This window comes from Colius striatus, chromosome 10, assembly GCF_028858725.1.
Source record: "Colius striatus isolate bColStr4 chromosome 10, bColStr4.1.hap1, whole genome shotgun sequence".
Classification (NCBI taxonomy): Eukaryota; Metazoa; Chordata; class Aves; order Coliiformes; family Coliidae; genus Colius; species Colius striatus.
The window spans coordinates 4,543,139-4,604,086 of record NC_084768.1 but is presented as its reverse complement, the minus strand read 5'-3'; the positions used below and the strand labels follow the sequence as shown (position 1 = coordinate 4,604,086).

General features: G+C 50.6%; 2 protein-coding genes across 2 annotated transcripts; both read left to right on the top strand.

Moving 5' to 3' along the window:
- The first annotated feature begins 226 nt into the window (after nucleotides 1–226).
- ZRANB2 (zinc finger RANBP2-type containing 2) lies at nucleotides 227–12,045 on the top strand. The gene is made up of 10 exons (XM_062003706.1): nucleotides 227–353; nucleotides 622–674; nucleotides 1,287–1,395; nucleotides 2,473–2,555; nucleotides 3,745–3,821; nucleotides 4,361–4,498; nucleotides 5,328–5,500; nucleotides 7,717–7,803; nucleotides 9,516–9,680; nucleotides 10,219–12,045. The coding sequence occupies exons 1-10, from the start codon at nucleotides 298–300 to the stop codon at nucleotides 10,280–10,282; spliced, it is 1,005 nt and encodes a 334-aa protein (XP_061859690.1). The 5' UTR covers nucleotides 227–297; the 3' UTR covers nucleotides 10,283–12,045.
- A 1,761-nt stretch (nucleotides 12,046–13,806) lies between these two features.
- PTGER3 (prostaglandin E receptor 3) lies at nucleotides 13,807–24,994 on the top strand. Its single transcript, XM_062003917.1, has 2 exons — nucleotides 13,807–14,640; nucleotides 23,580–24,994. Exons 1-2 carry the CDS (start codon nucleotides 13,807–13,809, stop codon nucleotides 23,865–23,867), a joined length of 1,122 nt encoding a protein of 373 aa, XP_061859901.1. The 3' UTR covers nucleotides 23,868–24,994.
- Nucleotides 24,995–60,948: the final 35,954 nt, after the last annotated feature.

Here is a 60,948-nt window from a genome sequence, read left to right as displayed (position 1 = left end):
CGGAGAAGCTGCGGCCCGGAGGCCGCCCGCCCGCGCCGCCGCCCCCTCCCGCGCCCGGGAGCGCACTGCGCATGCGCGCAACCGCCGGGACCTCCCGCCCGCGGGGGGGCGCGCTTCGCTCGCCTGATCTTCCCGTGGACGGGCTGAGGCGTCCGAGCCGCTGCCTGACCAAAATCCGGCGGGGCGGCGGCGGCGCTCGCTGCGGCGGCAAGGCACAGGCGCTGTGGGGGCAGCCCGGCGGGCGCAGGGCCCCGGTCCTCATGCGCGGCGGCGGCGCTCGGCTCGGCGGGGCCCAAGATGTCGACCAAGAATTTCCGCGTGAGCGACGGGGACTGGATCTGCCCCGACAAGAAGTGAGCGCGGGACGGGGCCCGCGGGGCGGGGCGGGGCCGCGCCGGGGCCGCGCCGGGGCCGCGGGAGCTGCGGCCGCCGGGGGCCACCCTCCCTCCGTCCGTCCGTCCCCGCCGGCGGGCCGGGGCCAGCCCCTGCGCGGGGTGCGCAGCTCCCGGGCCCCAGCCCCGCAGCGTGGCGCGGACCCGGAAAGGCGCGGGTTGAATGCGGGACGGGGTCAGTGTGAGCCGCAGCTCCCCGCGGCGCCCGGTAACCGCCGTCTGCTTTCAGGTGCGGGAACGTCAACTTCGCCAGGAGAACCAGCTGCAACAGATGCGGGAGAGGTGAGTGGCTGAGGGCATGTGACGGCTTCTCCCCGTCTAGCTCTGCGTTATTCATAGAGTCCCCGAATGGTGGGGGCTGGAAGGGCCCCGCAGAGATGCTCCAGCCCCTGCTAAAGCAGGTTCCCCTCACTCGGGGTACAGGAACGTGTCCAGGTGGGGCTGGAAACCTCCCGAGCAGGAGCCTCCACACCCTCCCTGTTCAGCCTGGGCCGGGGCTCCCTCACCCTCACAGTGTGATAGTTTTTCCTTGTGCTTAAATGGAACTTTTTGTGTTCCAGGTTCTTTCCATTGCCCTTTGTCCTGTCACAGGCTACAACAGAAAAAAGTGCTGTCTCAACCTCCTGACATCCACTATTTGGATATTTGTAGATATTAATGAGATCCTCCCTCAGTCTCCTCCAAACAACCCCAGGTCCCGCAGCCTTTCCTCGTATGAAAGATGTTCCAGTCCCCTGATCATCGTGGTGGCCCTGCCCTGGCCTCTCTCCAGCAGTTCCCTGCCCCTCTTGGACTGGGTTTTTTAAGAGAAAACGCCATCAGTTCCATTGAATTAATCCTAAAGCAAGACCTTTGGGAACTGTTTGAGGTTTTTTGTTTCTTTTTCTCTTCCAGAAAAAACAACAGAAGCCAAGATGATGAAGGCTGGAGGGACCGAGATAGGCAAGACACTGGCTGAGAAGAGCCGCGGCCTCTTCAGTGCCAACGACTGGCAGTGTAAAACGTAGGGCCCTTTACACACCACAGCACACCTGCTGCACAACAGCCCCTGTGCTGCAGTTCACTGGTGCTGAGGAAAGGAGACCAGGCAGAGTTGCAGCTGATCCACTAGTGCTGCTTTGCTGTGAGGGTAGCACCTGGTTTTATTTGCTGGGCAGCAGCTACTTAATTAAACATGACTTGAAAAAGATAAACAAAGTCAAGTCTGCCCAGTTAAAAGTCGGTGTTTGTCTGTGGTGAGCTGAGACACGTCTCAAGCTGGGAAGAAGTGTGTGTGTGGGTATCACACCGGTGTGGTAGTTAATTGTGACCATTCACTAAATATTGAGGGAGTGAAGTTTAGCACAGAGTTAAACTCTGAATTGGAAAAGGACTCCTTCAGTAAAATGCTTTGATTTTAGGAGGGTGCTTTCAGGTTTCCTGGAGCACTCATAATGATCTCAGTTCTTGCTGACTGAGCAGTCTGACCACTGAAACCCGAGGGGCTTGGTTTTCCAGTCAGCACCAGGCTGTGCTCAGCCCCATGGTTCCCCCTGTGCTGCTCTGCAGCAGGACGAGGGTGAGAGATCCCACCCCATGGCACCTTTCAGGGTTGTCCTGTTCTCTCAAGGTCATAGCTGTGCTGTCTGCTACAGACCTCCTCCTCCTCAGCATGCTGCTGCCACCGGGGGTGAGTGTCCTTTGAGGACACTGAGGTAGAAATGCAGCAGCAGAACACATAGCTGTGCAGCAGTGGATGACAAAGGCTGCTCAAAGCAGCATTCCCCTGGTAGCTTCGTCAGCTCCTCTGCACTGTCAGTGCCACTGGTGGAGAGGAATGAGGAAGTTTAGTGCTTTGTGTGTCCTCTTACTTCTGCTGCCTTGCCTGCCTGCCTGCCTGTTGGTCTGGCATCTTTCTCCGTGGTTTCTCCTGGTGCTGGTGACCATTGGCCTCGACGTTAGTTGTGTTGTGCCACTGACCAGAGCTCACTGCTAAAACTTGGGAAGTACATTTGTATGATTTTTGGAAGTGTTGCCTCAACACTTAAGCTTTTGGATTTGAGATTTCTCATTTTGTGTTTTGGTCTTTTTGCCTCTGAAGATGTGGCAACGTGAACTGGGCCAGAAGATCAGAGTGTAACATGTGTAATACTCCAAAGTACGCCAAGTTGGAGGAGAGGACAGGTAAGGGCTGCATGGGTCTAAAATACTCAGAGAACTGTAAGGAAATGCCTCTTTGTCAGTCACAGTTTAATTAAAGGGATTGTTTTCACAGCAGAACTGGCAGGTTGGGTGATCCTCACATGTAGATAAATCTGTAGGCTCTTGGTGACTTTAGCAGCATGTAAAGTGTGTGATGTCTTCATTTGGACAGTCAACAAACGCTCACCTGAAACTGCCTCCGTGGTTGACTTTGATACTGAGGCATTTGGAAGGAGCAGTGCAGGACTTTATTAAGCCCCAAAAGGTCCAGTGTGTGTATGGTGTCCCTCTGGAGAGGCCGTACAAACAGTGTTTGAAGAGAAGAACATCAGTCACAAGACCAATGTTTGAGGGCTGCGTGGATTAGACTGTTACCTCTTAATGAGGTTTGAGGCTTGGTCACCCTGTGATGCATTTGAGGGTCGTCCTGCATTACCAGGGAGCTCCCCAGTGGTAACTGGAACACAGGATACCCTTACAGCAGGACCAGTCACACTGCAAAGGCGGGCAGGCAGAGGGGTTAGTGCATTAAGTGTAACACTAGTGCATGTGAAAAAGGAACCCTGGAGAAGAGCACAGAGCTTATTGTTAAAAAATGAAGTCTTTTTGGATTCTTAGCTAATATTGTAATAATAACAGGAGCAATGTTTACGTTTATTTCTTACAATGTTTGCTGTAACTGAGTAGGGTTTGAGATTTAATTGTTTTTGCAAGTTCTGGTGTCCTTCAGAGTAAATTTGCAGCCCTGTGCAGGACACCAAGCGTGTTGCACGTGCCTGTAGTAAATTACAGAGTCGGCTGGAGTTAAGAGGAGCTGTTGAGATTTCCCACTCGCGTTATAAAATGGAACAGAAAGATTCTTAAGGCAAATCTTGGCAACTGTACAATTTGTTCCAGCTACAGGATGATTTTGGTTTATTATTTTTAGACCCTATTGCTTCTGTGTGGTTTCTGTGTCTTAATCCATCTTCTCAACTAGGTTTCTGAGGAACTATATTTAATCAATGTGTGTGGGAACAATTCGTGTTCCTCTTGAGATTCTGTCACAGCCTCGTGGCACACATTTATAAATCCACTGAAAGCTTCCAGAACCTCTGTGGAAACTCTGTACCTAATTGGAGCCGAATTTGGTGCAGCTCAAGAGATTGTCTTGTTTTACCCCTTTTTAAAGGATACGGAGGAGGATTTAATGAGCGGGAGAACGTTGAATATATAGAACGTGAGGAGTCAGACGGGGAGTACGACGAGGTGAGGCTGGGGACACGGGGTGCTCTGGGAGAGGGGCCTGCCGTGGGATTTGTGTTCAGGGTCACAGAAATACACTGTGGTGCGGCTCTTTGTCAGACGCTCAAGCGGGGAAGTTGTTTTGAACTGCAAGTGAAGGCATCTGTGGTGTCTTTTTGGGGAGTTAAAAGCCAAGAAGGAGTTCAAACATATCTGGTACAAACGGAGTTTGTTAAACTTGTTAGGGAGCTGGCTTCAGGGTGGTGCATGTTGATTCCATCAGGTGTTCCACACTGTTTATAGATACCTCCTAGGCACAAACAGACTTTTGTTACTTTCAGATTTCCACTAGCCTGGGGTGTGGGCACCAACTGTGTGTACAGCAGGCACCTCTTTAGGAAGTTTCCTGACACTAATTGATGTTTCAGGATACTTGTCCTTCCCTTCAGCCAATAGCTGATTTGGAATTGATGTCTGTTTATTTTCTTGTGGAAGTTTTATCACAAAACACAGCTGGAATTACTTTTGATGAAATCTTACTCTAATGGAATCAAATCTCTTAGTTTGGACGCAAGAAGAAAAAGTACAGAGGGAAGCCAGTTGGTCCTGCATCTATCCTGAAGGAAGTAGAAGATAAGGAATCTGAAGGGGAAGATGAAGAGGATGAGGATGAAGATCTCTCCAAATATAAGTTGGATGAGGTAGGTATTTTGGGGTTTTTTTCCCCTAACAATTGCTTTTTAGTTACTCCTACAGAGTTGTTCAGTGTAAGTAGGTGAGGTTTGGTCTGGATCTTTAGCTGCCTTCACAGCAATGTGGAGTAGTGACCAGAATAACAGTGCCTACAGCTTCTGCAAAGTGTGTACACAAGCTCTGTTTTAGTTAGAATACTTCCAGTCAAAGATCTGTGGCTTTCTTAACCCATAAGAAAAGCTTATCTGAGACCATAATAAAACCTGTTGAGATCTTTATTTGGACCCCTTATGTACAGCTGCTATATAAAGGGAATGTGCTTGAATTTCGTTCTTAGCCTTTTAAAACCACCTCAGATCTAGTTTTATGAAGTGGAATAAAATACTCAGAGGTGGGGGTTTTTTTCCATCTTTCCTGAAATATGCAATCGCCACATTTTGGATCGTCCACATCTTCGGACAAGGGTCCTGCAGAGACCTGCATATATGCTGCTTTGTGACACAGCAGTCACCAAATGCCACGTGTGAAACATGTCCCTGCAGAGTTGGGCTGTGGTGTTAGCTTCTGAGTCTGAAAATTCTTCCAAGCACACCTTTCAAAGTGCTGGTGAGAAGGAGCGTCTGTATTTCCAGTAACAGCATGAAATAACAGGCAGTAGGACTTCACATGGGGCTTTTAACAGTTTGCTTTGAGACAGACTTTCAGTGGCTGTGCACCTTTTTGGATCTGAGTGGACTGACAAAATAAACCCCAGCACAAGTGAAAACAACCAACTGGAGGAAACAATCAGAGCTTCTTTTTTTAAAGGACTTTTTGTCTTGCCTGCATTTTTTTCAGGATGAGGATGAAGATGATGCTGACCTCTCAAAATACAATCTTGATGCCAGTGAGGAAGAGGACACTAATAAGAAAAAGAAATCCAATAGACGCAGTCGTTCTAAGTCTCGATCTTCCCACTCACGCTCTTCATCGCGCTCATCCTCTCACTCAAGCTCAAGGTCTAGGTCCAGGTAAACGGGTACAGGTCAAGGGTAACGCCAGGCAAAATGTCAGTATCTAACTTCTTTATTTACTTTTTTTTTCCTTGATTGCCTTACAGTTTGAGTTTAATAATGTTAACGATGTTATGTGCAGGCTTTACAGAGGTAGACAATGTTCTGTGCTGATCTACTCCCTGGATCCTCAGTAGAGAGACTTCAGATGTCTCCTTGTTTTGTTTCAGTACATTTAAGTGATGTTTCGATTGAATCCTGCAAATGCATTTAAAAGTGTAACTTATTTTCAGTTTTCTTTGTCATTCAACTTATCTTAGCAGTGTTGAGTGGAGCTGCTGAACAGAGAGGTGGAGGGGTGGCAGCGGTCAAGTAGGGAGAGGTGGCAGAAAGGGGCAGGGATGGTACAGTCCAGACAGACTCAGTGGAAGGGCAGAATGGAAAGTATCCTGGAAATAAAGAAGGAAACTTGAACTTGATTCGATGGCAAGAGATGTGGCAGGCATTGTCAGAATGACACTGAAGCTTTATGTCAGTCATGGGGCCACAAAAACATCTGTCAGTACTAGGGTAACAGTTGCACTCCATCTTAAAGGCCTTTTCCAGCCTAAACCATTCTGTGATTTTTAAGATCTCAAGTTATTATTTAAATTCAGTAACATATGAACAATTCAATAAACGTTTTGCAGTGATGAGATGTAATTCATGCTGTAGCTTTTGCCTCACAGCTAGTACAAGGGTGGTGCTGGTAGGTTTAACATCTGAAGTCCGGACAAGCTGGTAGGGTTGGACTTAAAGTTCATGTACACAAAGTTCAAGTTTCTTCTAATCTTCTAGCTCTGTACCTGCACCTCTCTGCTCACACTCCTACGATCACTGCCGAAATCCTTCAGCCCCTCGTACTAACCAGATGTCAGCTTCTCTCTGTGTTTCTCCCCATTACTGTCATGCTTTTTTTCATGCTGCCTCTTCTATGACAAATTTGTTGTTCACCACACCTTGTGTCAGCCTCCCTACTCCTCAGCTGCCGTCCTGAGACGTGCATTTGCCACGTAATTCCAAGGAGAAGCACTAAGTGAATAATAGTGACTAAGCTGGTGGGTTGTCAGCAAATACTATACATAAAGTGAGATGTGGAGCAAGATCTTTGGGGAACTGGCTGTGTTGTCTGGTGTGAGGATAGCATGCGGCCAGTATGGGCTGCCTTTGAGTGCAGCCCTTAGGTTTAGAGGTGGCAAGGTAAAGAAGACAGAACAACCTCATCTGGCCGTAGCTTAGTTCGTTAATTCACAGATGTTAGCAGTGAAGTAAGAAGTGGCTTGCCATAACTGAAAGCTTGCTAGGGATCTTTTGACTTGACATTGAACTGTTTGCTTCCAGCTACAGATAATAAAATGAGAACATCAGTTGCCCTTTGTGAATGCTTTTTAGTGGGTTTTAAAGGGTTTGAACACATTTCCTAGTGCTTGGGCTGTGCACAGTAAAAGGAAAATGACATGGTAACAATACGAACTGGGAGGCTGACAGTGTGTGTAATACATTTTTCCTGCAAAGATGATTAGAATTGGATTGTAATGGCTTCTTTATACAGTGGTGACTGCAAACCTGCTACCGTTTTTACATCTCTGTGATTTGTGCTTTAAAGAAAATCCATCAACGTGAAACAACCTGAAAATAATGTTGACTATTTAGATACATACAGTAGTGTTAGATACATCTCTCTTTTAAACAAGAATTAACTAACAACTTTTAATGCAAGGGAAAACCTTTATGAAAACTTCAAACTGCTTACAAAAAGCTCGTGAGAACTGACTTGGGGGAAGGTTGGAGCTAGCAGGACTAATACTCTTACCTACTCCGCTTTTCAAGGAAGCTGATGGTTTTCAAGTTAAAGCACAAATTAAGAGTTAAGGCATTGGTGTCGTTGAACAGTTACTAGGCAGACAGTCATTTCATTTTGCCAAATAACTGCAATCCTGTTTCATTTTTGTGCTTTGTTCTAGGAAAGCGTAATAAAAAGCTGACTTTATAAAATGTTTAATGCACTGTGTTGAAGTTGCTGTTGTAAAATATGCCCTGTTGATGTTGAGGGAGTAAAACTGTCACTCCTTTAGTGACTCTGGGCCAAATTGTATTCATTGTATTGATGCATCGTTATCTCTGCTGCTAACAGTGGCAGTTATTCTGCTAGATACAAGTCAGACACTGGAAAAATGTCTTCTGTGTTGTTTCAGGTCCCATTCAAGAAGTTCTTCCAGTTCCAGATCAAGATCTCGTTCCAGTTCCAGAGAACACTCTAGATCTCGTGGGTCGAAATCAAGGTGAATGAGGTAGCACTCTCTGCTTGCAGAGAGCAAAACGGGCAGAAGAACCAACGGCTTGTTGATTTCATCGTAAAGTTATGCTGGTCTAAACACATTAACTCATTTTTATCTTGGAAGTCAGAATCCCTGGGGTCTCTGCAAGAGCTTGTTCCCACCACAGATGTATGGCTTGAGAAGGCAAGGTTTTGGTTGAAGAGTTTTAAGTCTGATCTAAGCTAGACGAGTGGACACTACTGATCTTCACTTGGAAGGAAGAAGAATTTGAAGGCGTGCTTACTTGTTTCAGTCATTTGTGCTTGTTTTACTGTTTCCACTTGTGACTACTTGATGTGGAGGAATGCTAGCAAATATGCTGTGCTGCTGGGTTTGTGTTCAGTGAGAACTCACCTAACACATCAAACTCCTACTAGATAGTGCTGCCATTATCGTTATAAACGGGGGAGGGGAGGTGTATAAAGATGTTGGCAGTGAGTGATATGAGAAGCTGAGAGGAGTTTGAGCTGGCTGGATGTTTTGGGTGCAGCAGTCAGCCACCCGTGTGGGGAAGCGTAACCAAGGCCTGTGGCTTCCTCGAGGTCTCCTCGCACAGGATTTTCACTTTGCAGTGGAAGGAAGGACTGTCCCATCTCCATGCATGCAGAGAACCTTTAAATAAGGAGTTTGGAATGGGGCAGACCAATCACAAATCGTGCCATCACCCTTTGGTGGCAGCAGGATGCTGTGGGTTGACACGTGTGAGGGTCAGCATGAGATGAAGCCTGTGCTTTAGGAAGAGAAAAAGGGTGCTGGTGCCCCACCAGATGCTCAGGTGGCTCCTCAGCTGAGCTGGGCTGTTTGTGCCACGCGGCATCCTGAGAGTCCTGAGTGTGTTAGCTCATGTGAAATGAGAACCCTGAAGATATTTTGCCGGCAACACACACTGTGCTGTTGGTGTTTTTTGTAAAGGTTTTGCCCAGCTCACTGGAAGGTCGTGTTGGGTGTGTTTCTGTAACTTTGGAATTAGACTTGAGGGCTTTCTAGCTCTGCTACTTTTTCCACAGGTGGCTGGTTTTTTTGTTGGTTTGGTTTTGGTTTTTCTTTAGATAACCAAAGTGATTTTTTTGAGTGCTTGTAAGTGAAGCTATTTCTTTGGATTTTTTTAAATGCCAAAATGACTGTATTCTGAGAAGGATTTTTTTAAGACTACTTCTGTTGTTGAAGGTCTTGGCCTCTACACAAATCTCCTTTGTGATTTATAGATACTAGAAGAGTGAAACCTCTCAGAGAGTGTAAGATGAACATTACTTTCCGAATCTCCAGTGTGAAATGCCCTGTAGTATGAAGTGAAACATGAAGTCAACATTAAGTCTGTGGTTGGCTTTGTGAATTCAACTGGTGAGGAAGGTCCTTATGTAGGCTGCTTCCTCTGCCAGTCTCCCATCGCTTCCTTGTCAAAAGGCGCCATTCTGGTGGATGCTGGAAAGAGATTTCTTTTCTGTATCTCAAGAAACACCAATTAGCAAAATTTATTAAGAAAACTACCACGACAGTAGAAGTCTTGATTGGCAGATAACTAAGGAGTAAGTATTAAAGCACCCAGACGTTTATTTGACAGCGCACTGATGTAACTAGAGTAGCGAGCGTTCATCAAAAGTGTCTCTTTTTGTTCTTTCTGTGTTCTTTCCGTATTATACCAGAATTAAATCTCATTTATTTCTTAATCAATAAAGATCCAGCTCCAGGTCCTACAGGGGGTCTTCCACCCCAAGGAAAAGATCTTACTCCAGCTCTCGTTCGTCATCCTCCCCCGAGAGAAGCAAGAAGCGGAGTCGCTCTAGATCGTCTTCATCTGGTGATCGCAAAAAAAGACGATCGAGATCACGGTCACCCGAAAGGTTTGGGTTTATGTAGAATAAGAATGGCTGTATTGAAATGTGTGATTTTGGTTTGGTTTGGTTTGGTTTTTATTTTTTCTTAAGGACAGAGATTCACTGGGAAAGAATCTGATCAGTTATTCCAATAGTAAAAGTAGTTTTCTTGCTCCCCCCTACTCTTACTTCCTATTTAAACCTCTGTAATTGCCTTCCCCCTTCCTTCCAATGAAAGTTTCATTCTGCTGGGAGCGTGCTCCATAGAGAGACCTGGGTCACCGTTCTTTCGGTGTGTCAAAGTGCCAGTGTGTACATGGCTGGTTCGCTTTCATAACTAATTATTGCATTTAGAAATCATACTCTCAGTATTAAACTTACATTTTTAGTCTTAAAGCCACGTTCACGAGCTTTGAGTGGTTTAAAGTTACTTCTGTATTCTTGTGAGGCCCCTTATCAGATATACTTGGCTTCCAGCTATTATAGGATACAGACTACTCGAGGTGGATGCTAAAATTAATTTCAACTTATTTCTTTGCATGCTTTCTCCATTTGTATCTTGCAGACGCCGCAGATCATCATCTGGATCTTCCCATTCTGGGTCCCGAACAAGTTCTAAAAAGAAATAATGTGTTAAAGCTCACATAAAAAAACCCAATTCCAGTCAGTGCATGAGACATTTCTAAGAAGTTGGTGTCTTACTTGGTCAGAAGTGCTAAATCTGCTAGTAGAGGTGCATGTCTGTCCTTGCTTTCTGGAAAACTGCAGCTTTGTTCATTCATGAAACAAAAAGTGAGGTAGCATTTTAAGCCATAAACTCCCCAGAGGAGGTGTGACATTTCATTACTCGAGTAAGGTGGGTTTGCAGTCTTTAAAAGGACTCAGTTACTCGATTCCTGGCTCTCTTCATGTGTGTGAGCAGGCACGGGTCGGATATGTTCTAATGCAACTGTGCCCTTCGTAGGACAACATCTAAGCAGTATCCGAGCACAGGAAGAACCCATGAGCTTTCTGCATCCGGCTCCTGAGCTTGATTGATGTAGCTCGTATGGGACCACAGGGGAGTAGCGTAGCTGTAGGGCTGGGGTTCCCCCTTGGGTGACTGTAGGGAGTGCTTAGGTCTAGTTGTTTATTTTCCTGTGTTGAAGTCTAGATGGGTGCTCCTCTTGTTCTCTTTATATTCAGTGTGAAGTAGCGGTGAAATACCCCATCTGTCACAGGATTCTGCAGAGAAGGAGTTAGAGCTCCTTCCTTCGAGTGAGAGGGTGTGAGGCACTGGGCACTGTCCTCTCATTGCTGGGGTCTCACAGCTGCTGGTGCCTGGCACCAGACGTTGCTGCCCTGTCTGCAGTGGGTACTCACAATGGTATTTTCACACATAGAGACTCTGGACTCCGTGATCTTTTCTTATAAGAGGATCATTTAGGAACTACTCTTGAGATGGAGGAGTATGGAACTAGCTCCTTGGAATCAAGTGAAGCTTCTGCAGGCCATCTGTAAAATTCATTTTTGGGCTGACTAAAATTTCCCAGGTATCTGAATTTTATTTATACATAACAATGAGAATTAATAAACTGTAGAAAGTTCTGGCATCTTCAATGTGTTCTTCATCGACCATTCTTTTTCCCTCAAACATAATTTATGGCTTAAAATGCTTTATTGACTATTTCACTAGCAATATCGCATTAAAACTTGGTCTCTCTTGAGCTCCGTTTGGTTTAAGAAAGGTTTAAGTATCTTCAGTACCATCACAAGGTAAGTATGGTAAGGAAAATCCCTCTTTTTTGTGGTTGGTTGTTTTTGTTGAAGCAAGCAAACAGCAATATATCTGCATTGATTTCAGTAGTGAAACTTCCCAGCTCGTATTTGACCTCAGCTTTTTTTTAAATGAACTGCACAAAAACAAACGGAGCGAAACCTAAAAACTCCATTCTGCTTTCCTTTGGGTTTTATGTTCCTTTTGTTTTGTTGGAGACACTTCTTTTGGACTGGTACACGAGCAAAAGGAGTTTGGTGGAGAAATATTTTGATAACCTTTTTGCAGGAAAAGAAAATTGCTCTGCAGTTTCTTCTTTAATGCTTTCTTTTATATCTAACTTTGATGCTAAATGTGTGTAGGTTGCACAAGAGCAGTTGTAACTGTGCCTCTGAAGACTTCCAACTACTAAACTGTAAAAACCAGATCAGATAGATGCTATGTTGTTAGCCTTTCAGTTTCTTCCTCGTGCTTTGTATTAAAATCGTTGCTGTACTTAACAGGTGAAAGTTTTTAAAAATCTAGCAAGTGATAGGCTACAGGCAAAGGCAAATTATGGTTTCATTTGGCTTAGACAAAATGTAAGGCAAAATAATGCTGTAGACAAGTGTAAATAAAACCTGTGAGTCAACTGTGCAGTGAGTGCTGTCTCTTGAGAACATCAGTGTCTTCCTTTGTAGCCTCTGCCGACGGGTGACTTCGTGACCTTCTGTGTCACCACAGCACAGGCGGGGCAGCACGTGCCCTCAACCTGGCCAGATGTGTCACATCTGTGCTCATTGTTTCAGTGGAGAAAATCATTCTGGATTTGAACTGCAGCACGTGTAACATGAGCTTTGGCAAAAACTTGAAGGTATTTTTGTTGTGTGTGTACCATACTTTAGAGAGTTTTTAGAGGAAGCAGGATGTTTACATTGCTTTGATTTGTGTGTTTGGAAGCACAGTGGCACAGCGACTGGGGCTCTGCATGCCTGGTACAAACAGCCCAAAATACCTCTCTTTAGTTACTGTATCAGTAAATACACCCCTTGCCTCAGTTCAGCCATTGGGGTCAGAGAATCTGCTGCCTGTAGAAGTAAATGGGTATTTCTGTGCAGCTTTATCTGTGACATTTGCCATGGCAAAGGAGGAAGTGGTGATGAGGGTAAGATTAGGGGTAACATGCTTTTGTAAGAAAAAGTGAATACATCCATGAGTATTAGTTTGCATAAGCATTCTGCTGCAGTGACTGAAAACTGGAGTGTGATAATAACAGCAGCCTTGCCCTTCAGTTTATATAAATTTCCCAGCAGAGTAAAATCCACTACTGAAAAATGTTTGGGTTTTTTGCAGAGTGCCAGTCCATGCTTTATATTATTAATTAAAATGTAGATGTTGCTGCATCTTAACGCAAAGTTACTTCATTTCCACACCGTGTCACTAACTCCTGTACGCTGCTGCCTGATACAGGCAACTCTGGTGAGGAGCTGGAGATAAAGTACTTGCTATACTAGGTATCCCCCTCAATGTAGGGGCACAGGACCATGTCCAGGTGGGTTTGGAAAGCTCCCAAGGAGGAGCCTCCTCACCCAGGGCTCCCTCACCTCAGCAACAAAGGAGTTTCTCCTCATGTTCTGAGCGTCCTGTGTTACAGCTTGTGCCGGTGTCCTGTCAATGAGTGTTAAAGAAAAAAGACTGGCTCCATCCTCTGGACACCCACCTGTTAGGGATTGAGCAGTATTGATGAGATTTCCCTCCTCCCTCAGCCTTCTCCAGGCTGAACAGCCCCAGGGCCCACAGCCTTTCCTCACACACGTGTTCCACCCCCTCAGCTCTTGGTGGCCCTGCACTGGCCTCTCTCCAGCAGTTCCCTGTCTCTCTTGAGCTGGGCAGCGCAGCACTGGACACAGGACTCCAGGTGAGACCTCTCTAGGGCAAAGCAGAGGGAAGACAACCTCAGCCGACATGCTGCCCACACTCTGCTTGATACCCCCGAGGATGCCATTGGCCTCCGCCATGAGGGTACGTTGCTGCTCGTGGTTCGTTTGCTGCCCACAGGAACTCCCAGGTTCCTCTCCTGGCGCCGCTCTCCAGCAGGTGCCCCCGGCCCGCTTCATCGGGCCCGTTACTGACTGGAAAGCTCCAGGGCCGCGGGAGCCGCTCTGGCGCCGGCAGCCCGGCGGCGGCCTGGCGGAGCCCGTCCCGCGCCCGGAGCGGCTCGGCGGCGGGCGGGAGGGCCGGGCCGCCTCTGCCGGCCCCTCAGGGCGGGAACGACCGGCCCCTGCCCGCCCCCGCCTTATAACGGCCGCGCTCCGGCCGGCACCGCCGCTTGGCTTCGGCTCGGCTCGGCTCGGCGGGGAGGTGCGGGCAGCCATGGGCCGGCCCCTGTGCGCCCCGCCGCCGCAGTAGCCCGCCGCGATGAGCCGCTGGCCGCAGTGCCAGGGCGACCCCAACGGCACCGAGCCCGGCGCCATGCGGCAGCGGGGCAACGCGACGGGGCGGGCGGCAGAGGGCTGCGGCGCCGTCTCGGTGGCGTTCCCGCTGACCATGATGGTCACGGGCATCGTGGGCAATGCCCTGGCCATGCTGCTGGTGTCGCGCAGCTACCGGGCCAAGGAGAGCCGTCGGAAGCGATCCTTCCTGCTGTGCATCGGCTCCCTGGCGCTCACCGACCTGCTGGGACAGCTGCTCACCAGCCCCATCGTCATCTCCGTCTACCTGGCCGACCGCGCCTGGGACGCCGTCGACCCTTCTGGCCACCTCTGCGCCTTCTTCGGCTTCAGCATGACCGTCTTTGGCCTCTGCCCTCTCTTCATCGCCAGCGCCATGGCCGTGGAGCGGACGCTGGCCATCCGGGCGCCGCACTGGTACGCCAGCCACATGAAGACGCGGGTGACCAAGACTGTGCTGCTCGGCATCTGGCTGGCTGTGTTCGCCTTCGCCCTCCTGCCCATCACCGGCCTGGGCCAGTACACGCTGCAGTGGCCTGGCACATGGTGCTTCATCAGCACCAGCGACAGCCAGCTCACAGGAAGCCTCATCTTCGCCTCCACCTTCGCCGTCCTGGGGCTCCTGTCCCTCGTGGTGACGGTGGCCTGCAACCTGGCCACCATCGAGGCCTTGGTGTCTCGTTGTCGGACCAAAGCGACTGCCTCGCGCTCCAGCAAGCAGTGGGGACGAATCGCCATGGAGACTCTGATCCAGCTCCTGGGGATCATGTGTGTCCTCTCAGCCTGCTGGTCACCACTGCTGGTAGGTCACCTTGCTGCGGGCCAGCCCCTGAGGGCAGGAGGCACCGTGGTCCTGGGAGCCAGGGTGGGGGGCACTGGCCGTGCAGGTTCCTTGTTGCCAGTATGGCTGTGAATGGTGTCTAAGAAGAGAAAGAGGGCACAGGGACAGCCTGAGCGAAGTCAGGCATGGAAAGCTGGTGTGAGAGAAGCTGGGAGAGGTCCAAGATGACAGCCAAAGTACAGCATATTTTGAAAAATAGGACGAAGGAAACTGAGTCAAAAGAAGGGACTTTGAGCAAAAAAAGGGTCTTGAGAGGCAGAACATGAGGAGATCGTGGGTCTGGGCACAGGACACTGGGCACTGGTGGCACAGAGCCACAGGCAGACAAGGGCAGATTGAGAGGGGAGGGGGAGCGGCAGGGCAGGCAGTGCTCCTGCCCAGCTCCCCTTGCCTGCTCCGTGGCATCTCGGGGCTCTGAAGGGCATGGGACCAGGGGAACCACAACCTGCTTGTTCCTCATTTGGAGGAACCTGTAAGGAAGTTTATCGAGACCATACTGTGATGGAGCGCTGTGCTCATGACCATGAGCTATTTGGCATTCTTTATTTGCTGCCACCTTTTAGCAAAACTCACTTGAGTGCTTTATGACAAAAGGTATGGCTCAGAACTTCGTCTGTGCCTTCTGGTTTCCGGCAGCTTGCTCACTGTGTCTTATTTAGACTCTGGGCTTTTTGTTTCTGGGGTTTTTGTTGCTGTTGTTTTGCTCTTGTGGTTTTTTTTCTACAGGACCCTTGTGTGCATTTCCACTATTTTGTGACATTTCACTTAGGCTTTTTCGTGTCAAACTGGGCACTCCTCATGATTTAGGAGTGGAGAAGGCCAAATCCATATCTCTTTCTGCCATGTGGGACAAGGGAGGCTGGTTCTCCATCCTTTTCAGGACAGCTTGTTCTGCTGTCAGAGGACAGTACGACTTTCAGATAATTTGTGTGTGGGTCCGTGAGCAGGAAAGGGCTGAAGCTAGCTGTGGTAATTTTGAAGTTATGTTAAAGGTGCTGTATGGCTGGAGAAAGTTTTTTCTTCTCATGCACAATGAACTTGAGCTCTGGTGAGCGGGGCTGTGACAAGAGGAGTGGCTGACACAGCTAACGGCTGATGGGCATGAGGTAAAATGGCAACCAGATTCATTTAACTTAGTGAAGTTATCCATGTAGAGTAATCAGAATGCCATCAAATCTCCAAAATCACCCTGCCCCAACGTAAGTCAGGGGCTGCAGGATAACTTTCTAATGCTCAGTAACAGCCTGTGACGAAAGCAAAATATGAATCCACGCTGAAGATCTGGTGAGAACTTGAGAGCAAAGAATTCTGTCCTGCTCCTCAAACCCCAAGGAAGGTTATTAGACTGGATAGGCTGAACCAAGAGCCTGCCCTGGCATCATTTCTGCCTCTGCAGTCCCAGGCACCGTGGCTAACATCGTTGTGGCACACCCTGCCTGTGTGGAGGGGGGGGTAGGAGCTCTTTTTTTACACAAGTTAACTGTTACGTGCTTGTCTGTAATTAAGTAGATGGGAAAAGGAAGGGTGTTTGTTAAAAGAAGGAGGTGTGTTTGCCTCTCAGCCCTTGCGTTTGCAGTCTCCCTGTGGGGACATGGGCTCTGCCCTGCTCTGCAGCCAAGGCGGCAGGACCACTGCTGCTCCCTGGGGCAGGGACCCACGGCACTGAGGGTTTAAGCAGCCCTGGAGCAGCCAGAGAAAGTCCCTAAGGTGAGGGACACTTTCTTGTCCTTCAGAACCTGTGTACTCAGGAAAATCAGTGAAGATGTAGGGACTCCTCTTGGTGGTTTGCTTCCCGTGGCATTCAGATCTGTGATCTGATCTAGGTGGGACCTGCTCTGGCAGGGGGGTTGGGCTGGATGATCTCTAAAGGTCCCTTCCAACCCCCACCATTCTGTGATTCTTGCAGATGTAGCTGTTGGAAATCAAAGGGATCAAGCTGCCCCTGCTCCACTGAATGGAGCCGTGGGAAGTGTTAATGGGACGAGTTAATGGAGCAGAGCCCGGTCAGGCAGCCTGTTGTAAACAACGCTGGCACCTCCTGAAACCTGGGGCAGCTGCTCAGAGACAGCAGGGCTGACGGGAGCTGTGGCTGTGGCAGGTGAACCAAGCGCTTGGCCAGGAGCCCGGCGCTCCAAGCCAGAGGCAAGGCCAGTTGAAAAGCTGCTGGTTAGGCACGCTTCAGGTGCCCTTTACAATCACCCAGAGCACTGCTGCCCCAGTGGGTGACACTGCTGTCACCCTGACTGGGCAGGAAACAGGTCACCTCCCTGTGCAGCAGCAACCCTGGAATCATAGAACTTGCCCTGTGGAGCTCTGCAGGACTTCTCTGGTCCAGCTTATTCTTCAGTGTTTGTATTCTCGAGATGAAGTCGTGACTAGGGAAGCGTTTTTATATGGGTACTTCCACGGGTCTGGCCTCTTATTCTTAATTTATACTTTGAAAGCTGAAAAGCGACCGTGGAGTAACGTGAATGCATTTTCAGTGGCAGCCAAGTTGTACAACTCCTTCAACCTGCAGCTGCATTGTTGAGCAGTCGCAAGCAGAGTAGTTGAGACAGGAACCCAGGGGTTGTTGGAAGGAGGGGTTTGGGTTGTTTGAAAAAGAAATCCGAGTTTTATAACTGAAAACTAATGGATTCTGACAACTCTTACCACAAGGTAAGCCATGCTTTTTTACACAGACAGTATTTCAGACTTGATCTGTTGGTGAAAATGACAAAATCAGATGTGACAAAGTGTCCTGCCGCCTCTTGGGTTGTGCTGGGATTGGCACAAGAGAGGAAGTGCCTATGTAAAAGCAGGCAGTGCCTCTCTGCTGTGTACTCAGGATCTTGCTTGAGTTCAGCATGGAGAGCCCAGGAAAACGCTCCATTTCAGTATGATATCGCTTTATCAGAAGTACTTTCCAGGTCACGCTCATCTTCTGTTTATTTTGGCGCTCAGCTGTGGAACACAACCATTGAACTAAAGTGACAGCAGGTTGAAATGAGTCAGAGGTGAAACAGAGGAAGCTATTCCTTGATTGCACTGAAACACCAGTGCAGCACAAACTACAGTTCCCCTAGTCGTTCTTTTAGAGCTCCAGGCTACAAAGTTCTTCACTAGGAGTTGTTTTGAGGCTTTTTAAAGCCAAAATGCTCAGGTATTCTGCTGCTTTTCCTGTTAAAATACTACTCCTCCTTAACCCTCCTGCCAGGCAGAAATGAAATCCATGCTCTTTACAGGATTTTTTGTTGAAAAGATAATGGGTTTTATTAATTTAACTGTGCAGAATGTAGTTATGGAAAGCACCTTCGCTTGGAGAGGCAAAAAGACAGGGATCTCACTGCCCTGCCAGGAAAACAGATGGCTCCCTTCCCACCACTCTGCTTCCATCTGAGGCTGAGATAGCCACCTCTTCCAAACCTGCCCCAGCGTGCTGGCTGTTGGGCCACAAGCCTGACTTTTGCTGTGTGTGTCTGGAGTAAGGTCACAGCCACGTGGTACAAATGAGATGGCCTTTGCTGGAATCCTGCTTGACTTCAATGGGCCCTTGTCGCAGTTCCCTCCGGTAGTGTCCCTCTGCAAACACGTTCTTATGAAAGTCCTCAGCCTTCTCCAGTTAGCAACTACAGTGGGGAGGTGAGGCAAGCTTAAGGTGCTGCTGATGCCAGACATGCCCCTCTGTAGGCTAGTTGGCCAGACTTAGCTCCTACAGCTCACTGCTTTATGTGTGAGAGAATGCCTGTAGCAGCATTAGGGCTACTGGGAGGGGAGAAGCAGAATAAGAGGACAAGTCCACCTGTCTTCGTGATGCATAGAAAGCATGTTTGGTTTTTTGGAAGCTATCTCAGGAAAGATTTTGCAGCCTGGGACCAGGAATTTCCCCTCAGATTCTTACCCCACATTCCAAAGGAGCTGCTCAGCTCTTGCTTGGCTGCAATAGATGCACCTTTAAGCACATCAACTGTTTTATCCTCCATCTTTTACTGCAGATAGCAGCAATTTCCAACAGGGCTTGTAAAACTGGAAGAATATCTTTGGGAAACTTGTTTTGTTGTTGTTTGGGGGTTTTGTGGGGTTTTATTGTCTCCTAACTGCAGTGGAAGTCCGTCTCATACTCTTTGCAATGTAACAGTAAGTTGCCTGAGAGTCCTTGAGGTAACACAGGCTTCCCAGGTACAGTTAAGCTGGTGGTGGTGTATCACAGGGATGGTTAATAGCAGGAGCCTGTGAAACAACCCTGAAAAGTTCTGGTGTACCCCAGCCCAGCTTTATTCAAAGCATAGTAAAGGTATCTCACAAACCACATCTTGTCTTTGGCTGTGAGTCTGAAAACCAGAGCAGCAGAGGTTTAATGTTGTTACGAGACTGCGTTCAGTGATAACAGTAAGGTTTTATCTACTCTGGTTGGATAAATACAGTTACCAGCCATATTACTAAATGCATTTTCAGCCATAGTTGTTCTTATGGGCATAAATTGTGTAGGTGCATTGACTTTATTCCACCTGATGTTGCTTCTCTACCTTCTGCAGCCTTTCTGTTAATTCATTTAGAAGATCAGAACAGACCATCATTAATAACCTCTAAGGCTATCAAACAAAATTTCTAGTAAAGCAATTATTGCTGCAACAGATATTCCAGTAACAGAATATTATGTAATAAATACAAAAATAAGCAGTGGCTCCATGCTTGGGAAAAGGCTTTTATTAGCCTGATATTTTTGTAGCTCTGTGGACTTACCAACAAAAGAGCAAGACAGCGGGGTCTGCAAAACAAGGGCCACTGCAGAGATCCCAAAGGAAGAGCTGATCTGGCAGAGAGGAGTTCCAGCAGGGATCCTGGTGCTGTGAATGGCGGATGCAGCGTGGTTTCCACGGGCTGCCAGGGGGGCACAGCGTGGGTCCGTGGGGCTGCTGCCCTCTGTGGCAATGGGCTCGGGGGTGTGTGCAGGAGGTGGATGCCACGGGCAGTGTGGTCCCAGCAGTGAGAGGGACAGTCTCCCACACAGAGGAAGTGGTAGGGCTGCGGGCCTGTGGCTGCTTCATGTGGTCTGGATCTGGATCTGAATCCATCCATGTTTTTAAAGAGCTCTGCTGGGTTTTTTGAAAAGCTCTGTCAGTGGTTACTTGTTTTCATTTCCATTTAAATTAAATGGAGTAGATGGACTCCTCAAAGTGCTTCTATTTAAAGAAGCACAAACAATTCTGCTTTGCTGTCCGAGCTGCGCTGCCTTCCGGACTCATCAAAGTCTTTCCAAGGTCAACACGTGGTTATTGATCTGGCACCCAGAATATGCCTTTGAATGGAAAAATCCTCCCCCGTAGCCTGTGCTCCTGGTCCTGAGCTCTTGTTCCATCTGTCCCAGTTTCTGGGGCAGCAGCAGGCCAGATGTGACCTTTCTGGGTGATACTGAACTCTGAAGACAGGCTTGTGTGGGAAAGCCTCAGCGGGGACCCACCAGCATGTGCCGCTGGAAAGGGTGAAGTCAAGAAGCTGGACAGAGCTGCGAGTAACAGACTGCAGGTCCTGTCCCTCAGGCTGTGCCCTGTGTTCCCAGGACAGGCTGCTGGTTTCTTTGGTGTGTGGTGGCACTGATCGGGGCAAAGACAGCGGTGGGGTGTGTGTTGGAGCTACTGTGCAGAGTGGTATCACAAGTACCCATCACACACACAGGTACCATCACACACATAGGTACCCATCACCACACACAGGTACCATCACACACACAGGTACCCATCACACACACAGGTACCATCACACACACAGGTACCCATCACACACAGGTACCCATCACCACACACAGGTACCCATCACACACACAGGTACCCAGCACCACACACAGGTACCCATCACCACACACAGGTACCCATCACACACACAGGTACCCATCACACACAGGTACCCATCACCACACACAGGTACCCATCACACACAGGTACCCATCACACACACAGGTACCCATCACCACACACAGGTACCCATCACACACACAGGTACCCATCACCACACACAGGTACCCATCACACACACAGGTACCCATCACACACAGGTACCCATCACCACACACAGGTACCCATCACACACACAGGTACCCATCACACACAGGTACCCATCACCACACACAGGTACCCATCACACACAGGTACCCATCACACAGAGTTACCCATCACCACACACAGGTACCCATCACACACACAGGTACCCATCACACACAGGTACCCATCACCACACACAGGTACCCATCACACACACAGGTACCCATCACACACACAGGTACCCATCACACACAGGTACCCATCACCACACACAGGTACCCATCACACACAGGTACCCATCACACACACAGGTACCCATCACCACACACAGGTACCCATCACACACACAGGTACCCATCACCACACACAGGTACCCATCACACACACAGGTACCCAGCACCACACACAAGTACCCATCACACACAGGTACCCATCACACACACAGGTACCCAGCACCACACACAGGTACCCATCACACACACAGGTACCCAGCACCACACACAGGTACCCATCACACACACAGGTACCCAGCACCACACACAGGTACCCATCACACACAGGTACCCATCACACACACAGGTACCCAGCACCACACACAGGTACCCATCACACAGAGTTACCCATCACACAGAGTTACCCATCACACACAGAGGTACCCATCACACACAGGTACCCATCACACACACAGGTACCCATCACACACACAGATACCCATCAACACACACAGGTACCCATCACACACACAGGTACCCATCAACACACACAGGTACCCATCACACACAGGTACCCATCACACACAGGTACCCATCACACACACAGGTACCCATCACCATGCACAGGTACCCATCACACACACCTTTCCCCTTGCCCCAAGAGCTGCCCAGGGCATCCCAGTGCTGCAGGAGCACAGGCATTTTCCCTGTTACATAGCTGATACACACAGCATTTGGGGGCAAGTTGCAGAGCAAGAGCTTGCCCAGACCTTCTGATACTGGTGTTTTCCTGGGGAAAAACATTGCAATACAAAATCTAATGCAGCTTGCCTGCAGAGAAGCAACTCAAAGTCTCTGAAGTGGTATATTTTTAAGAAGCTGTAGCTGGTACAGAAAGCTCAGGAGAAATCTTGAGACAGCAGATACTGTCTAAACCACAGAGAGCTCAGTCTGACATCTTTCAAACCGTGATTCATGTTTCCTATGGCAAGGTATTAGTGTACATGAGCATCACAACACCAGCTCTGGTGAACTCTCTCACCAGCTTTAAAGTAAAAACAAGTAAGAAGAGGCTTCTTTCAGTTTGTCCCTGAATACTCAGCAGCCTGATAACAGAGCGGGTGCTCTGCAGCTGGAGCACCTCACTGGTGACCCCAAGCTGGGGGTCTTCAGGCTCAGGTTTTGTGGGCAGCCTGCAGCAGCCCAGGGCAGGGGTCTGGAACGAGAGAATGAAGGTTTCGTTGTGTTTCCAGGCTCGGGGCATTGGTAGCTGTAATGCAAGTTCATGTCCTCCCTTGGAAAACAGGGACATACAAAGTGTTGCTTTAGTTGATTGGGTTGTTACAGTGCAGCCTTCAGTTTATCCACCTTTTAAAGACTGTGGGCCTTGTAGCAACCCAGGAGAGAAAGGGATCCTCCCTGGTGCCAGTAGGGTGCCAACAACACGTAACCTTTGCTGATACTTTGAAACAGAAGCGATAAAATTACCTTAAATTACAGATTTCAATGTGAAGTTATTAAACAAAGCTGCCTCTTCTTTGGCTTTTCTGAGTAAACCAGTGTGTGTCCTGACATATGCCATGCCTGCAATACCCATGGCAGGACCCCCACAGTCCTCTGCTAGTAAAACAAGTTGCTGCCATGCCTGATGGTATTAAATCCCCCTCCAAATGCAGCTGCATGTGGATTTGCTTGCTGCTCCGTGCTGTGAGGTACGGGGCATATCGGGTGCAGAAACTGCCACCTGGGTGAAACGTTTTACAGCACAAACAGTGTCTCTTGGTCGCACCAGTTGGGATGTTGTGGGGAACAGGTTCCTAAATGGATCCCTCTGTTGGCTGGGGGAGCTGAGCTGAGCAGGGAAAGCAGGAACATTAGCGTAACATGAAATGCAGTCTGTGGCTTTTGACAAGAAAAAGAGGGTTTTTTCCTCCTGACTTAAGATGTTTTCTTGACTCCAAGCCCAAACACCTTTATTAACCCTTTCTCTTGATTTGGCTCAGTTTATAAGCAGAATAGTTTCCTTTAAAATCAGACTCTATAATTTAGAGGCATAGAACATCTGAGCTTTAAAGTAATGTCGTTTCTGCACTTGAAATTCTTTTTCCTGACGTTTGCTGCTCGTAACATGATTTTGAAGAGCTCCACTCATCGTGAGCTATTCAGCTGTTCTTGTAATTGGGATAATAGGGTAATGTGAGGCCCTTTAAGTCAATTTTGCAAAGTCAGTAATGTCCCCTGAGAGGGAACTGAGGGATCTATTTAGGAATCTGTTCCCCACAAGGTCCCAAGAGACACCGTTCATGCTGTAAAACGTTTCACACAGGTGGAAGTTCCCATGAGTGATGTCTCACTGCACAGATCAGCAATAGCCAAGGCCATCCTGGACCTGGAGGCTTTAGCTTTCTGTTGTGTGTGAAGCAGGGCAGGAGGCTGTACTGCATGTTTTAGCCTGAGCTCTGTAAATCATTCTGGCTGATAGCTGAAGGGGGTCACGACATCGTGCACACGTGCACAAGCTGAGCTGGTCTCTCAGTGCTTATTGGCTCTGATGACAGTTTGAACTGGGTGATGGAGGACCAGGGCTTTGTCTTTAGGGATCTTTGCGTACAGGGATCCACAGGTCACAGTCCCTCAGCACATCTCTCTTTTGCCTCTGACCTTCCCTTAGATAACGATGTTGAAGATGATCTTCAGCCACACGTCGTTCGAACGCTGCAGGAGGTTCTCCGGTGAAGCCCAGAGCTCCGAACTGCACAAAGAGTGCAACTTCTTCCTGACAGCCGTGCGCTTGGCCTCGCTCAACCAGATACTGGATCCCTGGGTTTACCTGCTGCTCAGGAAGATCCTCCTCCAGAAGTTCTGCCAAGCGGCCAACGCCGTCTCCAAGTGCTCCAACAACGAGTGGAAGGAGAGATCCATCACCTTGTCAGAGGAAATCCGACGGACAGCGGCGTGAGGGACCCATTTGCATGGAAACTGCCTTTGTCAAGGAGTAGTTTCAAATCTTACTGTGAATCGGGGCATCTGTAACCCGTGGTCTGCATAAGCAGCTGAGGGCACTGATCATGCCAAAGAGTTGGTTGTCCAACGTGCCAAAAACTCTCCAGGGCAGAAGAGGGGGTGGGCTTTGTTTCTGCCTTCTGTTACTGCCATTCAGAGCTGAGGTGCAGAACATCACCTTTCGTGTGCCTAAAACAGAGTTTGGAAGGAATTTTCTAGCTTTAAGGTAGAAAAAAAATGCTTTTCCCATTGGGGACATTGGGAACAGGTTCAACAGATGAAAATACTGGAGACCCACTCCTAGATATATTTTAGTATTAAGATTATCTACTTCACAGAGTCCTTTCTCCTCTTTTTTTTGTCTGGAGGGACAAGGAGAAAAGGGGTCAAAAAAATACAAGAATTGAAGGAAGACAAAACTAGGAGACTTTATTTGGATTCCAGTGGCACGAAACTGAAAAGGTTATGTTGTACCACTGATGGTAGATCATCCTTCTTCAGGGACTGAAGCCAGCACGAGTCCCATGACACGTGGATTTGCCCTGACAAGTGCTCAGTCTGTGTGGATGCTGAAGTAAGCTCATCTGCTGAGGAGCATGTGGCACTGGGACAGATAGCACAAGTGAGAAATAGAAGCCTGTGAAGTACCCAGGCATAACAAGTGTTGCTGTTTGCAAAGCACACTATAAAACTACTTTGAGCAGATGGAGAGTGATAAACAGGTTGTAGGAGACAGTAAATGTTCTTCCTGTAGATTAATGGCAAAGGTTTACAAAGCCAAAAATACCATTTTCATGAGTGGTTTTACTTGGAAATGCACATGTCCAGGAATCAAATCAACATCAAATGATTTCTAAGTAGTGGTGGTGCCATTCAAAACTTCTTCATTACTAAAATGTCCTGCCAAGTGGCCAAAATAGTAGCCCAAAATAGCTTAACTTTTCTTTCCTCCAAGAAATACCAACTTGAGAGATAAGGCAGCTTTGGGAATGTTCAAAATAGAGTAGAAATGTGTGTGTTAAGCAGCCCTTACTCCCAGGTAACTTGAGGTTTTATTAGAAAACTGAGTTCTAATCCGTTTGTGTCACAGCTGAAGTTTGTTTCATAGAATCATAGAAAGGTTTGGGTTGGGTGGGAGGGACCTTAGAGACTGTCTCATTGCAACCCCCTGCCATGGGCTGCTCCAAGCCCCGTCCAGCCTGCCCTTGGACACTGCCAGGGATGGGGCAGCCACAGCCTCTCTGGGCAGCCTGTGCCAGGACTTCAACACCCTCAAAGGGAAGAACTTCTTCCTCATATCTCATCAAGTCTCCTCTCTTTCAGTTTGAAGCCATCATGCATTTTCCTGTCACTCTAGGGCCTTGTAAAGTCCCTCTCCAGCTTTCATGTCTGCCCCGTTAGACACTGGCAGGCTGCTCTTAGGTCTCCCTGGAGCCTTCTCTTCCCCAGGCTGAACAACCCCAATTCTCTCAGCCTGTCTCCACAGGAGAGAGGTGTCACAGCCCTCTGGTCATCTTCACGTCCTCCTCTGGACCCACTCCAGCAGCTCTATGTGCTTCTGCTGTTGATGCCCAAAGCTGGAGGCACCAGTGCAGGGGGGTCTCCCCAGAGCAGAGCAGAGGGGCAAAATCCCCTCCCTTGCCCTGCTGCCCATGCTGCTGGTGCTGCAGCCCAGGACTACTCAAAAGAGGGAGACTGGCTACTCACTGCTCTAGTTCTGCTTCCTGCCAGCTGGCAGCCTCTCCTCCTGCACTGAGCAGCACTGTGGGCAACAATCGGGAGAAAAATGTTACTCCCTCTCTTTGGGAAAGTGCCTTGCAGGATCCCTACCTTTGTGTAGCATTTATTTTGGAGCCTCAGATGCCTGCTCCTCTGTGCAGAGGGCTCGCACCGCCCGGTTTCTGCACAGCAGCTTTTTACAACAAATAATCAAGCCCAGTGGCTTGTGAAATGTGTCACAGTGACCTTAACAATTGGACAATCGTTCTGCACCAGGACGTGTGTGAGCAGCAACACTCACAGAGCACACAGCTCCTCGGGACCCCAGGGGCATGGAACAGGTCAGTGCCCTGTGTCAGCACACAGCTCCTCGGGACCCCAGGGGCATGGAACAGGTCAGTGCCCTGTGTCAGCACACAGCTCCTCGGGACCCCAGGGGCATGGAGTGGGTCAGTGCCCTGTGTCAGCACACAGCTCCTCAGGATCCCAGGGGCATGGAGTGGGTCAGTGCCCTGTGTTACCACACAGCTCCTCAGGATCCCAGGGGCATGGAGTGGGTCAGTGCCCTGTGTCAGCACACAGCTCCTCGGGACCCCAGGGGCATGGAGTGGGTCAGTGCCCTGTGTCAGCACACAGCTCCTCAGGATCCCAGGGGCATGGAGTGGGTCAGTGCCCTGTGTTACCACACAGCTCCTCAGGATCCCAGGGGCATGGAGTGGGTCAGTGCCCTGTGTCAGCACACAGCTCCTCAGGATCCCAGGGGCATGGAGTGGGTCAGTGCCCTGTGTTACCACACAGCTCCTCAGGATCCCAGGGGCATGGAGTGGGTCAGTGCCCTGTGTCAGCACACAGCTCCTTGGGACCCCAGGGGCACAGAGAGCGTTGGTCCTCTGTGCCAGCACAGCAGGGACACAGAGCGGGTCGATGCCCTGTGTCAGCACAGCAGGGGCACAGAGCAGGTCAGTGCCCTGTGTCAGCCCCTTTGTCAGGCTGCTGCCTTTCCCTGCACACCATAACCCAGAGCACAGCTCAGCCTGACTCTGCCCTGAGTGTGGGAAGGGGCCCGTGCTCAGGGACACTCGGGAGGAGCAGGACACGAGCTCCTTGTGCTGAAGGGTCAGGGGCAGCTTCACTTCAGCTGGTTAAAAGGATCCCGGTACGCCGTGCCTTTGTGTAGTGGGAAAGGACACTGCTGTGTTTGGGGAAAGGCAGTTCTGTCCATCTCTGGGTGCAGCAATACCAAGAAGCTAATTTAAATATCAGGAAATGGGAAAGACTGTCTGCTTGTGATTTGTTTACAGAAAAGGAGTTGAAGCACTGTTTGCCAGCCAGGGCTGCCACAGGGCCACAGCTGAGGGAACGCACTTTCCAAAGCAAATGCCAAGAGCTGAAGGGTGAGTGATAGCTTTGCCCTCCCATTCACCTGTTTGAGTGGGAAGGTGCATTTTTGTTGCATTTCTTTGAAGACACCTTTCATGTGATGTGTTGAAAATGCTCCCCGGTAGTGTTGCTGGTGCTGGTTTTAACGTCGTACTCCCAACAGAGACTCTGTGGCAACTGTAGGATATGGAAAAACGATTTTCGAGATCATTGCTTGCCTTAAAAACTGGTTTGTTTGTGTGCCAAGTCCCTGTGTCTTGTGTTGGTCAGAATAAAAGCTCCTGGGGGCAGCTGGTCTCGGTTTGGTTGGTTGCTGTGGGACACAATGCCTCAGTGGGACTGAGCTCGCTGAGCTGAGCGGGATGGAGCCAGGGGCTGCTCACCCACCCTCCTGCAGGGGCCCGATGCAGAGAGGGGCAGAGGATGGAGAATGGTCAGTCTGAAAGCCGAGAGCTCTCTGCAGGACCAGGCCTGCCAGTAAATGGTTAAGCGAGCTGTGCAGAGGCACCGCCTGCAATGGGATACAGCAGGTCTGGACAGGCTGGGTAGGTGAGATGTTATCTGCAGCCTCCCAGGCAGTGCCTCTGGCTGTGGCTGGGCCAGGTGCTGCCCACGGTGAGAGCCGGCTCCTTCCCGCCTTCCAGCGCCGGGAGGAGCACCAGGATGGGGCTCAGCACCCCAGATCTCAGACCCAGCTCAGCACCTGCAGCGCTCTGGCCAAGCCCGTGTGGCAGAGCCCACCTGAGCCAGCACCCACGGCCCCTCTCTCTCACCAAGGTTCTCACACAGCTTTGTACAATATTTACATTATTTTACTTTTATTTCTTCCCCCACCTTGTGTAATTTGTCACAAACCTCGTGAGCTTCTAGAGCAGATTTATACAGAAGAGCTCCACTAACGGGCTGGAACCCAACCCACCAGCACAACAGCACTGGGTGTGCTCCCCCAGCGAGCCAGGGAAACCTCACCAGCTGTTCCTCCCAAGTTCAATGGCCTTCAGGGAGACACAGCAAGTGACCCTGTGCAGTTGGCCCTGCCTGATCCCAGGCCCTTCACACCGGTTGCTGTGCGGTGGGGACGGGCACCCCAGAGAGATGGCCACAAGGTAACGGGCAAAGGAGAGAGAGACAGTGAAGCTCATCTTTAAAAGCACAGCTTTTCTTGGCTGTACTTTCAGATTCTCCCAGAAAACGAGCCCTTCACAAAGGACTTCCTGAAGAGTCCTGTGGTGGGTGCAGAAACCTGCGTATGGTGTAAACCTCTCCAGCAGCTGGGGCAGGAGTCGGTGTCAACAGTCACAGGCTGATGGAAACCTGGGGATGGGTGCTCTGTGTCGAATAACAGCAAAAGCACCTTCATTTAATCTTTCTCATCCTACCATTTCACTGCAGAATGGGAAATGCCATCACTAATCACCAACACTTCATTTTCATCTATTAGTGTGCAAATGTGAGCAGACCTCGAGCAACAGCGACGTGGGGTTGAAATCTTCCACTCCTGGGGAACAGCAGGGAGCACAAACACCTTCCTCTGTGGGTGCTTCAGCATAAAAAAGGGGGCTCCTTGTGCCAAGCAGACCAAAACAAATCATTCCCCAAAAGAGCAAGATAGAGCTGGTGAGGAGGAGGTGTCAGGCACCCAAACTGGCCCGACGCTCAGAACTAAATCCTCAGGTACCCAGGAGATCCCCTGCTCAGTGCCACATGTTCTAAATTAAAACATAAGGTTTAGACAGCAAGAGTAGCAAATCTCAATTCATTTATTCATTTTCTTTCACGTGACATTTGTAGATAACAAATAATACAGAGCAGAAACTCCTTCACGTACTGGCCACAGCCTGGGGGCTTGTACAGGCAGCAGCAGCTGAGCATCAGCTCTCCCTTGCAATGGTCTCCACCATTTCATTTAACTGGGTTGGTTTGCTCAGTTAGAGTTTTCCCCTTCCTGCTTATCAGCTCAGAGCAGCAGCTCAGATGCCTCGATAAGTGGGAGGCTGTGGGGTCAGGGCGCTGGCAGAGCCGTGGCGCATCCCTCGCAGTGATGCTGCACGCAGAGCTGGGTCTGGGGCACCAGAAGGGCACCACCAGCCCTCAGCCCCCAGCTTAGAGACATTTTAAGCAGAATAGAGCCTCAGCCCCACAGCACAGCCCCAGCCCCACGGCCTCCCAGTGACACCAGGATGGGCTTTCCAAGGGGCTCTCGGCACAGACGAGACACAGGGCAGCAGCAGGCTCACCGCCAGCCCTGGCCCCACACAGGAACCATAAAAGGCTCCTTTTGTCTGTGACTGTCATCTCAGTTTCAACACAAAACAAAACTACATTAAAAAACCACCAAAACCAGAATGCAACAGAGCACAAAAGGCTGTGAGATGACAGAGATGGGACCAGGGGAAGCACATCTGTTCTCTCTCGAGCAGCAGGAAGGGTGACAGCCAATAGCTCTGGCTGCTGCCAGCTCTGGGGCAGCTGCTCCTGTGCTCAGGTCTTACACGTAGCATCTCCCTGACCCCAGCAGGAGCTGCTGATGGTGTGTGAGCAGCATCCCCACCACAGTGAGCCACCTTGCATGGGCACAAGCTGAGACAATGTGTGAGGGCAGGGCAGGAGTACCTGCAGCCCCGGGTGCCAAGGCAAAAGCAGCCTCCCCAGCTGCCCACTGGCACCCAGGGATCCCTGGGGGCTTTCAAATGAATAATAACCCAGACTTGGCTCATGAAGCAGCAGCTCACAACCCACAGGCTCCTCGAGACCAGCAAGCTTGGGCGTGCTGGACCCTTTCCAAAACCCACTGGCAAGTAGCCTGGAAAGGTATTTACAGTCCGAGTCCTGCGGCTCGCCGGCGATTTATGGGGCCACGAGTCACTGTGAGCACACTGGAATTCATGCTCCTGAGATTCCTGCTTTGAGGTGGCCAAGTCCCAGCTCCCTTGTGTGTGCTGTGGGTCTGCAGCCATCTCATTGGAGAGACAGGGGTTATAAATTAACCGGCTGCTGCTTTTATGGCTTCCCAGGTTCTCCTGGGCGGAAGTGTGGGCACAGCACAGCCCAGCACAGCCCAGCCCAGCCTAGCACAGCCCAGCATAGCCCAGCCCAGCAAAGCCCAGCACAGCAAAGCCCAGCACAGCACAGCAAAGCCAAGCCTAGCCCAGCCTAGCAAAGCCCAGCCCAGCCCAGAACAGCACAACACAGCCCAGCCCAGCCCAGAACAGCCCAGAACAGCCCAGCCTAGCACTGCACAGCACTGCACAACAAAGTCCAGCACAGCCCAGCCCAACCCAGCCAACCACAGCCCAGCCCAGCACAACAAAGTCCAGCATAGCCCAGCCCAGCCCAGTCTAGCACAGCCCAGTACAGCCTAGCACAGCACAGCACAGCATAGTCCAGCCCTGCCCAGCACAGCCCAGACCAGTCCAGCATAGTCCAGCACAGCCCATCATACCACAGCCCAGCCTAGCACAGCCCAGCTCAGCCCAACCTAGCACTGCCTAGCACAGCCAAGACCAGCACAGTACAGCACAGCACAGCCTAGCACATCCCAGCCCAGCACAGCATAGTCAGCCCTGCCCAGCATAGCCCAGCCCAGTACAACCTAGCACAGCCCAGCCTAGTACAACCTAGCACAGCCCAGCCCATCCCAGCCTAGCACATCCCTGCCCAGTGCAGCATAGTCCAGCCCTGCCCAGTGCAGCACAGCCCAGCCCAGCCCTGCCCAGTGCAGCCTAGCACAGCCCAGCCGAGCCCATCATAGCACAGCCCAGCCGAGCCCATCATAGCCCAGCCAAGCCCATCATAGCCCAGCCCAGCCCAGCCCAGGACAGCCCAGGACAGTCCAGCCCAGCCTAGCACAGCACAGCACAACAAAGTCCAGCATAGCTCAGCCCAGTCCAGCCTATCATAGCATAGCATAGCCTAGCCTAGCCCAGCCCAGCCCAGCCCAGCCCAGCCCAGCCCAGCACAGCCCAGTCCAGCCTATCATAGCACATCACAGCCCAGCCCAGCCCAGCCCAGCCCAGCACAGCACAGCACAGCACAGCACAGCACAGCCCAGCACAGTCAGCCCAGCACAGCCCAGCCTATCATAGCACAGCCCAGCCCAATCCAGCCTATCATAGCACATCACAGCCCAGCCTAGCACAGTACAGCCCAGTACAGCCCAACCCAGCCCAGCACAGCCTAGCACAGCACAGCACAGCCCAGCCCAGCCCAGCTCAGCCCAGCACAACAAAGTCCAGCATAGCTCAGCCCAGCCCAGTCCAGCCTATCATAGCATAGCATAGCATAGCATAGCATAGCATAGCATAGCATAGCCTAGCCTAGCCTAGCCTAGCCTAGCCCAGCCCAGCCCAGCCCAGCACAGCACAGCCCAGCCCAGCACAGCACAGCCTATCATAGCACAGCCCAGCCCAGTCCAGCCTATCATAGCACATCACAGCCCAGAACAGCCCAGCCCAGCCCAGCCCAGCATAGCAGAGCCCAGCCCAGCCCAGCCCAGCCCAGCACAGCACAGCCCAGCACAGCACAGCCCAGCACAGCACAGCCCAGCACAGCACAGCCCAGCCCAGCCCAGCCCAAGCCAGCACAGCCCAGCCCTGCCCAGCCCAGCACAACCGAGGCCAGCCCAGGCTCCCAGCCTGCACACACACACAACTGCTGCTGGCTATCCTGTAGCAAAACCCCCCATTCTCTCCTGTCTCTGGTGGGTCAGTTCCTTCTGGGAAGCATAAAGAGAATTTTTCTGTTTAACTGCTTGTGGGGTTATGCAGAGATCCAGGGGAGTGCTGAGGCTGCAGAGCTTTCCCAGGCACCTGAAGGAGGAAGAGCCCTGGCTGCACAAGCACTGGGAAGGCTGGAAGGGGCTCTGCCCCTGCATCCTGCCTGGCTGTGAGAATGCAGAGTAGCAGCATCCTGCCTTGGGCAGAGCTCAGCAGCCCCTCGAGTCCCAGCGCGGCTCTGGTTTCCCTCTGAGCGTTTCACATTTTTCAGGGATGAAGTCAAAAGGAAAAGGAATCGTGAGCTGACCCAGGCTTGTCCCTCCCAGCACAGCCCTGAAGCACTGAGCAGCCTCAGCAGCCCTGAGGCCGGTGCTGAGGGGGATGAAGGAGCTCAGGCCTCACTCACTCTGCTTTGCACATGAAATATGCCCAACATGCTCAAACGCACTTTGTTCAGGACAATGTATTTATCTTCTGGGCCGCTCTGTTTTGATAGTAAATTGTAGCAGAGGACAGAAGCCCCAGCTATTATGACTTTTCTGTAAACAAGCTGGTTTAACAAACCTTGCCCACCCTCCAGCACACAAGCTGTTTGCACAGAGGGGAGCCACAGTCATTACATGCACCCATTAGGGAAGATAAATTCAGCATTTATGAAGGCTCTTGGGCCTGCAGATGGAAAGAAGCACAAAACCCCCCAACCCCAGAGCGACTCTGTAGCGTGAAGACAGAATGCCCAGGACAGTGGTTTATGTGACAGGTTGGGTTTTGCAGTTCAGTGGCTCTGAATGTGAATAGGCTTTAAAGAACAGAGACAAAAACATGCCAAGAAACCCTTTGCTCTCATTAGGGCAAGGTTTTGTCTCATCCTGCCTGCTCAGGGAGAGGCTGAAGCCTGTCTCTCCCGCCGTGAGGGCTGTGCACAGTGCAAACGGCTGCAGTGCTCCTGGGCAGGAGCTCGGCCATCAGTGAGTCTGGACCAGCCATCACATCCCAGCACCTTGCAACAGCCCCAGAACAGAGAGGTGTTCCCCTGCTACAGGGATGAAGGCCCTGTACAAGGAGGAAGCACCCTGTGCCCAAGGTGACAGCACATACAGGTGGGTTTGGGGTGGGAAATCAGCCACGGACCTGGGCACAGCAGCCCATGTGCTGGGGTCTCTGGGTCCTGGGACTCAGGCTTAAGGGGTCTGAAATCCTTAAACACTGGTGGCACTCGGAATCTCCAAAGAAGCCTTTGAAATATGAACAACTTCAATGCTACGTAAATGTCATAAAGGCAAGGACATGTCTGGGGTTTGGAGGGCATCTGGTTTAGCAGAATAAAACGCAACAAGGTTCAGCAGCTTGAGACTAAAGCCAGAGAGTTTCACACTGCAGTGACCCAAACTGCCAGACATGATGGAGTCTCTGTCTCCTGGAGCCATCACATGATGACTCCTCCTCAGAAGAGGCCTCAGAAGAGGCTGAGCCCTCACACTTACTCCCCTCACTGCCCCTTCAGCCTTCCAAAGCTGCCTGTGGCTCCTGTCAAGCCTCTGCCATTACCTTGCATCGAACCAAGAGGGGGAAGTCATGAATTCACCGGGACTGGATCTGCTGAAACGCTCTGTAAATAAATGGTTTAGCCTCAGAATAAGCAGGATTTTCCCCCTCTCAACCCTTTCATGCTACTGCTTTTGAGTTTTTGAAGGCCCTTGATGGGAAGATGAGACAAGGCTACAGACTCTATCAAGTACTGTTCCCTCCAACCAGAGCCTTTCATAGAATCACAGAATCACAGAATGGTAGGATTTGGAAGGGACCTTTAGAGATCATCCAGTCCAATCTCCCTGCAGAAGAAGGTCAACCTAAATCAGGTCACATAGGAACGTGTCCAGGCAAGTCTTGAAGACCTCCAAGGAAGGAGCCTCCACAGCCTTTCCCTCTCAGCCATTCCTGCAGTCTCCTGAGCCAGCACAGAACACAAAAGCCTGATTACTTCCACTGTGACAGCTGAAAACTTCAGCTGGGGACTGTTAATGTTTTACCCAACCCATAATAATAATAATAAACCAACTTCTGCTTCATCGAAGAACGTCCTTTCAACTTGTGTGGCGATGCCAGCCCAACACCTCAGCCAGAGCTGCGACAAAGCAGCCGGCGGGGCAAACCTCCAGCTAAGCTGACATTCTGAAGGGCAAGAGCTTATTGTCCCCTCTGTCCTCTGCCAAGGCTGCTGTGTCCTCCCCGAAAGCAGCAAGAGAGGACACACAGAACAGGCGCATGGGGACAAGTGAGAACACACAGTCATTGACTGCATTGACTTTGCAGCGGCAGCTGCCCGCGGTGCCCAGCCCAGAGGATGGGGAGCAGAAGGTTTTCTCTAGGAGCACACAAGTCCCACCTTTGCAGAGTTCTTGCTATACACAGGGTCTTTCCTAAGCCCTCCGAGCTGGGTGTCAGCCTCTTGGTTCTGAAGCCCATGGGAAACCCCTGTGCTGCTGCCCACCCCCTGCCAGCAAGCCAGCCAAGCCCACTCATGTGCCACCGCTGCCAGGCAGCAGCCACGGACACTGCACAGGCTGCAAAAGCCAGCCCAGGGTCTGCAGCTGCTATTTTAACACTCAGAAACACAAGATTTTGGCTTCTGAGCCTGGGTTTAATTGCTCAAAGAAATGGTCTGAGCGTTACTGTCCCTGGTGGCTGTGTGGTGTGTGGTGGGAGACAGCAGCTCCTGCTTCCAGGAGAGTGCCAGCAGCCAGCTGCCTGAGGAGCTGCTGCACAGCAGCTGAACCACCAGACAGGAATAATAAAGACCCAGTGGGCTGCCTGAGAAATGCAACCCATGCAGGGTCTCCCTGGCTGTGCCTCACTCCCTCAGCTCCAGGGTGGGACAGGCTATGGCAAAGCCACATTCCCCATGGCATCGCTCGGGCTCAGCCAGTGCATTGCAGCGGCATGGCCAGCAGTACAGCGCATCATGAGTGCAACCAGGGCATCACAGGAGCTTGGCTCATGCACTGCACAGTGTGGCCCAGCAGCCCTAAGGCCATCCAGGATCCCAAAGCCACATGTATCTGTTGGCAAAATATCCCATCAAAGCAGTCTTGAGGTTAAAAAGGGGCTCTGGAGTCTGTGCTCACTCATGGTATGTGCCCCACACACCCCTGCCACGGGCAATGGAGGGCATACAGGCTGCAATGCGCACAGGACAAGACCCAGGTGTCCCATCCATCCATCCATCCATCCATCCATCCATCCACCCACCCACCTGCCCTCACCCAGTGCCTGCCTCTGACACTCTGGTAATCAGCCACAAACCCAGCAGCTGCCATCAGCTTGTGCACACTCATTTGTGGACAAAGACAACCAGCAAGGCGGCGGGTGCCCAGTGCCAAATGAGCCGTGTGTCTGTGTGTGTCTCCTCCCCATCCCCTCTCATGCTCTAAAAGCACAATCACAAAACCACCACGGTGCGGTTTGGCCCCGTTCCCCCGGCACCTCGCACCTATTGACACAGCAGAATTATCTAAGTTACTGGAAATGAATTATTATAGCAGCTATGTCAATAAATTAGCTTGATTACAGTAACAATGCCAGAGTTAATAATTCAGCTGATATTTACTGGACTACACAGTCATTGCCCATTACTGATTGGTTTTGTTCAGCGTCTGAGTCTCGGGTAGACAGCCCTTCCACACCAAGCATCCCCAGACAAAGGACAGGACAACGCTGCACCTCCCCTGCTCTTACAGCTCTGGCTCTCTTGCCTCTGCTGTGTTAAGCCATAAAGTTTATGCTTTCAGAATAAAACGCTATTGCTGTGTTGGGCCCCTCACTCTCAGCCAGAAGGACACTGAGGGGCTGCAGCGTGGCCAGAGCCGTGCAGGGAGCTGGGGAAGGGGCTGGAGCACAAGGGGGCTGGGGAAGGGCTGAGGGAATGGGGGTGTTGAGCCTGGAGAAGAGGCGACTGAGGGGAGACAGGAGCACTCTCTGACACTCCCTGACAGGAGGCTGCAGGGAGATGGGGGATTGGACTCTGCTCCAAAGAAACAGGATAATGAAACGGCCTGAAGTTGCCCCAGGGGAGGTTTAGATTGGAGACTGGGAAGCACTTCTTCACTGAGAGGGTTGTTAGACACGGCCCCAGGCTGCCCAGGGAGGTGGGGGAGCCCCAAGGGCTCTCTGCTGCAGGGGATTAGGCACAAGGTTAGATCTGGGTAGATGGGCTGGAAGCTGCACGTGAGCACAGAACTGGTGCAGCAATTTGGGAAATGCCAGTTAATAATTTACAGGGCACTTGACAGTCACATTGCCCTGTGCAGGGTGGAAGGGCTCATTTCAGGTCCATGTTCCCCAGCTCAAGAGAGACAGGGAACTGCTGGAAAGAGGCTAGTGAGGGCTATCAAGAGCTGAGGGGATGGAACGTGTGTGAGGAGGGTGAAGCTGCAGGCCCTGGGGCTGTTCAGCCTGGAGAAGAGAAGCCTGAGCTCAGGGGGACCTTATCGATGCTGCTCGGTCCCTACAGGGCAGGTGGTGAGAGGATGTGGCTGCAGAGGAGGGCTTTGGGGAGCTTTGGGGAGCACAGTGACAGGAGTTCCCAGGAATACTGATAAATCAATTGACTGAGAAAGGCAGCTCCAGTCTCTCCCAGCAGCCCTGACCCGGGCTGGGCACTCCTGCTGATACCCAGCGCTGCACAAACACAGCCTTACCTCCATGAAACATGGGGATTTCCTAAGAAATCTCTCTGCTTGGTAAAACCAAAGAGCAAACAAACCATTTCCCTCTGTGCCTGCTGGAGCAGAGGACTGGCAGCATCACTCGTGCTGCAGCCCTGAGCCAACAGCCCCTGGGTGCCTGATGGCACATCTGCTCCCAGGGAAGGGACCAAACCCCGGGGGCTGCGGGCCAGAGGGCAACTGCTGTTCTGGGGTAGCCAGAGGAGGCCAGGGGCTGCCAGAGCCAGGCAACACCATCCCCTGGGGAAAACTGCCCGAGTTCCGAGAAACTCTGAAGGCTTTTGGTAGTTTAGTGAAGGTAACTGTGTTTGAACGAGCCCCGAGAGCTGCAGAGCAATGATGCCGAGATGCAGGGGGCTGTGAGCAGGCAGCTGGATGATGCAGCTGAAGCACACGCTGCAGCACGGTTTAGAAACAGCCAGTGGCCAAACTGCCCCCCTCCATTTGCATGAGAACAGTAACAAATCATTTTAATTAGCATATTAACCAAGGCAAAGTGTTAGCTTCACCTGCCATCTGACCTCAGCTGCATTGCCAATGTCTTTTCCCCATCCCTGAACTCTCAGCCCAGCTTCCCCCCTGGGAAGGCAGATGAAGCAAACCCAGGAGAGCCCCACAGCTCTTCTCCCCCCTCCTTGCTCCTCTCAGGGCTATCTGGGCAGCGTTGCACATCCTGGCCAAACCCTGCCCATGGCCAGACTGCTTGCCTGCCAACAGAGCTGGACTTCACTGCCAGAGGGTGATCCTCACCCTGCTGCTATTCCCCCTGGAGAAATCAGAGCTCTGTTGAGTTTCAGGGTTGGGTTTTTTTTCCCTTGACAGGAATCTAAATCCAAATTTGTGTTGGATTTTGGCCTGGAAAGCTTTTCTCACCATTAACTCTCATTTGAAACATCTGAGGACATACTTACAGAGCTGACACACTCTTTTTTTTCTTATTAGCAGCTGTTCAGACAGCAAGAAGCAAAGGTACCCTCTCACACACACACAACTCATCACCCACTTGCAGACCATCAGCCACAGGACATGCTCAGCCACAGCAGCACCTGTCTAATGCTATTTAAAAGCAGAAGAAAGGAGGAAGTTTCTTCTTCTCTGTGCCTGAGCCCTTCTTTTTTGCCCCTATCCCCACTTTCAGAGCAGAGGGTGAGCAGAAGAAGCTGCCTGGAAGGAAGGTGAGGCTCCTCTGAGCACAGAGGAGGAGGGAAGGTGGAGCAGCACACTGCTGAGGCACCACAAACAGCTCCAGTGGCTTCCCAGGGATGGGAAAGAAAAGGTAAGGAGTCTGGAGGGGAAGAATAATTTAAAAAAACCCCCCAGTCTGGCTTTTATGTGTCTCCCTGGCATCACCCAGAAATGCTTCAGGAAGAGCTGACAGCATCAGCCACCAAAGACAAGTGGAGACCTCCCCATTGCAATGAGGGATTGTGCCATTGGAAATGCGGGGTCTAATTCACAGCAGGCAACCCTAAGGCTTTGGAAACATCACATCATCCAAGCATGCTCCAACAAACAGCGAAGTGCCCTCCATTCAGCAGCACATACAGCAGCACTGCCATTCCTTACAGTCAGACTGCACTCAGCAACACGTACAGCCCCTCGCAGGCCCAGGCTCCTTCCCTGCACGCTCCACACAGCCACCTCTTCTGCTGACACGGGACAAATCAGCAGCTCCTACAGTCCCTTGGCAGAGCTGTGAGCAAAGCACAAGAGGCAAGCATGGGAAGGGAGCCCAGGGCCAGGCGCCTCCAAGGAGGGGGGCTGGTGCATCAGCCGGGGCTCTGCAACAGCCCCCGAGCCTGCTCGGCTCTGGAAGCTGCAGTGGGAGCCACTCAGCCTTTGGAAAACCAACTCCTCACTGACAAAACAAATATTTAGAAATACCATGGCATCCTGTCGGCCTTTTCTTTCCTGAAATAACTGGGGAGAGCAAGAGCTCTGAAAAGAAAAGCCGTTAACCCAAAGGGAAGGGGTTTGTGCAAGTGTGCCCTTGAGATTTCCCGGCACCAGCAGGCGAGGGGTGAAGCTCAGGCTCCCCGTGAGACATTCCCCTTCCCCTGAGTGCTGCCCCTGCCCTGTGACTGGCACGGCCCTTCCCAGAGTGGGAGCTGGGCAGCGCTGCTGCCGTGCCTGAGGAAGGGCAGGGCGAGGGCCAGCGTGCCACAGCACAGAGTGCAGCACTGCACTTGTCCCTGTCACTGCTCAGCTGCAGCACAGCAGCCAGGAGTTGTATTCCCAAAGCGCTTTACACAGCCAGGCAACTGGCAATACCAGTGTTGGAGTGCCAGATACTGCCTTGCCACCGTTTTTCTCCAGGAAAAGCCCTGTGGCCAGATATGGCATCATCAGATCTTCCCTGAAGCCCTCTGGGATGTGCTTCAAGTGTCCCAGTCCTCTGCTTTGAAAGTGAACTTCACTTGTGCTTACATTCACCGTCCAAAGTTTTTGAGGCTAATTTTGCTGGTAATTCAGCTGCTACAGGTGATGTATGGGAGAGGATTTGGGCATCAGCCAGGCCAGACAAAAGGCAGGTGAAGGGATAACCTCTGTGTAACCTTCATTGACATTCGCTGGGTGCTGGCAAAGCTTGTTTTTCACTTTGTTTGTCAGCAATCCTCTCTCTTTAGGACACAGTGTTACTTTGGCAATGCTCCTCAGAGAGATCTCTGCTGAAATCCTGAGCACATTTCATAACAGCCTGGCGTCTGAGACGCTGGTTGTGTAAGGAAAAGGGCCATCATTAATTACTGCCCATGTAGGGTCCGTCTGAGGCCAGGGCAGAGCTCTGCTCCTCCAGACATCCCCTGTACATCAGCTGGTGAGCAGGCAGGATGAGGTGACCTGAGATCAGGTCCCTGTGCCCAGCAGCAGGACCTTCAGCCCCCAGATGGCCTCTGCCTGGGGCAGGGAGCAGGGCTGGGCAGACGGAGCAGGGACAGGAGCAGCTGCAGCTGCCTTTGCAGCATTTGAGGGTTTCTCTTTTCCATTTGGCAGTCACTTGGTTCCTGAGGCAAGTGCACAGGTTTGTGTAGCCCAGCCCAGCCATGCAGAGTGCAAGTGGAAGGCTGTCTGCTTGCCCCGCCTGATGCTGGAACACCACTGCCTGTGGCTGCCTGAGCGCTGCTATTTTTGCCTGCAAAACACACACAAGTTGAGCAGAAGCAGAGACTCTGGCCAGGGCTCAAAAGGCATTTCCTTGCCCACCCAGGGTCCTACCTGCAGTGATGCAGCTCTGCACCGCTGCGGCCAGGGGCAGGATCCCACCTGGGTGAAACGCAGGTCCCAGCAAGTGCCTCCCTTGGTACTCGTTTAAGCCATCTGGGTATGGAAGAAACACAGACACTGCCCGTGAGCCACCCCTCGCCCTCAGCCCACGTTTTGTCTAACACGTCAGGGACAGTCCAAGACACTTTATGATTCTCCATCTCTCCCATCACCAACAGCATATCCCCAAACGTCCTTCAGTGAGTCAGAGCCTTGGAAAGGATCCTCGGGCGTCTGGCCGGCGAGACGGCCACAGGACGTGCCAGCAGGAAACATCTTCCACCTTCTCATTTAACTGCTCCTTCCTAAAGCTTCCACAGCTGGTGTGCTGTGGGTGGGCACAGGCAGGGCAGAGGGCTCTGACAGCTCTTGGGGCTGTGACGTTTCTTGAGTATTGAAGACGCCAAGGTACTGCCGAGGCTGGTGCAGGTTACAGTACAGGCTCAGAGCAGGAGAGGCTTGCTCACAAGCCCTGGGCTCCTGAAGGCCCCCCAGAAATTCTCCTGTATGGTCTGTTTTGGCCATGAGCACCAGCAGAGCTCCAGAGCTGACGGCCTGACACCCACATCGCTGCACCTGGCAGTTAGCCGAGTAGGGCTGGACTTAGCGCAATTCTCTCTGCCACATCTTACGGTGCAACTTCAACAGCAATTCCTGCTTTCTGCTAAAAACTGCCATATCATACACCATACTGCAACACACTGGTCCTCCTGGAAGCCTTCTTTTGCCTCCCTTCAGCACAGGCTCTGGGCTGCCGTAGCCCCCAACAAGCTGAGCCACAGGGACCGCACCTTGACTTTCCCAGAAGACTTACTGAGCCCCATAAATTAAGCAGGAGAGCAGCAATTTATTCCTTTTTTGGGAAGCTTCGAAGGAAGGATTTTTTATCTCCTTTGAAATATCTGTGAGTAACAGATCCTCCCCCTCCAAAGGCAGAGGAGAACCCGACCCACGGAGGCCGAGGCTGAATCAGCACAGCAATTATTTGTACGTTGGTCACTATTTATGGGGGTTCAAAATCTGGTTTTCTGATGTCACTTAATGACCCAACACACTTCATTTCCTCAAGTCCATCAGTGAGAAGGTTCAAAGGGTCTCCAAGGCAGTGCTCGGGCCAGTGCACAGTCACAAAACGCCTTGCGCTGAAAAAAATGCGTGTACCTTTTCTCCCCAGTCTCATCTCACTTTCTCCCTTCTTCTCAGGCATTGTGAAGGTTGCTTTGATGTTTGTTCACTCGAGTGTCTATTGAGAACTGCCTGAGCTCATTACCCTTCTCATTTCCCTGGGTGCTGGAAGAAGAAAGCCGCTGACGGTGGAGAGGAGCAGCTGCGGCACTCGGCCGTCGCCTGGGTGCCGAGTGGAAGGTGTCTCTCTTGCACAATGTCCCACAGACTCAAAGCCACCCAGGAAACAAAACAACTCAAGGGTTTGAATTGCAGGGAAACTTGAGTACCTGGAAAGAGCATTATCTGTCTGTGACTCAGAGGCACAAAATGATTAGGAGCTGGCTCCTCATGTCAGAACCCCTCGAGAGGCTGCGAGCGTTCAGCTGGGGACTGATTTGATCAGAGAGAGGATGAGGAGGAAAGATCCCCAACAACAACAACAACAAAAACTGCTCAAATATCAGAAAACCTACCTGTTGCAGAACTGTGGGTAACTCCAACTTTTGTTTCACATCTACCCAACCCACTGGAGGGGTATGCATACGGTTACAGGGCAAATCTGAACACCATACAGATCAAGAATGGGTCAGTCAGCAGATTCCCTCTGATTGCTTCTGATAAACATGATAGTGGTTTCTCACGTATTCTCCAGATGCACCCCACATTGGAGAGAGTGCTGTAACCTGGGCGGGATATGTTGCACCTTCAGGTAGTCACAGGAACTCAATTCCTCCTGGAAGCGCAAAAGATTGTCTCAAAGAGGGGAGGCAAAGCTCACTTCTTCCTTCACTCACCTCAACAAGGGCAGAAACAGCAATGGCCTTGGCACAGCGTGGTCCTGGCTTACCGAAAACAAGCCTGGCTGTAATGAGGCTGTCTGGCAGCTCTTCTGCTCTGAAGAATGGGCTCTAACACCACCCCATCTCCTTCCTTGCGTTCGTGCCGCGCCGCTGCAGTTCTGAGGCAGCACCATTCCGAGCAGTAACTGGATCCAGATACCTCATCTCGTCACTTAGCTCGTTTTCCTCCTGGTGCAAATATGAAGTGCCTGCAAACAGCAGCAGCCCTTCCAGTGCCGTGGCCAGCAGCCAGTGCCCCTGGGTGAGCCGTTTGTACTGGCTGCTGGGGGCAGGAGGCACATGGCCTGTTCCCTCTCTCCTGCCTCTGCATTTGCTGCTTTTTCTAAACCAAAAACTTAAAAATCAAACAATGAAGATATAAATAGAAGAGCCAGTCTGGTGAATGAGCCCCTAGAAACAGGAGTTACGCTGTCTGAAAGCACAAACCTGCTGTGGGCAGCAGCACCCTGGTTTGGAGAGTGGGGTGGTGAAGAGTGGCTCAACGGTGCTTCCCCTCGTCACTAGAATGAGGTGCTGTGTCTTAAGCAAGCCTCGTGAAATTAAGAGAGAGCACTTCTAAGAAGAACACACATCTTCCCAAGAGATGTGGACTAGGGCAGAGCAAGCCCCCCACGCCAGCCTGTCCTGCAGCCCACGGGATGCCCATCTGAGCAGAGCTTCCCTGTTTCCAGAATCCACAGGGATGGGCAGCGGAGATAAGTCACAGAGTTGTGCTGGCGACTGTGGATTTTGGAGATGAGATGGCTGTCAATACCAGAGCTAGAGAGGAGTGGTTGTTGCCTAAGAACAACTGGAGGAAGGGGCTCTTTGGCAGGGAGACTTTTGCCATGGGCGCAGCAATGCGCGCCTCTGTGGGAACACGCTCAACCATCACCGAGGATGCACCAGTGGGTATTTCTGAGGACAGAGCTGGCACAACGCTTGGTTATTTCCAAGTACTGGAGATGCGTAGGAAATACCAACAATTTATAGTGCTGTGCAAAAGGAACAACTTGACCTGGGCTGCTAACGTGGTCCTCCAAAGCAGCAGACACAGAAGGCTCCGGAAACAAGCGCAGCGATGATTCACTGGATGGAGGGTTCTCATGGCAGAGAGGGTGGAGGAATGTTTCCTTGGGATCACCCTTCCTTTTAAGAAACACGAGAACTGCTGGACCCTCCGGCCTCCTTGCTGGGTCTCTGCCCATGGGGCTTCTCCCAGAACCGCTGGGAGAGGGAACACACAGCTCTGGTACCTGCTGCAAGGTTGGGAGCAGCCTCCTGGGGCAAGGGGATCCTGTTTAGCAGGAGACATTCCTATTAAATCAGCCAAGCAGGGGTGAGAGAGGTCATTCCACCACCAAGCCTGAGCTGGGACTGCCACATGGAAACCTGGGGGGATTGAAGACGTTCAGTGCACCAGGGAGGGAGTGCAGCAGCGTCACCGAGTGCTCTGACTCCACACTCTAATACTCAAAGCAACTCACAGAGTTTGACATTGCTTTATGACTTTTTACAAAGCAGGTTTTAGGAAATAGCCTTCCTCTTTCTTCCCCCAAGATCTCAGACTGCTTTAGCCATGGTTTATAGCTGCAGAACCTGACCATAAATGTTTAGTCTCCCCAGTTTAATGAGTTGCCCCAGTGCACAGAAGCGAGTACTGAATCCAAACATTGCCGCTGCTAAATCAGCGTTAATTACATTTGGGGCCTCTGGTGCTCACTCATCCACTCACAACCATCTTTCCAGATATCCTCTCCGTGTGAAGCAGGTTTGTCCATCCTATGGGCAGACCCTGGGTGCCAACACGCGGGGTTTGGGCCCTTCAGAGAGCAGCCCAGCACCCATCGCTGTGCCGCTTGCTCTCAATGACCTGTCTGCAGAGTCAGGGAGCACAAGCTACCTCACCAACCACCAGCATGGGTGGTCACGTGTGGTGCCACAGGCACTTTGCATCTGCGTTCAGAACTCAAAATGTTAAGGACCCTAAAAAACACTGGTGTGAGTAGATCAGCCTAACACCAGTTTGTGCAGCTTCCACAGACATAGAACCACGTTCAGCCAGACCCTGACTCCCTCTCACCGTTCTCCTGTGTGTTTGGTCTCCTGCAGCTTCGTTTACCTCTTTGCACATTAGCACTTAAACCTAAAAAGAGAATTCAAGCAGAAAGTGGTTACCCCCACGTCCACGGGCTTATCTGCATTTCAGGTATTGATTATTTAGTAGTTAGCCAGTTGCTATGGCACCAAACACCACTGATCCACGAGCAAACAAGCGCTCTCTCCTCTAGTTCATAAATACCAATTATGGTAGAGTAGCTCAAAATTTTCCATTCCGATCATCTCAGCCCATTTCTCCCCCATCTCTCTCCCCACCGACACTCTTCGCTTTCTATTACAAACTCACCTTTGGAAACTACCTTTTCCCATTGGACTCAGCCTGTAAAACGTGGCCCACGTGCAGCCGTGTGGCCACATCCCGGGCTGTGTCCCCAGCAGCCGCGTGCCCCGCAGCGCTCAGCACCTCCGGCACGGCGAGATGCGGAGCCAACACCTCCCAGCAGCTCCCTCCGGGCCTGCCAAGCGCAGCGAGGGGATTTGGGAGCGTGGAAAGGGGAGTGGGGGTGGCAAGAGGAGCTGGCATGCTGCTGAAAGCTTTTAGCAATTTTCAACCAGAGGAAATAACCCAGAAACCAAAACGATGATGCGTGGGTTAAAATGCTGCCACAGCAATCCCAGCCAAAGCTGCTGCACCCTCAGAGTTAAACCTTGTGCCAGTCTGTGCCACCAAGTTAAAGGTAATTAAGCAACAAAGGGGACTAAAAACTTAACTTAGGACATGAGTAAGCTGGCTGGGGCTCCATCCACCCGGACACCTCGCACAGCCCAGCCCAGCAGTACGGGGACAGCCGGGGCTCCGGGCAGGGCATGGTCACTGCCATGGAAGCTCCCCAGAAACAGAGGCACAGAGCATTATGACACTTCTTTTAAAGACAGAAAGAAACAAGATACACACACACACACACACACAAAACCCACACACACACTCACACACACACATACACATACACACTCTTTTCTTGAGACATCCTTTAGCAATGCCCTATGTGGAAGGTCAAATCCGGCCTCAGGTCTGAAGGGAGATGTCTGGTGGAGTGCCACGTCTTTATGATCAGAGACGGCCAAGGGAAAGAGGAAAACAGATGAAAGGCCATCTCTAGAGCCCCAGGAGCACAAGACCAGACAGCTGAGAGCCTCACCAGAGACACAGGAGCTGGAGGGAGGCAAGAGCAGAAAGTGAATTTGGAAGACGAATACACAGCCCAGCAATTAGCACATGCACCCAGTGTACTCAGCCTTCATCAGTGCAAAGACACTAATAGCAGTGTCTGGTGAAGATCAAGTTAGCTCTACATCTTCCAGCCACCAATCTGCAGGGCTGTGTTTTCCTCAGCTCCTGGTCAAAACAGAATTATCTGATGGACCTAACTTGAGCTTGGGTCAGGTAGGGAGTGGAAACTCAATAACTAAATGCACGAATAAAACCTCACCGACTGATGCAGGCACCTTGTTGTTTCCAAATTCCTTTTGTCCCATTTCCTTTCCACTTCACCTCATGACCCTGAAGCCATCTCACAGATCTGACTCCATCGCTCCATCACTCATACTGCAATCACTGTGCCCGTGGGCTGGAAAACGGTCATCTCAAGATCCCTCAGCCACACGAAAATCGCTAGTCGGCAGCTATCTGTCCTCCCCCAGCATTAGAGGCTGAAAAGCCATCACACTGATACTGGACTCCAGCAGAAGCAGCCCCTACGCCTTTTAACCTCAAATCTCTAAGAAGTGGTCTCAGTTAAACTCAGTAACTTGATATATCCTTTAGAGTTTATTTCTTCTGTCCAGGCTGGAAGGTCACTGCTTCTAATTTCACAAGATGTAGGATGGAGGAGGGGATGTGGAGAGCTTGTTGACATGGGAACAGTTTTAAAGATATTCCAGAGCTGTGTTCTTATTTTTCAAGTGCCAGTAGATTGTTCTTGACGTTAGGAACCAACAGCAGGGCGTTTGGTTGAGCGGGACCCGTGCACAGTGCACAGTGCTGCTGATGGAAAGCAGTGGAGAAAGTTGTTTAAAGTTAAAAAGAAATAAATTCCAAGCTTTTTCACACTCGCTGGTAACAAGCCAGGTTATATTCTCCTAAATATCCTGCCAAGATATACAATCTATGACTGTCTCAGCTTCCAGAAACACAGAGGAGTCAGCAGCCTGCGGCACTGCCCTGCTCTGAGCGTGCACAGAGCATGTGAGACACAGAGGACTGACCCATGCCCCTTAGCGGGGGTCTCAGACCCCAGAGGCTGGCAGGTCTCCCTGGCGTGTTGGGAGCTCAGATGCTCAGGCCCAGCTTGGGGGAAAGCCAAGGGCACTGCTGGGGGTCACAGCTGGGCGCCCAGAGCCCCTGAGTGAGCTCTGCAGGGACGGAGGGATGGATGGATGGATGGATGGATGGATGGATGGATGGATGGAGGGATGGAGGGATGGATGGAAGGATGGATGGAAGGATGGATGGAGGGAGGGATGGATGGATGGATGGAGGGAGGGATGGATGGATGGATGGATGGATGGACAGATGGACAGAGTGCAGCCTCCCATAGCACACAGCCAAGCTGACCATCACCTCTCAGCCCCAGGTCACCCTCTGGGCAGGGCCAGGTGTGGATGTAGAAACTCTGCTGAGTGGGGGGTTGAAGAATTTACAAACTGATCATGAGAAGAGTGAAGGCTGCCTGAAGCCATGGCACCCTGTCATACCAACGGGGAGGCTGCTGCTTTGTGTGCTCTTTGTCTTCATTGTCAAACCATGAACACTGAAACATCTGAAAGGTAAAGTCTGCATGCTTGGGGGCATTTGAGTTTGGGGTTTTCTTTTCCAGCCAACGTTTGCCTCTCCACATCTGTCAGCATCAGAAACACACACTCAACATTTAAACTGAATCCCCACTCAGATGCTCCCAGCTGAGGAGAGCAACACCAGCCAGCCATGAGGTCACCTGGGTCCTGCTCTGCAGCTCTCAAACCCAGGACCATCACTGAGATTAATTTCCTTGCTTCACAACAGACCAGCAAGAAAAAAAAACACCTACCCAATTTGGGTAAGAAATTTCCATGTGCACAAGTTTTCCAGATGAAAAGAAAACCAACCCAAAAACCAAGAAGGATTTGTTAATGTGTGTCACTTCTGTTTGTGGTTGTATTTCACAAAGGAAAACGTTCAAAACAACTTTGACTTTTATTAGAGGACAAATGTTATGAACTCTTTTTTTAACCTTTTTTTTTAAATGAATCAGCTGTTCCAGTCTGAGCCCAGATCCTCAGAAAGGAATCTATAAATACCTTCAGAAGATGACTTTGGGAACCAAAACCTGAGGGTTGATTTCAAACAATTGCTTTATACACTCAGGGAAAGTTAAAATCCTAGGCTTACAGGATACTTCACTTTGGAAGGGACCTCAGGAGGTCTCCAGCCCAACCTCCCACTCAAAGCAGAGCGCTCTGAGATGCCCAGGACTTCACCTGCTCTGGTACTGACAGCCTCCAAGGATGGGGACTGCACATCATCACCAGGCAACCTCTGCCACTGCCCAGCAGTCTGGAAGGGGATAAAAGTTTTCCTTATGTGCAGCCTGGACCTCTCTTGTTTCAGCTGACACCTTCTTATGTCCTCTCCCCCTCCCAACACACCCCTGAGAAAGACTCCAGCTCTGACCACCCCCTAGGCTGCTGCCACGTCTCCAAAGCCACCTCTGCCCTGAGCTGCATGAACCCCACTTCTCCGGCCCCTGCCCATCCTGAGCTCTTCACTGAACCCACACCACTTCACTCCCATCTCGCTGATGCTGGGGGCCCAAAGCTGCAGGCAGAGCCCCAGATGCAGCCTGGCAAGTGACGAGGGAGGAGGATGGTCCCCTCCATCCGTCCTGGCCCTAGGCACACACAGTGGAGTGCCTCTGCCCTTCCCTTCTGGGCTCACTTCAATCAAACCACACATACAGGATGCCTTTATCTGATAGGAAGCCATTCTCATCACCTTGTCCACTGCAGCAGGAAACGCTGGGCTGCAAATTGATATACTTAGAAATCTGGCTGAGAGGAACTCGTGGCTTGCAGGAAGCAGAGCTCTCCCAGGCTTTTCAGAGCCAGTTTTCTGTGTCCAGTGCTAAGTTAGGACCACGAGACACTGCTCACACATGCTCAGCAACAATCTCAGCTCTGCTTCAGTTCCACTCCAGCCACCAAAGCCTCAATGATACTGCAACATCTGCAAGAGGTTGCAGCACATCCCCTCTGCCACATAGGCTGCAAATATTTAACCAAGCATGAACCTGAAGGCTGAAACCTGGGCCCTGAAAAATCAAATCCATCTCAGCAGCCAATGCTAATCCTGTTTGCTTCAGCAGCTCTGCTTTGGAGAAAACATTCCCTGCTGTGGATGGGAGCCTAGAGCTGGGCTGTAGCCCTGAGCTGTGAGATCAGAAAATATCCAGACCCTTTCATTAGCTTTAGCTTCTCTTCTTTGTTGTATAGGCAGAAAATTAATCTTCCAAACCCCATAAATTTTGCATTAGCTCTTTCTCTAGAAGAACATGACAGAGACATTTATGTGTGCCTACATCTAATCTCCAGCAGGCTCTTTCCCTCCAGCACTTTCTTGGAGCATTTCTCAGCACACGCAAAAGCCTTCCCATTCACTCCTGCAGCCCCTGAGGAGGAAAGAGATCAGGCACAGGGGCTAAAACCAGAGCAGCAGGATGGTCTGCTCTGCAGTGTGGGCTCTGGGGCTGCTCCGAAGCCCCTGCACAGCTCTACTGCCTCCCTGGGGCACACGGGGGGGCTGCTCCTGCACAACCCATCTGCAGGAGAAGGCAGGAAAAAGAAGGGACCCTGAGTAGAGACAAAAGAGTCAGGAGCTCTCCCCAGGTGCCAGAGCATCACAGCATGGGGTGGTTTGTGGTCCATGTCTCACCAAAGCAGGATGCCCACAATCCTCATCCCGCTGCTGCCCCAGCACAGGGGGGAGATGCTGCACACAGAGGGGTCAGAGGAGGAGCAGCTCCAGTGCTACCTCCTGGCTGCCAGATGGAGAGCAGGGCAAGTCAGGGGTTTGGGAAAGGGAGAGGTGAAAACAGGTAGGTTCAACCTACAGCCTCTGAATCCACTTTTTTTTTTTTTTGCTTTTCCTCTCCCCTTTCTTTCCCCTGTACTTTGTACTCTGAGGGTTGTTTCAGACAGGGCCTTTGGGTTTGGCTCTCTCAAAGCAAAGCACCATCGGTGAGTGCTCCAGACACACAGTCCCACTCCTGCGGGGTAACATCCTCAAATTAGGAGTGGGGACCTGGCTCCTGCCCAGGCACAGGCAGATAAAGCCAAAAGCATTCTGCTGGATGGCAGGAAACTGCAGACACAGGAACACAGAACTGCTCATTTATTTTTTTAAGCAGCACATGAACTAAACCCACAGTAAGTTAACTTCCCTCTCATTTTGTGCCAAACCCAGTGCAAAGTGAGAGCTGTGCTATTGTGGTGAACCTGACCAATACACTTCATGCCACATCCTTCCTCACCCAGTTGTTAGGGCTGAATTATTTTTGTGTTGTCCCTTCAAAGAGCACCAGGAACAGCAACTCAGCACAGAGCTAACACACACGACTGGCTGTCAGCTTTTACGCTCCCCCTCCCCAAGCACAGCTTTTCTGGGCTCAGCTGTGTGTCAGATTTACAACTCACCAATAAGTAAAAGAGGGGGAAAAAAAAGTCAAAAGGAGAGTCCAAACTCCAGGTCTGTACTTACAAACAGCTCTCTGGACACAGGGGGCTCTGCACTCACTCTGGCTGCCCCGTGTTGGCTGCACGCTTGATGGATGACCTGACAAGGAAAGGATTTGAGCACAGACGGGAGTTCTGGCGACCGTGGACCAGTTCAAACCCAACCCCATCTGCAGCCAAGCAGTTTGTGTTCTTCCACAAGCCTGGAAAAACATCTCTGCCTTGTGGCCCATGAGCCACAGTTTAAAAGTAGGGGTTATTAAATTCCATCTTCAACAGCTATGTCTGCAGTCCCAACACTATTGTTTTGTTGTTTTAAAAGACTAGACCAGAGAAGATAACAAATGGCAGTGCCACGGTGCTTCTGTTCTGTGAGGGATGGAGTTGGGGGAGTAAAACAACTCACCAGCCCTGGGACCACCTCTCCTGAGGAGCTGAGGGCCAGGGGTTAGGGGTGGGCTTGGCAGGGTGAGGGGAGGGCTGGGACTCCATGAGCTTGGAGGGCTTCTCCAACCAAAACCGTTCTGTGGTTCTACCATTCTATGCCCAAGCATGCCTAGCAGCTCCCCTCCAGGAGACTGTGCTGGGGCAGGGCTGGACCCAGGGGGCTCTGAGACCTCTGGCTGCCCCAGCCCTCCCATGTTTCTGACTTGGACACATTTTCCTTCACTACCTCTTGCCCAGGAGCTGAGACCTGCCTCAAAGGTACACAGTGGCTGTGCCTGCTGCAGGGGAGGGGCTCCTGTGCCCATCAGCTGCCCCCACTCAGCCACTCCACAGCCAAAATGCCCCATTGTGTGAGCTGAAAGGTAAAAACCCCCCAGCAAAGCTCCCCAGCAGCCGTGACGGGCATCTGTGCTGCGGAAGCAAGGACAGTTCAGCTGAGGGAATCTCCACAGGCATCCCACCTCCCCTGCAGCCACCCTGAGCTGTACCTTTACTCACCAGTGAGTGAGCTGGGCAGCCAGAGACTGTGGCATCCCACCCAGCCCAGCTGCAAAGGGCATCTGGTGCTGGGCGCTGAGCTGACCCGTGGCACAGCACCACAGCAGGCTGGGCTTTGGGCACGTGCCCCAGCTGCTCCTCAGGGAGCCCTGCAGGGGGATGGAAATAATATAAATTAGAGTGAAACAGCTCTTTAAACACTTTAAATTTAGTTAGATGAATAATAGCCGCTCGGAGGAGTACAAAATCACAGGAATTCGTAGCAGGGAGAGCTATTTTCTGTTAAAGGGGGGTGCAGGGAGGGGTGTAACAGGAAAACAACATGAAATACAGCCTGAGCCATAACAACTGACCACACACTCCTCACCACTGAAAGTCTCCAGCACCTTTCCATCCCAGCCACAGCTCCGTGCTTGGGGTGCCAGGAGCTTTCCCTGCAGCATTTCCCTGGCTGTGCAGTGTTTCAGCAGGACTGTGCTGCGTGTGAGGACAACGTGCTGGCTCCTCTGCCTCATCAAGTGATCCCATGATTACAGCTAGATCTGGAAGGTCCCAAGTGGGATGACACCTGGACAGCTCACGCTCCAACCTTTTGAACCCAAACTGGGCATGTCACAAAGGTGTGTTTTAAACAACTGCTTTGCTTCAGCAGCCGTGGGAGCAGTGAGTCCTGCAGCCCTTTACACCAGTTTTGGTGCACATGCCATACCAAATTTAACTACCTCATCTTATCCAGGATGAGGCAGGCAGGCAATAAATACACATTATTGCTCTGTGAAACAAGACAAACGTCTGTAGGAACATGGACGTGGCCTTTAACACCAGCTAGCCTCTGCCCCAGCCCAAGCACGCAGGAATCATGTCGTGCATGCCAGGAATGCTCCTCTCTCTCTTCCACCTAGTTCATCCTTCCTCTCCCACCACTGCTTTTATAACTTTCAATGATTATTTGGGAATAGGAGTTTGTGTTAGAAACGAGAAGAATTTCCAACATAGTAACAAGGAAAGGTATAGGATCAACACGCTGCTGCGTGGAGATGAAGAGTGGAGCACTGTCTAGACAGCCAGATTCCTATGGATTTCAGTATCAGGTCTGCCACACCAAGACGTCTTTCTTCCAAACAAGGTCTGGCAGAAGCTTCTCCCCACTGCAGGCCCATTCTCTCCCTTTGGCCTGGGGTGAGGGGACCTTCTCACCTCCCAGCCTCAAACGCCACTGGGCAGGGTTGGGGTAGCACTGCTCCTCCCTCTGGGGTCTCTGCTCTCTCCCCTTCCTCTCAAAGGGACGGGCTCATGTGCTTCCAGCTGCAGGGGCACAAGTAGCTGACCCCTTGGCTTCACGATGAACAACAGCATTTACTTCTACTGTCACTTTGCTTGTGACAACTTTGAATTTCTACACGGCTTTTCATCCTAAAAAGTCAAGTAATCCTCCCAGCCCCAGTCTGCCAGGTTTGCAACAGCTCTGCTTGCTGCCAAGGCACAGGATCTCCCTCTTGCTGTCTCTGCACGGTCACATGCAGCTAGTGCCAACTGCCCGTGACAATTAATACCTGTATTAATTACCACGCCGTTCCTTAATGAAGCAGAGATGCAGAAAAGTAGAGTTAAATCGTACTCTTGTAGCAATCCTGCACAAGGGATCAGGAACATTCTGTTTTCACTGTTGTAAGACAACAACATTAAACTGGATGCGATTATGTCCTCATCAGTTATGGTCATACACATTCATTTGGGGGATTAAATAGCTCTATTCAAACCACAGAACTTGACCTAGCCTAAAAAAAAAAAAACAAACCCAAAGAACAGTTTTTCCTCTGAAAAGTGCCAAAGAGTTAACAACATCCTCTAATAGCTAGATAAAGGAGTGGCCAAATTAGCCAAACTGCCCCTGGATCCCAAGTGCCACGGCTGTGGCAGGGTGGGGGTGGAACTGCACCCACCAAGTGAAATTGCATCTCTCTTCAGAGCCTGAAATGGCATTTATTTTCTGATCTGTCTTTTCTGAACGGAGGAGGAAAGCTTCACTACCTTCCTCCTCATTTATTATGGGCGTTGAGTTAAGCATTGCTTCCTTTTCAATCCAACCTAATGGAATTAATATCAGTGCTGTGCTGAGCCAAGCTAATCTCATTAGTGTCGATATTTAATGTATTCTCTGCAAGCTGGGATGAGAATTAGCTTCTTGCTTTCCACCATTGAGTCTGGAAAGAAGTAGTGTTTTCTTCCAGTCCAGGAATCTGTATGGAAGTTGCCTAAAGGGAAGGTTTTCCCTAATAGGACTGAGCTTCGGCTGAGCTGCTGAGACTTCTCCTCATGCTGGAGTCTCCCTGTGGGACAGGTACTTTCAGGGAGAGTGAGAGTGAGAGTGGGACCCTGCCACAGCACAACATCCACTGGGCTGGGATTTCCCCTTGGAGCTGTCCTGCTCTGTACTGGGGAGGGAGGAGCTGAGGGGACAGTTGCCCTTGCAGGGTACCCAGCACTGGGCTCAGCAAGGACAACCAGAGGCTCCCAAACACGGAGGAGCCACAGGCAGTGGGGCAGGTTCTGCAGGACACTGGCGAGCGAGGGGACTCCCAGCCTGGGGGACAGCCGGGCAGGAGCGTGTCCCCAGCACTGCACTGGCCCCACGTGCATTCACTGAGCAGTAGGTGTTTGTTTGAGAGCTGGGTGCCATCTCTAACTGTTCACAGCAAAATCCTTCTGCAGCTCCCTGGCCCCTGGGTAACACATTTCTCTGCGCGGTTTGGTTTCATTGGTCCTGTGGAGAAACAGAGAAGAAAGAAATCTCCACAGGTGGCTGCCTTTACAAGGTGCACTCCCCTCCTCACAGCACTCTCACATGTCCATCAAACAGTGTGGGAGCAGCCAACGGGAGAGGCTGATGTGCAAACCCAAAGCGTCCCTCCCTCAACACCTCCCAGCCCTCTGCTCGGGAAGGGAGGCTCAGAGCGTGGCAGCTCACCAGCCAGTCGCTGGGTTCCCTTCTGTTAGTGTTAGCTGGTTGCAAAAATGCAGGGTTAGCAAGTTGCATGAGTTACAGTACACAACAGTCACCGAGAAGTAAATAAAATAAATCCCGGATTCCTACACCCAGCTGTCACGAGGAACAGAGGGCTCGGTATTAAGTGCTATAAAAGGAGCTTCATCCTTGATTGCTGTGGTAGTTAAGGTCCACTGGTCTCACAAGCAATAAAATCTGCTGAACACTGATACCGTAACTCAGCTGGGCAGAGAAAACTGTTCACTGGCTGGTTACACGAAGGGCAGAGGCCTGTGACTGCTGGGGGCCAGGGAAAAGCCTCTCGAGCAGAATTGCACCACATTTCTGTTCTAGCAGTAGCAGCTAGTTAAACGTGGTTTGGTGTTATTCAGAACACAATTCCCTTTCTCTTTCAGACCCATCAGCAAATAAATAATCTCATTTCATGTTAAGAGCTGTAGAGACAACACAACAAACCCTACGCTCTTGCCAGCCCCAAGAGTTCAAAAGCAAGAAGTATTCCCTCTCAACCGTGAGATTCATCTCTTGTTTACAGGATCTCACGTCTTTCAGGCTAGGCTACTTCTACTCAGTCTTTGATTCCTAAGGCTACCTACCACACACTGGCCTGTGCCCAGGAACATTACCCTCTCATCACGGGAAACAGCCACTTCAGCAACAGCAGCTCAGGCAGGAGCAGCAACAGTAGTTACCCGGCTCCGACCCTAACTCATCTCAGCTCAGAACCACCCTCCTGACTGCAGCATGTGGACATCCTCTGCTGCCTTTCCCTGCCAGCTGCCTTTCATGCTGTTGTCTGTATCTGTTCTGACATCTTGTCTCCTTTTGTTTTCTTCCCATGGTAGCCAAGGTTAAATTCACGGTGTGTCTCTGAACTCCTCTCCAACCCACCAGATCATTTCCACGTCAATCCCTCCACCCATTTTTGTGGCTCTTTTTGCAATGACTGAGGACAACTCCATCATCCTGCTGGTTGCTAAGACCCAGAACCTGACTGTCATGTCTGGTTTGTTCTTCTCCTCTCGTACATGTGTCTCCAGTTGACAGCCAGAGATGCTCAGAGCGTGAGGTCAAGTTGCTCCTGAACCCAATGACAGAGCTCCCTCTGCCCTGCAGTGTGTGAGCTGCTCCCGACGATGGCTTGGGGCTCTAGGAAGATGTCAAAACCTGCAGGAAACCTCCTGACAGGCTTTCCAAGGCAGACTCAGAGAAGCTGTGGAAGTTCTGGAGTTATGTAAATATTTGTGTTACACAGTTAAACACAACCACTTTCTCCTTCCTCGGCACTGTGATAAAAAGCACATCTTACATAAACAGGGTTTCAGAAGGACGTTTTGATTCTGCATGCTTTACGCCTCTTTTCATTCATTGGAATATTTTCTGGCTCTAAGTACTCCAGGTGAGACCCCCCAGCTCTGTTAGTTCCATCTGCAAACACTTGGTGCTTTTCCAAGTCCTTTGATTCTGAGTTACCTTCTGGTTTAAACCATCTGTGACAAAGACAACTCGGATGACAACTTTCTTGATCCATGTTTTTTTCCAGTCCGCATTGTTCAGCTCCGAGGGGTCCCCCCTGGTGCACAGCTGCTGTTCCCAGCCCCGGGGAGCCTGGCAGGGATCCCTCACTCCTCACTTCAGCAGCCCCCAACTCGGGCCCGCAGCCGCCTCCTGATGGCCTCGGCAGCTTGACATTAATGGGGAAGATTAAATTACAGAGAGTAAATTGGTTACTTGAGGAAACAGACTTTTTTTTCCCCCCCATTAAGGAGACATTCACAAGCCCCTGCAGATTTCTGAAAGTCTATTTATTTTCAGTAGGCAGATGCGAAACAATCTGCAAACAAATTTCATCTTGGGGTGCATTGGGAGCTGCTCAGCACCGGCTCAGCCGGCAGCTTCACTCTGCTCATGATGCCCAAACTTCACACAGGACAAGAGACCTGGTGGCTTCATGTTCATTTAGTAAGGAATGAGCTGTCTGGTTTACACGTGAGCACAGCTGTTTGTGTGCAACACAGTCCCATCCCAGCACAGCGAAGATAAAAATAGTCAATGCTCCCCAGGCACAACTGAAAAGGATTATGGACAGAAGGACAAATCTTATGGTCAGCCTGAGTAGACTTTTCTAACCCAGTAATCCTCTTCTCTAACCAAATCCAACCAAATCCAGCTAAAACACAGCACAACCTTGTGAGAGGAGTTGGCTTTCCCAGCCCCTCTCCCAGAGAAACTGTGGATTTGCACTGCAGGAAGAGCCTGAACTGGAGCCATTTAGCACATTGCTGCAGGGCCAGGGTCAGACAAAGGCTGGTGCTGTGAAACCTTTGCAATGGGGTTTGCTGCAGGTCTTCAGGGGGCGTGGAATTAAAACCTGAACAGCTTTAACAAATCCAATGAATATATTTCAATTAAAAAGAAGTTATTCCACAGCCCTTGTTTTCTTACTGGGACATTTAAGCAGCCCTTACTGAAAGATTCAACAATATGGAGCATTGCAGGGCTCCTTGAACACACTGTTTAGAATATTTCTGTTCAAACATTTCTGTCTAGAAAATGACATTATTATTTTGGACCACAGGTCTGAGAAGGCCTGAGACCTTCCCCAGAGGGCCTGAACCTTCCCCCATGGCCACAGAAAGCCCCCCTGGGTTTGTAGAAAGTATTGTCATTCCCCTGAAACACAAAGAAGTAACTTCAGTATTCCTTGATTTGCTAATATTTGTCATCTCCTGTGGCCCAAAACCAAACCCAAGAGAGTTGCCAAGGACAAATAACTACCGTTTCCATAGATTAGGAGATGAATCATTCACGTTATTTTTAGCAGGTCATTAAGGGCTGGCAGCAAAACTTGCAAACTGACTTGTGGGCCTTTTGATTCGTGTTAGCATAACCTTTTAAAGAAAACACAAACTGGGATTTAGAACAAAGGAAATCGAAGGGCTGGAAATAATATATCTCCAAGTTTTAAAATGACAGTGAGGGATTAAAAGAAATAGGCTTCATGTGAGTCTCCTACTCGCAGCTCTCTCAGTTCAACATAGCTAAACAAACACAAGCAAGAGGCTTCATATAGAAGATGGTAGGATAAGGATGTATTTTCACCCTGCAAATATTTGCGTGCCCTGGGTAGGGATGCTGCAGCTGCTGGATCCCCACAGGGCACCGTGACCCCATCGAGAGGGAGTTCTCCAGCTCACGCACCTGGCTGGTGCACAGGCAGCTCCTCTGGCTGTCAGAGGGGCCTCAGAGGACTGCAGAGGAGTTGCTGTGTGGACATTTTAGCAGCTCTGAAATACAGCTGCGAAAGAGCCTTCGTTTCCACACTGGGCTTGTCTGCCTGCAGAAGCCCTGGAAACACTACATGTGGCTCCAGCTCTACCAGCTCCTGCAGCCATCTTCACATTAAAGGGCTCTGGTTTAAGCCTCAAAGGCAGAAAGGATGCTCTGCCTCAGCAGCTGTGCTACATGAGAGCACACAACGTGCGGGGAGATTGCAGGAGAAGGGTTTTGGTGAGATGAAGTTCATGTCTTTTCTGAAGGGGGAAATTTGGTGTCAAAAATGATCACACTCAAGGAGACGGTAAAAAGCGACGTACCTGAATATCTGAGGGCAGAGGAAAGCTGCTGCCTCATTATCTGCTTCACAGCCTCCTAATGGAAAGCCCCATCTCCTTTATTAACAGGATCAATAGAGCTCATTTCTCAATAGGTAATGAAATAGTACCTGTCCACTTACAGTAATGCAGGTAATTGATTAAATCAGCACTCGCTCTCCCCTGCGTGTCCCCGCAGAGCTCATTACCCAGCTCCCAGCACAGGTCCATCCACTCAGGAGTGGGCTGTGTGCACAAGGCTCTGCAGGCAGTGCTGGAGCAGATGGCCCCGTTCCCAGGGATGCTCCCTGGCACAAGGAGCTGGAGCAGGGCTGGGCAACGCCAGCGCGACAGCAGCAGGTGCCTCGGGATGTGGGGACATCAGCTGTGCTGACCCTCTGGATGGGGACAGAAGAGATGCACAGCACCGTTTGTCTCTGCTAAAACATCCTGCTTTGATTTTTCTTTGAAGAATGGATTTAATAAGGAGCAAATCGAATTTAACCTTTGCTGTAAATGGAGGCCTTTGTTTCTTTGAGTCTCAGGGGGAGTTCTCATTAATTATACTGAGCCCAACGGCCAAGTTGGCAAGAAATTTGTTTCCAAGGGGAAAAAAAAAACCAAGCCAAAGGTAGATTTCAGTATGGTTTTCACATATAATAGAAAAAAACCCACCATATTTCAGCATTGGGGATGAACAGTGAATTTTGCCACCTGAGACGTATCTCTAAAAATTAGAACTACTGTGGGCAAGCTGTTCCAAAGCAAGCCTTTGGAAAAGGCAATAGCAGCAATGAAGACCCACGTGTGAAGGAGGTCACTGGCCCAATTCTCCGTGCTCAGGCATTTCTGGAAGGCAGGCAGGGAGGGAAGGAGGAAAGGAGGGCAGTGCTTTGCAGTGGATTTCAATTTGCTACTTAAACTCTCATTTCAAGCAAACAAACCAAAACCATTCTTTCAGGAAGGCCATCTTTCTCGTGGGGAAACTGAGCTGGTCATTAAGCTCATTTACTTCATTTTTCATGTGAGGTTGCAGCAGAAGAGGCACCAGCAACATGGCAATTTTGGGGAGGCTGCAAAGAGAAGGAGGCAGCAGGAAGGGCTCTGGGACTTGGGTCAGTAAGAACTCAATGTGCAGTCATTGCTTTGTGGAAGTGGGGAACACAAAACGGCTTCAATATGAAGCCGAACCCACCACAGCCCTCAGGCCACAGGTCAGAATGTGCCCCTGTAGGAAACACGAAATGAGTCCAAGGAGAATACGCTCCATCTAAAATGCAACAAGTTACAATAACGTTCAACAAGCCAAACCTAGAGAAACTTTTAGCTTTTGGGGTATCTGATTGCTTTTGGTTTTACTTTAACTCTCTGTCTTTACTTCTTTTCACATTCACTGTCTTTTCTGTTTTGCCCACAAGCAGAAGTATCTTCACCTGACTTTCTCAAATCCTTCTCTCTTCAGACAACCATCTATTTTGATATCTCAAATGGTAGTGTTTCTAAATTTTAAGTCTCAACTTCTCATTTCCTCAACGTGTCGCTGAAACTGGCTGTGAACTTGCTGCTTGGATGAAATCCCTTCCCAAAAGCGGGCGTACCAACTCTGAAACGAAGCCTGGGAACAGAAAACATCACTTGTGGCTGGAACCGATCTGTTTCTGCTCTTCTTTATGTGTCCAAGCGAAAGAATTCCTTTTACGTTCATCTGTCCTCATGAAAGCTTAGAAGAGGAGAAGAGATAAATGATTAGCATAATCTAAATATAAAGATTTTCTTCATCCTCAGAGCCTTTGTGACACGCTCTCTTGGGAAATACTCCCAGCTGAAATGGACTTTCACTCCATTCTTCACGGATCTCATGTTGCTCTCGTGAAACACACGAAGCCTTTTAAAGTCAGTGATTACCGTGTTGATAATTGTGCTGTGGTGAGAACACAACAGAGGCATCTTGGAAATACAGGCAGCCATGGAGATATTAAAAAGAACCACTAACTATTAAACTTTCCTACCCAAACGCTGCAGCCGATCTGGATGAAGGTCCATTGGGGTGAAATGCACGTGTACAGACCAGCAGGTGCAACGGTGGGTGCAGCACCCTGTGCAGACTAGGGAAAGGATCTGCCCCAGCTGCCGTTCCCAGCTTGCACTCAGGCCCCGTGATTTCTGACAGGTACAGCAGCACCTCATGTGCTTGGGAAAGGAAATGCAGCCCTTAGGATTTCCTCTAGCACCCAGTTTGTCCCTATCAGCTGCCGAGAAAGGCGAAGCCGAGGATAGCTTTGTGCTGGACTCCGAGTGCTTGGTGGTTTGCTAAGAAATAGCCATACTCACTGAGAAGTTGTGAGACCTGCATTGTCTTACACTGTTGGTAGGACTGAGCACAGGTCTCAACCCATCCTCTGGCCCCAGCCCCTCTGCCTTCCCCCAGGTCAGTAGCACAGCGGGGCTGGGGGATAAAAAGGTGCCGATGTGTCAGAGAGAGACGAGAGACGTGCAAACAGTTCACACGCTCAGACACAATAAATACATGATGAAAGACTTTGCCCACCATTGGGCCTTGGAACTGGCCTAAACTTCTGAAACAATATTCACAGCTGGGCTATAAATCACAGAGGGGAGCAGGGCAGAGTGGATATTCCCACTCCTTATACGGGACCCCGGAGGAGCCTTTCCAGCTCATCTGCCAAAGGATGAATCCAGGACAAAGCTGCTATGGGCAGCGTGATTGTCTCTGCTAAATATAGTGGACTCCAGAGTGAGGATTCTGTAAATCTAAATAAACTGATCATGGACAGTTACTTGAAGAAGTCAAGAAAAATGTACATCTGGGTAACCAGATGGGATTTGCTCTGGAGTGCAGAAAACAATCTGGACTTCATACTGTTGAACTTTAGGTAAATATTACTGCCACTAAGAACTGCAACACATTTTCCAAGAGTGAAATGCAATTTAGGCTTGAATTTACAGAGTACCCTCAGAAATGCAGGTATCCAGTTTCTCAGGGAAATAGCAATCGTCATTTTCTTGCTCTACTCTAACAATCACACATTTGGGATCCAGCAAGTACATCTCTGTCTTTTAGAAATACACTTAAATAAATATCTAATGTTAATAACTGCAGAGATGATAAATCAGGCACAAATCTTCCAGGAAGGAGGAAAAGTGATTTAGGAATTAGCTGTGTGCAGGTGGAGTCCTGCTGGAGCATTCTCTGAGACACGAGTCTTGCTGGTGCCTCAACAAACCTTCCCACCCGCAGCATCTCTGCTCCTCCAGCCTTGGCTTGGCAGGTGGATTTGTGTGTCCCTGGGAGGATGAGGACCCAGGAGGGGAGCACTAGTCAGAAGAGCAGGGAAAAAAAGAACTTTTGGGGTTTCATTCAAAAAGTTAACGCAGCATTCCCCAAGGACGGGCAAAAACGAGACACCTTAGTGCCACCTCCACAGCAGTGCAGCTTCGAGTCCTCCCACTTGCCACATCAGCCAAAAAGCTGTTCAACCTTCATTTATTAATTCCAAACAACCTTGATATTTACTCAGGACACAGGTGAGATTCTAGTCATGCCCTCCAGTTTGGTCACGAATTCTAGGCACTAATGCAGATGCAGTATCTTTAGGCTGTTTAGAAGCTGCTTGCTCAGCACTCCACACACAAGAAGTGTACCTCAAACTTCTACTGGCCAACTTAATTACAAGTGATAGGAAACGATTGCAGAACCCTCTGTGATTCCTAAAAGAACTCGATATCTGTAGATGAAATACTCTCAATTAATAAGCTTTGCTCATTGGGTGTTTTTCTTTCTGTAAACAGCAGAACTGCACTGCAAGACTGCACCAGCTTTAATTGCATGCAACCCC

What these genes read in the sequence shown, in the direction of transcription:
- ZRANB2 (XM_062003706.1), top strand. Translation starts at nt 298, where the DNA reads ATGTCGACCAAGAATTTCCGCGTGAGCGACGGGGACTGGATCTGCCCC. An exon ending in CCAAATATAAGTTGGATGAG is followed by an intron (nt 4,499 to 5,327) that starts GTAGGTATTTTG and finishes CATTTTTTTCAG; the next exon opens with GATGAGGATGAAGATGATGC. An exon ending in AGATCACGGTCACCCGAAAG is followed by an intron (nt 9,681 to 10,218) that starts GTTTGGGTTTAT and finishes TGTATCTTGCAG; the next exon opens with ACGCCGCAGATCATCATCTG.
- PTGER3 (XM_062003917.1), top strand. Translation starts at nt 13,807, where the DNA reads ATGAGCCGCTGGCCGCAGTGCCAGGGCGACCCCAACGGCACCGAGCCC. An exon ending in CCTGCTGGTCACCACTGCTG is followed by an intron (nt 14,641 to 23,579) that starts GTAGGTCACCTT and finishes ACCTTCCCTTAG; the next exon opens with ATAACGATGTTGAAGATGAT.